Here is a 55,000-nt window from a genome sequence, read left to right as displayed (position 1 = left end):
TTCTTCTTTGATCACATACTGTTGATAGATGAAATGAATGGCCGACTTCTCTTTTTTATAATTAATCACAATAAATTAATATGAGTAAATAGATAATAGATCATGTGGAATATTCTAGGATCTTAAACATGTTTTCTGAATGACCGACGTGTGAACAGTATTTGTGATACATATGCCAAAAATTCAGAACAAGAGAAGCGAAAAAAGTAACAATATTTTTTCGGTTCAATCCGAGCTTTAGAATTAACTTTCTTAATCATCAATTATCAAGACGTCTTATGCTTGTGTGTGTGTGTGTGTTTTTCACTTTCCCTCGATTATCTTGTTATCCTTCACAATCCTTGCACTTTTAGTTGGTGTTGTTGTTGACTATAACATGCTAGTTATTCTCGAGTCAGTCAGCTATTGCAATTGATCAACTACACATTATCCTCCTTTTGACATATACTGTGCACTCCTTAGGAATCTAGTGTTTTTTTATCCTTGTTTTGGTTTCTGAGAGTGGGAGTATACTTAAAAGTCAGGTGGTGAAAACGAGCTTGTCTCGAATTACCACAATATATGTAGTCCTGTTCACTTTATAAGTTGGTGCATAAACCTGAACTATTTTTAGAGTGTACCTTTTACACAGCCTAATCACAATCCAAGCTACCCTGTCTAACAAACTACTGAATTTGACTACGTTACCAGCAAATTCCTACTCCACTAAATCTTTCTTTGTCTTTACCTCTATAGTAGAACAGGTGGTGACCATCTTGTAATTGTATGAACTTTTCTTCCGCCCTTCCTACTTCGCTACAGAGTTCAGACGATGAAATTGAGTCGTTCTATGATGATCTAAGTCAGGTAATGGGTCAAGAAAAAAGTAAGTACACGTTGGTAATATAAAGCTTTAATGCTAAAGTAGGGAAGAAGATGGGAGATGAGACGTGTATTGGGAAGTTTGGAGTAGGTGAAAGAAATGACAGAGGCGAGAAGTTGGTCAATTTTGCAGAAAACTACAACATGAGGATAATGAACACTTTCCTCCAAAACCGTGTAAGTCGTAAATGGACGTGGAGAAGTCCAAATGGAATACCAAAGAACGAAATAGACTTCGTATTAGATGAGAGCAAAAGCGATAGCAATGTTCCGGTGATAAATAAAGCCAATATAGATAGTGACCATAGAATGGTAGGTTGCACACCTAAATTCAATTTCAGAACCGAGAGAAATAAACTAATTTTGAGAAAGAAAATCAGCCTTGCAAAGGTTAAGGATAATAAGAAGAAAATTTAGTTAGAAATTAAAAATAGACTTGAAGCTCTATGAACTAACGAGGACACAGTAGAAAATATTAATTTAAATTTAGTGAATATCATTAGGGAATCGGCAGAGAAAGTAGGAAGTACAAAAAACATCAGAGAAAACAAGTACTCCCAAGCTACAAATGACCTAATTAAAAGAAGGACCATGCATATTAAAAGCAGGAGAGACGAAATAGAAAGATTAGAACTAAACAAGCTTATCAATAAGAGGCAGAGATTAGAGAAAAGAAAGAGAAACATGGATGAAATAGAGGAAACTATTCGGAAAGGTAAAAGTATTAAAGTGACAGAGCGCAGACATGCTTTAGGAAGACAGCAAATGATATGTTTGAAAGATAGAAATGGAGAAATCATTAAATACAGAGACAGAATGGCAAAAAGAGTAGAAGAATTTTACCAGGAGCTTTACTCGTCGAAGACCGTAGATGAGTCAGTAAATTCATCTGTAGACGTTAGTAGTGTACCAGAGATTACAAAGGAAGAAGTAGAATTTGTTCTAAAAACTATGAAACGAGGAAAAGCACCTGAGGAAGATGGTGTATTGATAGATCTGTTGAAAGACGCAGATAAATTAGTTCATATTAGATTAGCTCAGTTACCCAATGCTTACGTCAAGGTGATGTGTGGTGCAATGCTATAGTGAGTTTACTTCATAAAAAGGGAGACCAGAAGGACCTTAGTAAATATCGACCGATTAGCTTGTTATCAAATGTATATAGAATATTCTCCAAGATCCTTAAAAATAGACTAAGTCAAGTTTTAGATTAAAATCAACCGAGAGAACAGGCAGGCTTTAAGAGCGGATATTCGACTCTAGACCATTTGCAGGCGATAAACCAACTAATCGAGAAAACGACAGAATACAATATACCTCTGTGTTTAGCTTTTGTAGATTACGAGAAGGCCTTTGACTCGGTGGAACAAATAGCAATACTAAACTCGCTACGCAAACAGGGTACAAACGAACAGATCGTAAGAGTTTTAGAAAAGATTTATGCGAAAGGTACTGCTATAATTCGACTACATAAAGATACAGAAAAAATCAAGATCAAGAAAGGAGTACGGCAAGGCGATACATTTTCACCCAAACTATTTACAGCTTGTTTGAAAGATATTTTCAGAAGATTGAGTTGGGTAAAGAAAGGTTTAAAAATTAATGGCGAATATTTGAACCACCTAAGATTTGCGGACGGCCTTATTCTTATTTCAGAAAGAGCAGAAGACTTGCAAGATATGCTGAGCGATCTAAACAAGGAAAGCCTCAGAGTAGGTTTAAAAATGAATAAGAGTAAAACCAAAGTAATGTTTAACACGAGAATTCAAAGTAAATAGATAGTAATTGATGGTGAGAGTCTTGAACATGTTGAGGAGTATAATTATTTAGGGCAGATGGTGAAAGTGACGAAAGATCATGGTAATGAAATAAAAAGACACATTACAATTGGTTGGAAAGTGTTTGGTAAATATGATAAAAATCGTGAGAGGCTCTCTACCTTTATGTTTGAAACGTAAAATGTACAATCATTGCATTCTGCCAGCAATAATCTATGGGTGTGAGACTTGGAAACTAACGAAGGCGATGGAAGCAAAACTAAGGACTGCACAGAGGAGAATGGAGAGATCAATGATGGGAATAACGCTGAGAGACCGAAAGAGAGCAAGTTGGGTGAGAGAGCAGACTAGAGTGAAAGATATTGTGGAGGCGGTAAAAGAGAGGAAGTGAAATTGAGTAGGTTAGTGCGAATGACTGATGAGCGATGGAGCAAGTGTATTACTGAGTGGACGCCGCGAGAAAGGAAGCGTGGAAGAGGGAGACCAGACAGAAGATGGAGAGACTAGATCGAGAAGTTTGCAGAAGTGACGTGGTAGAGGATGGCGCGGTCGTGTGAATCATGGAATGCTATGAAGGAGACCTTTGCTCAGCAGTGTACCCAGGATGGCTGATTTGATTGATTGATTGATTCATTCATTTTATAATACTACCTCACCCCCCCTCACGCCCCCCCCCCCCGCTCGAAGATATATGATAACATATCAGAGAATATATCCTCGGTATCCCAAATATATAAAGAGTTTAATTCTATAATTCAGTACTCATAATTATATGCGTTCAAGTTGTTTCATTCACTCAAGATATATTTCTGATTTGTTAACCCGTTAACTTTCCGATCATCCATGACAACAGCGCAGACAGCAATAAATGATACGAGCAGACGAAGATGTACGAGAACGAAGAATATTGTGTGTTGTAAAACAAACGAAAAAACATTTAGTGATAAAAGAATACATGAAATACTGACACCCTTCACTTCATGAACTTTGAACAGATAGTGAGAATTGGTAAATATGCTTGCCCTGCATGATGTAGATATAAAAAACATAGTCAATTTAATGTAATGAACATAAAGTTTATGTAAAGTATAATTGAGTTACTCGTATTTCTCCAAAGATGAATAAGATAGACTAGTCAAAGCCATCAGACAATAGTGTTCATTAAGAACTTATGTCATTACTCTGATTCTTCTCAGGCCGGGCAACATGTTCGAAGATTTTGACCAAAGAAGTGAAATTTTATCCTGCTACTAATAAATATTCAAATATTGCTAGAAATTTGTCAACATTACTTCCATCAGCATTCAAAACAAAACCTGTAATACTTTATCGGTTTCATAGGTGTAACATTGTTAACCACAAAGTATTGACGTTCATTAAATTCAGTATCTTTTCACAGTCTAGAATAAGAATGGATAACAAATCATCAACTTCTACTAAAAGTCAGGAATTGCCAGAAAATGCTGATTGGGCATCTTATGAATGGAATGGTTCTTCACCAGCAGATGATTGGTTACTAAAGCAAACCTCTGATCACAGTGGAGATGATGAATCCTGTCAGGGTTCTATTGTGAATATGCATACTAAAGCACATCAGCCATTCTATGGTGAATCTAGCAAAAGAGACAGAGAATCACACATGCAATTTGAGTCATTGCCACCAGCTAAAAAGGCATTTGTGTCACCTCCATCTCCTTTTCATAAGGAGGAGAGTGATAGCAATCAGAAAACAGAACTTTCTTATGACTTGAAAGTAGAAGAGTGTAATAAGAGTTCAGACAGTAATGAAAGCCCCTTTAAACTAATGCCAGACTTTTCTAAGCCAGTCAATGTCAGAAATAAAGACATGAAGATAGACTCACTGAGTAATAGTTATTATGACAGTTACTCGGTGATGTCAGAAAGTATGAGTACAAATCCTGATGGGAGCATGTTCAATTCAATTAGTAGTATGTGGGACACAGAAAGTGAATCAGTCAAAGCTGGACCACAATCTCTTGAAGAGAGAGAGGAGCAATTTCCACTAGAATTAAATAAAGAGGAACCCAGTGAGTCTTCTAAGACCATAAGAGAAGAGTTACAGGAAGAAGTTGTACCAGTTAAGAAGAAAAAGAAGAACAAAAAGAAGAAAAAACTCAAAGTCAATGATGAAGGTGAAGAGAATGCTAAAGAAAAGAAGCCTCGGCCAAATTACTTTGTAGGAATTCAGATTTCATGTCCAGAGGTGAGGCACAAGTTTTTTTTAGATTTAGCGTTAGTTTGACAATCTATGTGCATCTCAATCCAATTACAAGTAATCACAAATTGGCTTTAATATTTGGTATATTGTAATGATATAATTGATCAGAGTAGTAATAAAATTTTAGACTAAAAAAGGATATTAAAACCTCAATCATGTTCTACAGATACATCAAGCAATTGTTCAAGTTCAGGAACATATGATTCAGACAGATCCAGAGTTATCCAAAGTTCTTGTAGATGTTGCAACAGCACATATAACTCTACTAGTTGCAACAATATCAGATGAAAATGCATTGCATGTGTAAGGAATTATTTTTTCTTTTGAATAGATTTGTTGTATGCCTTTTTGTAGTAGCAAGCATTTCTTTTATTTGAAGCAAATGATGAATATTGTTGTCTCCAAACAAGGGGTGAGTGCATGAAAGTTAATTTTGAATTTGTTTAGTATAGTTGAGGAGATAAAACTGATTTAATTTCTTGTATTACAGAGCTTGTGCTGCATTAGATCATTGTGGTGCACAGCTTATGGAGGATCTCGAAGCAAACCCATTAAAACTAACCTTCTCTGGTGTAGGACACTTTTCTCACCAAGTTAGTAGCTGTATAGTATTGTGATTACTTCATGATAAGATTACCATGAGTTTTAAAGTTAAAAACATGCCAATATCAATAAATTTATTGCCACATTTCTCCCTTGGTTCAGCTTCAAAGGAAGTATAAACGTACAATTGCAGCATTTAATTCAGCTTGTTTTCATAAAACACCCTATATATTTCAGGTTGATTTTTTTTTTTTTTTTTTTTTTTTTTTAGAAGGTAAATTGAGAGGGGGTGATAGATGGAGAAAGGAAAAGGACAGAAGGTATGAAGGTGCTTAAAATTAACAGTTTAAATGAGAAAGAAGAGGAGTACAAGAAGAAGCTGAGAGAGGAGTGGGAGGGAGTGAAGGATAGAGTAGAACTAGGAGTGGAGGAGGAATGTGGATGGTTCAAGGAGGGAGTCACAAGGTATGCAAAGATGGTGTGTGAAACAGGGAGGATGGGAGGAAATAGAAGGAAGGGTAGTGAGTGGTGGAGTGAGGAAGCAAAGAATTGTTGTACATTACGATCGTGTTCTCGAGTACAGCCAGCGATAGTTATATTGTCAAGATATGGAAATGCACACTAAGTTTTCTTCTTTCACAAGCTTATCCATGGATCATTGAAAGACTGGTACTCCATTTGCCACTCCAAATGGAACCCTACAAAATTGATATACGCATCCATTGGCCTCAAAAGCAGTGTATTTCTTGTCCAATTCTTTCAGTGGAATTTGGTGATATGCACTTTTCAAGTCAAAAGTTTAGAACACATGGTATATTGATAGTTCATTCACATAGGTGTTGATTCTTGGCAATGGATAAGCATCTAGCTCTGTGTATAGATTCATAGTTTGTGAGTAATCCACACACATCCTTTTCTTATGTCGATTCATTGGATCCTTCACTACAACAACTTGGGCCCTCTATGGGGATAAGCTATTTTCAATAATACCCTCAGCAAGTAGACAGTTTATTTCCGTTTCAATGAATTCTCTGTCATCTTTACTGTAACATCTTGACTTAGTGACAAATACAGTTTGGTGACAAATATTGAAAAAGAGAAGGCTCATCTACAGCAACTGCCGCCAGAGAACAATACGAGTTAGTATCAGGAAATTTGAGCATAGGTTATAGTCCACCATATTAATGACTACATACTGGTGCTGTTGTTGGAAGTCCTGGCCAAACAGTGTCCCACAGCACAAATCCTTCATCAGTGCAAGACGAGTGGAAGGATAAGTTTGTCCATTGAGATCTAGCGTTAAGTCAACTTTAACATAACCATGAGAGTTAGTGTGCAACAATTTCTGAGCTAAAGTGACATCTTTACCAATTCGATGAATTAGAAGTTTCAAGTCCCGTACAGGTTCCTCGTCTATGTAACTGTCATCACTGCAGGAATTGACAAGTGTCGATAACTTTTGTCCATTTATTGTTGTCGAGGTGTCCGCTAGATGGAGGCTCTGAGGGAAAGTGGTGCCTAAGATAGTGGCAAGGACTGAAAGTTGGGAAGAGTCAAACATAGTAGCTGTAGGGGTCTTACCTGTAGGTGCCATCACCTTGGACATACACACACGAGTGAAATGGCCTTTCTTACCACACTTATTACAGGTAGAATTTCAAGCAGAACAAGTAGTACACTTATGGCGTAGTCCTCCTCAGAAATAGCATCTACTCTTCATGGATAGGATGGCTGCAATACCTGATCTTCAACAGTCACCACACAATCCTCAGGCATAGGTTTATTCTTCACAGTATCATCCCATGTCTGGGTATGATCAGGGGTCATCACAGCAGCACTGTGCACAAAGTGAGGAATTATGGGACTAAGAGCTGGTATTGTGTTGAGCCAAGTCTAAAGAATAAGCTTCATCATAAGCCACCTGTAAATTTAAAGTCTTATTTTCCAAGAGACATTGGCAAATCAAAGGTGAGGTTAGACCATTAATAAAGACAACCCTAGTTAACTCTTCCTTATAATGTTCTGCACAAACCACCTTTAGGTTATAATCCTTACCTAACTTAAGTAGTTATCTCAAAAACTCATCTAGAGATTCACTGGACTTTTGTTGACGAGTCGCGAGCAAGTGCTTAGTGAATATTTCGTTGGGTGTCTTTACATACAATTTTTGTACAACAGAAACATCAGAATCATAATTAGTATATTCCTTGATGTACTCATAAAGGTTATGACTATCACAGTTCACAAGAGTTCTTAGTATGTCAGGTGCATTTTCTCCACACTCTTGTATGAAATTGGAGAAAGTCTTGTACCAGTGTTTCCACTCTTGCACTGCAGTTGAAGAGCTGGGGTCCAAATCCAGACAGGCCAGCCTCAATAGTTTTTCCGTTATCCAGTTAATTAAATTGTGATAACAATAAGAGACTTGGCTGCTGTTCCCAAGTTTTAATTAACTGGAACACCAATAGACCTGAAAATACATTACAGTATGTAATTTATATAATATAATAAACGTGAAGTCAGAAAATGCCACAGTTTATACAATATTTCTTACACATTTACTGAACATACAGAACTCATCATATGAGTAGGCACAACATAATATATAAGACATAGTATATGATATTCACATAATGATTGAATAAGTAGAGGAAAGGAATTAACTTAACATAGAGTCATGACTGTTACTCCAACCAGTCCCAAACAGACTGTGATGACATAGCCAGACAGCTTTGTCTACAGTTTACAGAGTATAACATGCAGCCAAACAAAGGACTCAAAGTATGAAAAAGTTCAATGACAAAATATGACGATGGGTAAAAGAAAATACCAGATACAGAAGTAATGAAGAACCATCGAGACTGGATTTCATATCTACAACAGAACCTGAAATTGTGGATAAAATTTGATACAAGACACCATTTGGAAAGAGTGACCCCATACTAATAGAGGTTGAAATAAAGGAGGAAATATATATAGAGAAAAATGAGAAATACAGAAAAGGAAGACTGATGTACAACAAAACAGACTTTGGGAAACTTAAGAAATTCTTTCAAAATACAAGTTGGGAAAAATTCTACAATGAAGTGACAGAAGTGCAAGAGAAATGGATGGTTTTGATGGAAATTTATAATGAAGGAATGAATAAATATGTATCAAGACAGAAATAGGAAAAGGTGTACATTAAGTGTTGGTTCAACAGAAGCTACAGTGAGGTAAAAGATAAAAGATATAAAGCTTGGAAAAAGATGGAAAAAAAATAACCTGGAAAGTGGCAAATGTATATCAACCATAGAAATGAATATTTAAAAGTGCACAGAAAAAGAAAGTACAAAAAAGACATCATAGAAAAATGTAAAGATCAACCCAGACTATTCTATAGATATGTGAATGGTAAACTTAAAAATTAACAGGAAATGGTGAAACTATGCCACAGAAATATATAATATACAGAAGATTTAGAAATAGTTGAAGTCATGAACAATCACTTTAAGTCTGTTTTCACTAGAGAAAAATACAGCATTGGGATGAAGGAAGTGAAGTGCGATCCCCCCCCCCCCCATGAGGGAAATAATAATAACACAAAAAGAAATAATGAATCAGTTAACAAACCTTGATGTCAGGAAATCACACAGCCCAGACAGAATTGCAGATTGGATATTAAAAGAATGTAAAGAAGAATTAATGGACAAAATATATAACATAAGTTGCTCATTCAAAGAAAAAAAAACACCAAAGGACTGGAAAAATGCCAATATTGTACCAATATATAAAGGAAGGAACAAAGAAGAACCAAATTACAGACCAGTCTCCCTTACAAGCACTGTAGCCAAAATTTGTGAAAAAATGATCAAGAATAGATGGGAGAAAACAATATAATAAACCCAATTTGGATTCAGACAGGGAAGATCATGTGCCACAAACTTAATCTCTTTCTACTCAAGACTAATAGATATAATACAAGAAAGGTATGGATGGGCTGATTATGCTTTCATAGACTTACTAAAAGCCTTCGACAAAACACCTCACAAAAATTATTTTAAAAACTGGAAAACATAGGAGGGATACAAAGTAAATTACTAAACTGGATGGAGGATTTCTTGCTTGGCAGAAAAATTAAAGTATTGCTCAGAGAAAAGTGTTCAGGTTGGGTGGAGGTGATTGGTGGAGTTCCACAGGGATCGGTATTGGCTCCAATAGTATTTATGTGAATGACATGGATGAAGATGTGGAATGTTCATGAGCTTCTTTGCAGATGATGCTAAATTGCTGAGGAAAGTGAATACTGAAATGGATTGTGAATCACTACAGAGAGACCTAAACAAGGTTTGGAAATGGAGTCAGAAGAGGGAAGTAGACATCATCATTAAGAAATGTAGCATAATGGAGTTCAGAAAAAGTACAAAAAAAATAATATATGAACAATATAAAATTGGAACAAAGGAAATAAAGAAAGTGGGATCTGAAAAAGACCTGGGAGTAATTATCTCAAATGACATGTCCCCTGATAAACAGATAAACAAAATTGTCGGAGAATCTTACAACCTGCTAAGATCAATAAAATTGGCTTTCATCTATTTAGATGAATTTTTTTTTTTTTTTAAATACTAGTCACACTAATAAGGCCTAGACTGGAGTATGCTGTGACACTATGGTCACCCAGTACCAAAAAGAATATAAAGAAAATTGAAAGAATCCAGAGAGCAGCCACGAAAATGGCCCCAACACTTTCAAACCTGTCATATGAGGAGAGATTGTCTAAATTGAAATTACCGACTTTGGAACAAAGAAGAGAGTGGACCTACTGATCATCTACAGAATCATGAAAGCTACAGTAGTCCTTCATAGAAACGACTTACTAAATTGGGTAAGAGAAATACAAGGGGAGATGAAAAGAAACCAAAGAAAATAGTAATAGAAGAGACCTAAAAAAAAAAAAAAAAAAAGTTTTCCACACAGAGTGGTGAACATCTGGAACAAAATGGATGAAACAATAGTGTGTGCAAAAACTGTGCACGAATTTAAGAGCAAACTATACACTGCAAGATACAAAGACGGGGGGACACCACGAGCATAGCTCCCTTTCCCATAAGATACAACTATGTAAATATATTCCACTCCCACACAATCCACTCCCATTCACCACTCTTGTTACCTTCACATCTTAACTCCTCATGCATGAAGACTTATCCATGTTTCCTGCCCACTGCCCAGGTGAGAGGCAATGCAGAAAGACACAACATATCCACAGCAAGGCCACTTCACTTATTTGGCAATCCCCCCCACCTCCCTCTCTATCCCTTCATATGGAAAATAGAGAAGACAGGGAAAAACCCCTTTGGGCTGCGTCAACGTATCATCCATACACAGCCATTTTCCACTCACCCTTATCCTCTGCCTTCTCCCTTCCTTGTTCAACTGACATTCCCCTCATGCCCAAAGCCCCTTTCACCCCATCCATCCATCTCATCCTCAGTCATCCCCTCAAATTTACTCCATCCATCTGTACCTTCCACACTTACTAATTAATCTTTCTTCACTCATTCTTTTCATGTGTCTAAAACATCCTAATACTCTTTCATCAGCCCTATCTGCCATCTCCTTTTCCACCCCTGCTCTCTCCCTCATCTCATTTTTCACTATCCATCCGAGTAACCTCTATCGTACTTCTCAGACACTTCATCTCAAACATTTAAACTTTTTGCTGCCTATCTCAAACTCTCTCTGCACCATACAATGTCATCAGCACAATCATCCCTTCATATAATTCTTTTTGCATCCATTCCCAGATGTATTTCTCAAGACACTTTTTAATCCCCAAGTACATTTACTTGCCTCTCTCAGTCTACAATTTACCTCTACCCCCACTCCTCCATTTCCTGCAACATACAACCCTAAATGATTAAAACTATCTACTTCCTCCAGCCTCACTCCTTTAAGACTTACTTCCAGCTCACTGCCATCATCTCCCCTTGTACATCTCATCTCCTTGCTTTTATTCACATTTACCTTTAACTTTCTCCTATTGCATACCATCCCAAACTCTGTCTATAACTCCCTCTGACCTTGCCACAAACACAGTGTCATTCACAAACCAAATATATACATACATACATACATATACCAAGGCTTTTTCCCCCTTACCAGGGAGGTAGCCAAAAAGGACAAGGCATAAAATCATTCCCACCCATTCCATCCCCGAAAACACTCCACACCCCTCCACCCTCCCTCCCATCTTAGCACCTCCTAGATGACGGGTCATCCCTGCACCCTGTCCACTGCCCTGGTGTCAGAAGCAGTGTCGCAGGACACAGCACATCCACAGCAAGGCCGCTTCATTAAATCGGCGACCCCCCCTCTCCGTTCCCCCATATAAAGGAGAGGACGGGGAGAAATCCCTTCAGGCTGCGTCAAAATTTTTGCTCGCACACACTACCTCACCCCCCATTCCACCTCATGCATCACAACATTTTCCATATACAACCATTCTCCATTCACCCCTGTCTTCTGTCCTCTCCCGTCCTTCCTCAACAGACATTATTCCCCTCTTCCCCAAAGCCCCCTTCACCCCATCCATCTCATCCTAGGACGTCCCCTCATGTTCACTCCTTCCACATCTGCCTTCCATACCTCCTTTACTAGTCTTTCTTCACTCATTCTTTCCATGTGTCCAAACCATCCTAATACTCTTTCATCAACCCTATCTCCCAACTCCCTTTCCACCCCTGTTCTCCTCCTCACCTCCTCATTTCTCACTCTATCAAGCCTAGTAACCCCCATCATACTTCTCAGACACTTCATCTCAAACACATTCAAGTTCCTTCTCTCTTCCTCTCTTATGTTCCATGTTTGTGCTCCATACAGTGCTGTTGGCACAATCACTCCCTCATACAGTCTCCTCTTAGCATCCATTCCCAAATTTCTATTCCTCATTACACTTTTTAAACCACCAAGGCATTTACTCGCTTCTCTCAATCTACATTCTACGTCCACCTTCACTCCACCTTTTCCTGCCACATTTGCACCCAAGTATCTAAAACTATCCACTTCCTCCAGTTGCTCTCCCTTAATGCTCACTTCCAGATTACTGCCACTTTCACCCCTTGTACATCTCATCACCTTACTTTTACCCACATTTATCTTCAGCTTTCTTCTATCACACACTCTCCCAAACTCTGTCACCAACTTCCTCAATCCCTCCTCCGATCCTGCCACAAGCGCAGTGTCGTCCGCAAACAACAGCTGGCTCACCTCCCACTTTTCTCCATTTTCCTTAACCATCTCCAATCCCTGACCCACTACCCTTGCATTCACCTCTCGCACCACCCCATCCATGTATAAGTTGAACAGCCAGGGTGACATAACACATCCCTGACGAAGTCCCACCTTTACCTCAAACCACCCACTCTCTCCATTTCTAATCCTGACACAAGCTCTACTACTCTCATAAAAACTCTTGACAGCTCCAAGAAGCTTTCCTCCTATCCTGTATATCCGCATAACCTCCCACAGTGCCTTTCTGTCTACCCTGTCGTAAGCCTTTTCCAGATCCATAAAGGCCCAGAAAACATCCTTCCCCTTTCCTATAGCTTTCTCACATATCTGTCTTACCACAAAAATCTGATCTACACAACCTCTACCTGTCCTAATATATACCCATATATAAATATATATATATATAAATATATACCCATATACAAAAATTAAAAAGATGGGAATTATTATTATTATTATTTTTTTTAATGACAGAACCTGGAAATATTTCAGATTTGGCAGACCCTCTAGGCAAAAACAGAATGCACTATTTGGTTGTGACATTCATGTCTTTGGCCAGTCATAACTTTGGAATATTTAATTGTCTTTTTATCTCTTGCCTGCAGACAGTGTATGTCAAGATTGTGGAGGATGAGGGTTATGAGCGCCTAATAGACATTGGAATGGAAGTTCGAAGGGTGTTTAATGAAAAAGGAGTAATTATGCCGGATGAACGCCCACTTCATCCGCACCTAACTATTGCCAAGATGTCCAAGGCACCACGGGGCAGAGGAAAAGTAAGTATTTTTTTATTATGCCTTAGAGGATGTCACATGTAGACTAATAATTGATTTGGTTTAATGTCACGAAACTCCCCCAATCACTATGATATTAACATTTGTTGCCCCAAGTTTCAATGCCTAAAATTCCCATAACCTCAATGTCTCATGGCAGCTGTCAACTGCCCTCAAGCCCTTCCGTGGATCTCTCTGGGAAGAAACATTGAACTTGTTTGTTTTATAAATGTAGGACTTTCAGAGTCACCAGCTTACAGTAGTAGAAAGGGAGCAGATACACATTTCCAGCTCATTTTATATGAAAAGGTGGAGTAAATACAACTAAAGTTGATAGATCTTGGGCCTGGTCAAGAGATCAAGTAGAGCAGCACCTCTAGATGGATGTGAAAGTGTTGACAGGTTTGAAAGGTTTGGAAGATGGGTTGCAGGGAAATGATTCTCTGATGTCTGTCTCATACAACCACTACTTCCAAGTACTCATAATTGTCCCCATGTTAACTTGAACAATGTTTAAAGATTATCCTCCTTTTCTCAGTGTCTTGGTACAGTAAGATAGGCTACGAGTAACATAGGAGAAGTAACTTGCCTTGTTACTGAATATCAGCTAAAGGTAAATGGCTGCTAGCTGACAAACAAGTCAATGTATATACTGAGTGTATATACTTAGATTAACCTCTTCAATATAAGTCAAATTCTTGCACGCATCATTGAATGCCTGATGTATGATGATGTATCACAGTACTTGCATTATTAAATATAAAGTCACTGCTGATTTACTTGTTCTCTTTAGCTCTGAGTAGTAATAAACACAGAAAAGGAAATAAAGCCAGTTCACAGAATTCGGGGGTCACTCATCTACAACTACAAAATAAATATAATCAGGACGCCAATGCCAGCATGCTAAACCCACTCGCACCTCATGACTGACACCTAGATAGGCGTCATTGTATGGATGAGGTTAAGCTGTCTCATGTGTATTATTTGTGCTTGTAGGTGCTCAAGTTGAGTTGGTTACCTAGGAACTTGCCAGTGATCACCAAGACTGAGGGAATTGAAGTGTAGTTATGCATTGATTTGAATTTTGACTCTAATGATGGATGTAGAGGAATAGCTCATGTGTATGTATATATATATATGTATATATATATATATATATATATATATATATATGGTGTATATATATACCATACGAAATTTTGTTACTGAGTGAAATCACAACATTCAGTGTATTTAGAATTAAGCTGGGTCTACTTTTTGTCATTATCGTTTGTTTATTTTTTCCAGTGTGGTCCTCGAAAAGTAGATTCTTCAGCATTTGCAGCCTACACTGAAAAATATTTTGGAAGCCAAATGGTATTTAGCCTGCAGCTTTTAGGGATGAACAAACCAAAGGACAGCAAAAGATATTTTTTCAACTCAAGAGAAGTTATTTTTGGTAAGTTTAGTGAAAAAAAAGAGGTGCTTGGAAGACAGTAAGGCAAAATTACATTTATGTCCCTATTTCCATCAGTCATGTACTGTATATTAAATAAGAAAAGATGAGGTGAAAGCAGTTATTAAAATGAGAGCAGGCAAGGCACCTGGATTAGGGAGGTGTTATGCCAAGTGTCTAAAAAAGGAGGTACAGTGAGGGTGGACTGGCTGGTGAGGTTGTTTAATGTGTGTCTAAAAGAGGGTAGAGTGCCAGAGGACTGGATAGCACCACTTTACAAGGGAAAGGGGGACAAGTGTAAGTGTAGTAGTTTCAGAGGTATCAGTCTGTTGAGTGTAGTTGGGAAAACTTATGGGAGGGTTTTGATTGAGAGGATTAGGAGAGGAACATAGAAAGTAATTGGTGAGGAACAGTGGGTTTAAGAAAGGCAGGGGTTGCATGGATCATATTTTTGTGGTAAGATAGATACATGAGAAAGCTTTAGCAAAGGGTAAGGATGTCTTATGAGCCATATGGATTTGGAAAAGGCTTGACAAAGTAGACAGGAAGACATTGTGGGAGGTTTTGTAGATATATAGGATAGGAGGATAACTGTTAAGAGCAGTCAAGATTTTTATGAGAGTAATAGAGCACATGGAAAGAATGAAAGAAGAAAGATTAGTAAAAAAAAGGTGTGGAGGGCAGAGGTGGATGGGAGTGAACATGAGAGGGTGACCGAGGATGAAATGGATGGCTGGGGTAATAGGGGCATTGAGAAAGAGGGGGATGTCTGTTGAGGAAGGAAGGAGGAAGACAGAAGATAGGGGTGAGTGAAGAATGGTTGTATATGGATGATGCTGTGATGCATGGAAGGGGATGGGGGTTAGGGAGGGGTAATGTGTGAATGATACCATGTGCAGCCCAAGGGGATTTCTCCCCATTTTCTCTTTTTCTGCATGAGAGGACAGAGCAGGGGTTCACCTATTAAATGTAGTGGCCTTGCTGTGGATGTGCTGTGTCTTGCTGTTGCCTTTCTGTGGATGTGTTGTGTCTTGCTGCATTGCTTCTGACCCAGGACAGTGGGCGATATGCAGTGATAATCCCTCATTCAGGAGGAACCAAGAAAAGAGGGAGGGATGGGTGGTGAATGGGAGTGGAGTGGGTTAAGATGAAATGGGTAGGCATGGAATTATGCATTTTGACTTTGGCTACCTCTCTGGTAAGGGGGAAAGAACCCTTGGTATATGTGTGCATGTATGTATATTTAGATTTGAACTTGTCTATTGTTTGAGCTTGGGCTGTATCATCTAAACTGTTCCACAAATTAGACAACGAAACAGTGTGTGCAAACACTATTCAAGATTTTAAGAAAAAAACTTGATGCTGAGAGATACAAAGACAGTTCACCACAAGCATAGCTCTCTTCCTGTATGATACAACTAGGTAAATACTATGTAAATACATACATGTTTATGCAGTGGTCAGAGTCAGACGTCTGGAAAGAGCTCCGCATAGCTAAGCAGCACTTTGCTGCTAGAAAATTTTGGAATGGCACTAGATGTGTTTACAAAACAGGAAAGGAGTTGTGAATCTAAAGTGACCAAAATGGAGTAATCTTTGTATAATTTAGTGCTGATTACTTAAAAATGGAAGAAAACAATAGTGAATTAACCCTATATGGACCACATATATTTTGGCCGGACAAAAAAAATCATGCGTTTGTTTCTAGGCTATTATGGACCTGAGGAATGTTATAGATAAGTTTTCCTGGCAATTGCTACAGTCTATGCAATAATACAGTACCATGACGAATTAGTCATGTTGGTCACGAGGGAAATGAAATTGGCTAAAGATTGTATTATCAAGATTTATTAAATTATTAGAATATAGAAAGCAATTCTGTTGCTTATCTCGGTAAAAATGAATATCTTATTGAAAAATTAAACTTGAATACAATTTCTTTTGATAGCTTGACATCTTGTTAATGAAAATTAATTGTTTTAAGTATATAAATAATTGAAATATCTTTATATATACTATGGGTTATTAAAAAAAATATATACCTGTTCTTAGCAGTGAAAAACTTGCTGAAAATTGTAGAAATATCATCAATAACACCTTTATTCAAAATATACTTTAGAAAAGAAAACACCTGAACTCCTCAGTGAGAAATCAGTTGGAAAGGAGGAAAATAATAATTATCATGAAAAAAATAGTGCATGTATTTGTTTGTCTCATTCCTTACACTAGAAAATGAGAGGGAGGGATTCACACTATCTCAAGTATGGAATTGTAAAAAACAGTTGTTTCTCTCATTTAGACACAAACTCACTTTGCACTTGATACACCTGATATTGGTGCGACCTGCACATCCAACTCGTTTGCAGTACAAACGAGGATTTTTCACCTCTGGGAAGTGCCTTACTTTATTTAGTCTCGCATCATTCTGGGGCCTGAATTGGCCAACTCTGAATTCTTGTTGATGGTGGAGGAGTTCTCTCACTTGAAGATGGACATCCTCACTTGGGGATATATTTCCCTGCATTGATGAGTGATTCTGACAAGGACATCCTGAAGGTCAGTAGGGAATGTCTTTTTTCCTGGGGAATCCTTTTGGCCTCACAATCTCTTCGGTATACCAGCCATGCCTCATTGATAGTCATGTCAATCATGTGATAGATGAGTCTGTGATAATATTTCTTAGAACGTACCGGGATCCTATATAGTGCTAGAAGACAGTCAGCCAGGTCTACACCTCCCATGTTCTTATTGTACAAATGTACGATGTTAGGCTGTGGAATTTCCACAACTTTCCTCTGACTTCTATCATAGCGTCGTGCAGTGTGAGTTGGATTGCCCTCAGCAAAGGAAGACAATAATGTCACACATTTATTGTCAAACCATTTGACTGTTGTTGCCTGGCTGCCCTCACCAGATAATTTCCATTCCTCAAATGTACCTCTGCCTTTCTTCTTCATGTCAGCGTCCAATGTGAACTTGAGGCCTTTGAGCCGATTTGCCCGGACTGTCCCACAACACCATATATTCCTGTCAGCCAGATGTTCTACAAGTGGTAAAGATGTAAACCAGTTGTCAAAATAAAGTAGGTGATTCTTATTGTTTGGAATGGTCTCAGCCAAGTGTAAGACAATATTAGAGGATGCACCCAGATCTGGAATACCGTCTCCATTCACAGGTTGAATTGAACCTGTGTATGGTATGAAGTCATGAATAAGACCCCCACTGTCTGCAAGAACAAAGAACTTGAAACCCCATTTTCTGGGTTTCATGGGCATGTATTGTTTCATAGAGTGCCTTCCCTTGAAAGGCACCATTTGTTCATCAATGCAAAGGTTTTGTTGCATTGGAAGGTCTTGGAATTTTTTCCGCAAATGGTCTACCATTGGCCTGACTTTGAACAGTTTATCATTGTTTACCTCATCAGTGTTGTCCCGAAGATGTAAGTTGGATTTTATAGTCTCCCATCTGTTGCGACTCATAACTAAAGCAGTATACTCTCTATACCTCCCAAATAATTCACCAGACCAATGGAGACGTGTCTGGGGAGTCCTAATAATGCTGAAATGAATAAGTAGACCTATCCATTGTTCAAGTTCTTGCCTAGTGAGGTTTAGAGGTTTGTTCACATCTTTTTGTGTAGCATACAGATTAGACTGATAGACTATCATATCTAAAAAATCAGGAGTGAAAAACTGTGTGAAATACCGTAATGGGTTTGACTGTGATGGGTTCAAGTCACTGTTGACTGAAGCTGTTTCATTGCCAGGGATAAAATTTGGTAAAGGTGAAGGGGTGTACTCTGTTTTTCTGGTCCAAAAACGTCTTCTAGAGGGCCGAGACGCTTGTGTACTAGTTGATGGGCGTTCAATAGAATCTTGTATTTCCTCTATTTCTTCTAAGTGACCACTAGGGATGTCAATAATAATTTCGTCAACCCTTTCGTTCACATTGACATCCGGTGGCACCTCTGTAAAATACATATTTTGATTAAAATTTCAGAAATAATGAACAACTAGGTAAATACACACACACACACATTTTTGGACCTCTCACTGTATTTCTCACGGGTGGGGATGCCAGCAGGCAAGGCAATTATTGGTTTTAGTCCTCACTTTGTCTTAGTGTATATAAAAAATACTCCCTACCTTGATCGAAATCACTGAAACTTGGGGTGTGAATGGAGTCTAACTCTACTTCCTCTTCCTCCTCTCCATCAGACTCGTCACTCAACCCATTATCTTGTTCAATTGGCATAATTTCTGAATTTTTCCTGCACATTTGCCTGCTTACAGCTCTTGAGTAAAATGAAGATACATCAAACCCTGCAAACAAAGGCATACATACAAAAAATATTAGTAATAAACAAATGAATACACAAATACTGATAAGAAATATTGTGTGCCCTATGTAGATGACGAATTCGTCATGTTGGTCATACGTTTCTTTGTGTGCGCCATATGACCAACATGACGGATTTGTCATCGACATAAAATGAGCTATAGTGTCCTTATTTCATCAAAAAAAGAAACAGTATGACATTCTCAGATATCTATAACTATTCCCATTTCAGAAAAAAATTATTTGCAGCATGTAACATACCTGACAACTCCTCCATGATGAAATAAATAGCACCAGAAATACCACGTTTCACACCACTGTTGATGTTATCAGCTGATGATGAACTGCCCAAGGGACTCTCGACCAATCAGCTTCAAGTGTTGTTCTCTGAGAGAGGAAGCCTAGACGAATTCGTCAGGACAGACACACCGGTTATAACTGCTTTTCTATGCCAGTGAGACTCACCCGAAGCTTGACTGACGAATTCGTCAGGTTGGGATATATAGGGTTAAGGAAAAACATGCATATATACACCAAAGGCTCTTTTTCCCCCTTACATAGTCAAAAAACAAAGGCATAAAAACCACTCCCACCCATTCCATCCCTATCACACTCCACTCCCCTCCACCCTCTTCCCTCCCTCTTTATCTTGGCACCTCCTGGATGAGGGGTCATCCCTGCATCTTGTCCACTGCCCTGGGTCAGAGGCAGTGCTGCAAGACACAGCACATCCACAGCAAGGTCGCTTCATTAAATCAGCAACCCCCCTCTCCATCCCCTCGTGCAGAAAAGGAGAAGACGGGGAGAAATCCCTTCGGGCTGCGTCAAATTTTTCTCTCACATACTCCCTCACCACCTATCCCCCACCCATTCTACTTCATGTATCACAACATCATCCAAATACAACTATTCTCCATTCACCCCTATCTTCTGTCCTCTTCCATCCTTCCTCAACAGACATTCCCCTCTTCCCCAAAGCCCCTTTTACCCCATCTATCCATCTCATCCTAGGTCGCCCCCTTATGTTCACTCCTTCCACCTCTGCCTTCCACACTTCTTTTACTAATCTTTCTTCACTCATTCTTTCCATGTGTCCAAACCATCCCAATACTCTCTCATCCACCCTATCTCCCAACTCCCTTTCCACCCCCCATTCTCCTCCTCATCTCCTCATTTCTCACTCAATCCAGCTTAGTAACCCCTATCATACTTCTCAGGCACCTCATCTCAAACACATTGAAACTCCTTCTCTCTTCCTCTCTTATGTTCCATGTTTCTGCCCCATACAGTGTTGTCAACACAATCACTCCCTCATACAATCTCCTCACATCCATTTCCAATTAAGGCAAAACAAATGGGCAAAAACATGTCTGGACGTAAGTTGGGTGGAATCACCACTGGGGGTAATTCCCAAACTGACATGTTTGAAAGAAACCCCGAAATCTTACCAAAGGTTTGAGAACTACGCATTTTCCGTTTTCACAAGGGAAGGTGGAATTTTGGGTAGAGGGGTAGAAATGGGTAGAGAGCCTAGGTATAAAGATATTGTAAGAAACAGGGAGATTGATGATTTGTTAGATGAAATAATTGAATTAAAAAATGAGCACAGGGCGATGTACAGAGAAATAGCTCAACTAAAAAAAGCAAATGAAGAGACCAACAAGGAGCATGATGAACTGAAAAAGGAACTAAATATGATCAAGGGAGAGAATGAAAGAACAAAAAGTGAGGATATAAACAAAAATAAGGAGCAAATACAGACAGTGACCAAGAAAGTGTAAGAGACGATCAAAGAGACTGACCTCCAAGAGATCAAGAAATAGTGGAAAGTGGAACAAATAAATAAAGAATTATCTTTCAAAGAAATAGTAGAGCAACAAGTGAAGGAAAATGCCAAAGAAACAGTAATTAAAGTAATTAAGGAAAAAGGAAATTTGGTCAGGGACACAGTGGATAAAAAAAAGTGCATTGTAGTTTATGGTATTAAAGAGAAACATGATGTACCTAGATATCTGAGAGAAAAAAGAGATTGCTAAAGCAATTCTGAAGGAGATTCAAGAAGAGGGACAGGATATGGGCAAAGAAAATGAGGAATTGCATAGAGTGGGAAAATATTCTAAAGAAAATCAATATAGGCCATTAGAAATAAAACTTAAGTCTCAAATGATAGCAAAAGCACTATCTAGAACAAAGCCAGCAAATGAAAAAAAAAATAGACTAAAAAGATTTTTTTTTTTTTTTTTTTTTTTTTTTTTTTGAGAGAGAGAGAGAGAGTGAGTGCTGGATCTGAGGCTGAGAAAATGGTTTATAAAAAAAAAGGAAACGAAATAGAAAAGGATGAGAAAGGAAAAATTGAAAATAGCTTATACCAACATGGCATGATTTCAGGACTGAATTAATTAAATGACTAACCGTAATGAGAATTGTAGAAACAAAATTTAAAAGTTCTCCACCACCAAACACTGTGGGACAAGGTCTATACAGCCATTGGATGAAAAATAGAAAGGAAAAACGGGGTGGAGGAGTAATATTTTTTACCAAGGTTTAAATGTGGCCAAGATAACAGAAGGAAAAAACAATGTGGAATTGATTATGATGAAAGTTGAAAGCAGTGACATGAAAAGTAGAAAATTTGTAGTAATGTATGTACCCCGTAAAACACAGTCGTGGACAGAGAGTGATCATTCCAAACTGTTGGAAGACACAAAGAATGAACTAACTGATTTACTGAAAGGAGGAAATATAGTAATTATGGGGGATTTTAACTCAAAAGAAATAGGTTGGGAAGAAATTACAGTGAAGGGTGGAGAAGACCCCTGGGGAAACATACTACTGTATATGACCATTGAATACACAATGACTTGATGGATAAAGGAAAATACCGGGTACAGAAACAATGAAGAACCATCAAGACTAAGTTTAATACTTCCGTCAGAGCCTGAAATTGTGGACAGAATTGATTACAAAACCCCAATTGGGAAGAGTGACCATGTAATAAGAGTTCAAACTAAAAGAACAAATTGATTTGAGAAGAAATGAGAAACATAGAAAAGGAAGACTAATGTACAACAAAATGGATTTTGAGAAACTCGGAAAATTCTTTCAAAATGCAAATTGGGAAAACTTCTTAAATGAAGAAACAAAGATGGAAGAGAAATGGAACATACTAAAAGAAATTTACAATGAGGGAATAAACAAATATGTACCAAAACAGAAGCAAGAAAGGGTATACATAAAAAGCTGGTACAACAAAAATGTAGTGCGGCTAAAGATAGAAGAGACAAAGCTTGGAAAACAGGGGGGGGAAATGAGTAAGTGGCAAACATATATCAAACTAAGAAATGATTATGTAAAAATATGCAGAGATGAAAAGAGAAACTATGAAAGAGACATAATAGAAAAATGCAAGGAACAACCTAAACTATTTTACAGGTATGTAAATGGTAAACTAAAAAACAAACAAGAAGTAGACTGTCCTAAGGGAATTACAAATATAAAGATGTAGAAATGGCTGAAATTATGAACGAACATTTCAAATCAGTATTCACAATTGAAAGTTCACAAAACTGTTAGGAAATAGAGAAAGATACCCCCCAATGAAGGAAATAAATGTGACACAAAAGGAAATCAGGGACCAAATAAAAAACCTTGATGTTGGAAAATCACATGGTCTGGATGGAATTGCAAATTTGATATAAAAAGAATGCATAGATGAGTTGACAGACAAAATACACAAGATAATTAAATACTCAAAGAAGGAAAGGTACCACAGGACTGGAAAAATGCAAATATTGTACCAATATATAAAGGAGGGAACAAGGAAAATGCAACTAACTACAGACCAGTCTCCCATACAAGCACAGTAGCAAAAATATGTGAAAAAGTTATCAAAAGTAGATGGGTAACATCTGGAAGAAAAAAATATACTGAATCCAAAACAATTTGGATTTAGACAAGGACGATCATGTACCACAAACTTGATTTGCTTCTACTCGAGACTGATAGAAATAATACAAGAATGGGATGGATGGATGGATGGATGGACTGTGCTTTTCTAGATCTACAAAAAGCATTTGATAAAGTACCACACAAAAAACTAATAAGAAAAATGGAATCAGTAGGTGGCATTAAAGGAAAATTATTGGAATGGGTGGAAGACTTCTTGACTGGGAGAAAAATTAGGGTAGTAATTAGAGACAAATACTCCACCTGGGAAGAAATGATAAGTGGTGTCCTGTAAGGTTTGGTACTGGCTCCAATCATGTTTGCCATATATATATATAAATGACATGGATGAAGGTGTGGAATGTTATATGAACTTCTTTGCATTTGATGCAAAAATACCAAAGAGAGTAAGTACAGAGGAAGATTGTGAATCACTGCAGATAGACCTAGATAAAATCTGGAAATGGAGTGGGAAGTGAACTTTAACATCAAGAAATGTAGTATAATGGAGTTTGGAAAAATTAAATTAGAATATCGAGGAATTATAAAATTGGTGAAGAAGTCAAAAAAGTGAACTCGGAAAAGGACCTAGGCATAATAATCAGCAAAGACATGTCACCAGACAAACATATCAATAAAATAGTCGGAGAAACCTTCAACCTACTAAGGTCGATGAAAGTGGCATTTGACTATTTGGATGAGGAAATGGTCAAGAAAATATTAGTTACACTGATAAGACCAAAATTGGAGTATGCTGCAACACTATGGACACCCAGTACTAAAAAGAATATAAAGAAATTAGAATACAAAGAGCAATGACAAAGATGGCACCAACACTCTCCAAATTGACATACAAACAAAGATTGTCCAAATTGGAACAACCATCTCTGGAACAAAGAAGAGAAAGAGGAGATCTTCTGACTATAGAATCATGAAAGGAATGGAAATCCTAGATAGAGATGATTTGATAAAGTAGGACAGTGGAAAAACAAGAGGACATAAAAAGAAACTCAAAAAGGATAATTATAGAAGAGATCTGAAAAAGAATAGCTTCCTACACAGAGTGGTGGATACCTGGAATAAATTAGATAAGGCAACAGTGTGTGCAAATACTATTCAAGAATTTAAGAACAAACTTGATGCTGAAAGATACAAAGACGGGTCACTATGAGCATAGCTCCCTTCCTGTATAATACAACTAGGTAAATATAACTAAGTAAATTACATATTTATGCATCTATTAATATGTTTGTGTGTATTTACCTAATTAGTATACAGGAAAAGGAACAATGCTCATTGGATCCTATCTCATATTCTCTAATTATTTATCCTGCCTAGCTTCAAATTGTGATAATTCCCTTCCATTCATCCACTCCAGACTGAAAGTTTGTTTTGACTCAGCCACCCCATGTATAAGTAGGATTAAGGCATTTTTATATATGTGTGATTAATGATATTATTTGATTTGTACCCACTCTCTTTGTTTAACAGATGTACCGCAACTTCTGAATGATGACCATAGTTTATGTTGTTTTCCACGTCGTCCATTTGTGTCACACCACAGAAACTACTCATCACTCGCATCGTCTGAGGAGAGTAGTAGAGTCTGGTCCACTCCAGGACTGGTAACTGTCATGGCCGGGGCCACTATTACAGCAGTGGTGGCTTTTCTTGCAGTCAAATATCTTCGGAGGTAAAGGTTATTTTGTATGCTTACACCTAAAAGAAATGATATGAATAATTTAGTAATTACATAAATCAAGTTGTCATCCTCACTTTTTCAGGAGAAATATTATGTATACCTACATAATTTGGTCAGTTGAGTTTTACACAAAGGTGTAAAGCACTTAAAGTTGTTATTAGAAACATAGAATGCAAAGTTTATCTAAGAATTGTTAATACTTCTTAGTCACTTTTTATACAAATTACGAATCTGTCCACAAGAAATATGTATTGCATTAGAATATGGTTGACTTTTATTGGCAGCTTGTTGAAATGTAGAACTGATAGCAAATGTCAACAGTAGACCATAAGGTCTTGAAATATTGCTTAATTTTAGAGTTCACAAAGAATTGTATGTGTGAGCCTCTCTTTATTATAAGGTAGAAAGGACCTTTAGTACATGTTAAAGAATTGAGAAGGAAAATTCATAATTATTTTGGATAACTGATGTAAAATTTAACTGATAGATGCCTAAGAAGATAATACAGACATACATATACCATGGGCTCATACCCCATTTACCAGGGAGGTAACAAAAGTCAAAAGGTTTAATTTATGCCCACCCACTTCATCTCCCCATTCCACTCCCATCCACCATCCATCCCTCCCTCTCATCTTAGCTCCTCATGGATGATGGATCATCCCTGCATCTCATCCATTGCCCTAGGTCAGAAACAATGCAGCAAGACACAGCACATCTACATCAAGGCAGCTTCATTTATTGGCAACCCCCCCCTCCCTCTCCATCACTTCATGCAGAAACATTGGAGATGGGGAGAAATACCTTCTGGCTGCACCAAAATATCATTCACATGTAACCCATCCTCTACCCACTCCCTTCCAGTTATCTCAGTATCGTTCATACACAGCCATTCTCCACTCAGCCCTATCTTCTTCCTTCTCCCTTCTTTCGTCAGCAGACATCCCCCTCTTGCTCAGTGCCCCTTTCATCCCATCTATCCATCTCATCCTTGGTCGGCCCTTCATGATAAGAAGATTAGTAATAATGATAATTCTTGTCTCAAGTTTCACTGACTAGAAACAACTAGACTTCCAGTGGGAAGACATTTTGGGCTCTTGTCACTGGCCAAAAGTAGTAGGAGGGAAGCAGTTCTCAGTTTTCAGCTCTCCTTTTGTGAAAAGGTGTAAGAAATACATTTAAGCATAATAACATAAGAATAAAGGAGACTGCAAGAGACCATATGGCCTACACTGGGCAGCTCCGTATTAAAGTATCTTAGGCCAGTCCTCAGACCAAGTGTGAGCACTTTGGGTCGGGGGGAGTCTTTCAGATGGAAATGAAAGGGGTTAATGATTTTTGAAAATGGGCTGTAGGGAGGTGGTTCTGTCTGTCATCCATCCTGTAGGATCACCACTAGCAGGTACCTGTCATTGTTGCCCATAGGGAAAAAAACATGATAACTGTTGCCTTGGTTTTCATTGATGGGAAACCTGCAGCATCACAGTAACAAGCAACAGTTCTTTGTTCCCCCCATAGATGTCTCAGGGAAGAAACATTGAGCACTTTCTGTTTTGTATTACAGTATCTTTTTTTATGTCAGTAGAGAAGGAGGGGAGTTCCTAGTTGCCAACTCTATGTGTTTCATTTAATCCTTCTCCCCAGGTCTCTCATGCAAGAGACCCACAGCTACCAAGTACTTGGGGAAAAAATATTGTGTTGTTGTCTAGGGATTGTTAGTGTGAGGCATTATAGAATAAGGTGTTCAGTGTCTTTATACAGGGGGTCCTTGAGTTATGTTGGAGATCCGTTCCTATAGAGCAATGTAAGGTGATTTTCAACACAAGTTGGAATTACCATAGCCTAAGTCACTTGCTTAACCTAAAGCACCCTTAGGTCATATGTATATATCAATAAACAGAACAAGGCCATAGGAAAATGAAAGGGAGACCATAATTATAGTCTTGAAAAATGAAAGGGAGAATATAATTATAGTACAAAAATTTAACAAAAATTAATCTATCTACAGTGGGGGATAAAAACTTGGACACTAAAGTAAAAATAATCAATTTCCTCAAATAAATTACATTATCAGGTACTTACCAGCTCTCTAGTACTTTGTTGGACACCCCTTTCTCTTAATACATTCTTGGAGACATTTAGGAACAAATGCTGCAAAATTTTGAAGCCACACAGGGTCCATATTCTTCCAAATATCCTTGATTGCTACCTCCAACTTGGGGATTGATGAAGTGTCGTGCTCACGTAACTGATCTTTCATGAGTCCCCAGAGGTTCTCAATTGGGTTTAAATCAGGCTAATTACCTGGCCAATCTTTTATATACTCCACATCACAGAATACAAACCATTCTTTAATGAGTTTAGCAGTGCGGCATGGTGCACCATCCTGCATAAAGACATCTATCACTGAATAAAACAGTCCTTCAAATAATCGTTAAGTAGCTCAAAATATCGGTCTGCATTCAGAGTTACATTTTTTGGTAGTATCAAAGGTGGCACCAACACTTAGAATTGATGTACAAACAGAGATTGTCCAAACTGGAACTACCAACGCTGGAAAAAAAGAGGAGATCAACTGGCCATTTACAGAATCATAAAAGGTATGGAAGTCCTTGACAGAGAAGATTTATTAAACTGGGGTAAAAGAAAAACAAGAGGACATGAAAAGAAGCTCAAAAAGGATAGTTATAGAAGATATCTGAAAAAAAAAAAATAATAATAATAATTTCCCACACAGAGTAGTGGATGTCTGGAACAAATTGGACAAAACAATAGTACAGTATGTGCAAAAACCATACAAGAATTCAAGAACAAAGTAGATGCTGAAAGATACAAAAATGGGTCACTACAAACATAGCTCTCTCTCTCTCTCTCTTTCTTTCTCTTTCTTTCTCTATTTTCTTGTTCTTTTGTCTAATGATCATGAGATATATTTTAGAGTGAGGTTTAGTTAATGTGTTAGGGAAGAAGTTATCATCTAAGATATTTTTATTAAACATTTGGACAGTGTTTGCTGTAGTGCAGTGCATACATTCAATCTTGATTAAGTACTCAATAATGCCAGAGATCTGGGTTGATTCTTGCACTCCAATTAGTACTTCAGTCAGCTAACAACTTACATATATCAGTATACCAAAGGGCCCTTTCCCCCTTATGAGGAGATTGGCCCACATATACCAAAAGAATATGTGAATATTCTCTAACAGGACTAGAATACTATTAACTAACTGAAGTACTAACTTGAAGGAGAGGGATTATATTTGGCATCATTAAGTACTTATTTGAGCTTCCAACATAAGCATTGCATTACAGAGAAATCTTAAAGCCAGAAAATTGTGTTAGATACCATTCCAGAAGGCTGCACCACTCTGCAACAACTGCCCACCAGATCCATAGAGCTCTTAGTTGAGATCTTGGGCTTGTGCTAGAGATTGAGTACCAACCTGTTGGATTCCACCCACATTGGAGGTGGGGAAAGTTAGAAGCTTTGTCTCTGGGTAATCGGTGGTGTGATTTGTGATTGGGTTTAATGTTATAGACTCCCCCTATCAGGAAGTCAGGACAGTGCCCATTACAGAGAACATGGCAAGGTTCAAACAGCCCCTTTACCACAAGTAGCAATGCCTTAACCCACAACCAGCAAGCATCCTAGGTAATCAGTAGTTACACTATTTGCTGTTATCTCCAGTTGACATGGATGTGCTCCATGTATCTCCAAAGTTTGTGACTGTGTTTTTGGTGTTACATAATGTTTCATCTGAAGACTTGCTGGTTTAGGTGGGTGCCATGTTTGCAGTGATTTATGTTTGTATATATTCAGATTTAGACCAGTGATGGTTGTCTGCATGTGATAGGCCTGCAGAATTGTATCCCTGTCACCCATCTTCAGAACGTATCAACACCTTTGCCTTCATCTAAAGCTGTACCCCAAAGAGGTTAATACCTGGTATCTAGACTGGGTCCAAGATCTTTGAATGTCAACTTTGTATTTCCTTTATGGGGCATTATACAAGTTTGAATATTCATATTTAAAAGTTGAACAGATTTTCATTTAAAAACTCGCCCAGTTCAATGTCCATTTGCATCATAGATGACTGAAACTGTCTTATATGCATCACAAGTGAGTTTGTACATGAATCATTATAATATTATTGAAGGGGGTGAAGTTGTTATAGGATGATGTTTTCATGTAGATTGTTGAGTGACATTTAACATACAAAATTCCCTCTTTTGTATCAGTGTACAAAATGGGTATTATAGTTTTGTATGAATTTTTGTATACCCCAGGATAGCAGAAGAATGAAGTGGCCATATGCCTTTGAAACATTAACCCCTTCTATTGATTTTCAATATAAATTCAAGACTGGCTTATAATCTGCTCCCTTCATTTCCTTGCATGTAGCTGAGTTAATTTGGTGATAAGTATATTCTATCCACACAGTACTGTATCTTACATTGCCATCTGCTGTCCAATTCAAATGTAGTCTACCTCTCATGGAAAGAGAAAACCACCATGATAGGGCTATAGATAGTGAAGAAAATACAGTTCACAATAGGAAGTATATGTATGTATGTATATATATATATATATATATATATATATATATATATACATACATACATACATACATATATACATACACATACATACATATATACATACACATATATACTACGCCAAGGAAATATAGAATACACAGAAAAATTAGAGATGGCCGAAGTCATGAACAACCAGAGAGAAAATACAAAATTGGGACGTAGATAATAACAAGCAATCTCCCCACATGAGTGAGTTTACAACATCACAAAAAGAAATATCAGAACATCTATCAAAACTGGACGTCAGAAAATGGATGGTATTGCAAATTGGATTCTAAAGGAATGCAAAGAAGAACTAACGGACAAAATACACATCATAATAAATAGCTCACTCAAAGAAGGAAAGATACCTAATGACTGGAAAAATGCTAACGTTGTACCAATATATAAAGGAGGAAACAAGGAAGAACCCACCAACTATAGGCCAGTATCACTAACAAGCACTATAGCCAAAATTTGTGAGAAAATCATCAAGAATAGATGGGTAAAACATCTGGAAGACAACAACATATTAAATCCAAGACAATTTGGGTTCAGACAAGGAAGATCATGCACCACAAACTTAATATGCTTCTACTCAAGACTAATAGACATAGTGCAAGAAAGAAATGGATGGGCTGATTGTGCATTGCTAGACTTGCAAAAAGCCTTTGACAAAGTACCACACAGAAAATTACTAAAAAAAAACTGGAACACATAGGAGGAATACAAGGGAACCTACTAAAATGGATGGAGGACTTCCTGACTGGTAGAAAGATGAGAGTAGTGCTCAGAGAAAAATATTCAGATTGGAAAGAGGTGATCAGTGGAGTACCGCAAGGATCTGTACTGGCACCAATAATGTTTGCGATCTATATGAAGGACATGGACGAGGACATGAACTGTTACATGAGCTTCTTTGCTGACAACGCCAAACTGTTAAGGAAAGTAGAAACTGATAAGGACTGTGAAGTACTGCAAGAAGAAATAAATAGGGTATGGAACTGGAGTCAGAAATGGGAAGTGGACTTTAATACTAAGAAGTGTAGCATAATGGAGTTTGGAAAAAGCAAAAACAGAATATCAGGAAAATATACAATTGGAACCAAGGAAGTAAAGAAAGTAGGATCCGAAAAAGATTTGGGAGTAATTATCACGAACAACTTGTCCTATGATAAACAGATTAACAAAATTGTCGGGGAGACTTACAACTTGCTAAGATCAATAAAAGTGGCATTTGCATACTTGGACGAAGACATGATAAAAAAAAATATTGGTTACATTGATAAGGCACTAGAGTATGCGGTGACATTGTGGTCCCCCAGTACCAAAAAGAATATAAAGAAAATAGAAAGAATCCAAAGAGCAGCTACAAAAATGGCACCTGCACTTGCAAACCTATCATACGAGGAGCAAAGAAGAGAGAGAGGTGACCTATTGACCATCTACAGAATCATGAAAGGCACAGAGATACTTGATAGAGAGGACTTACTTAACTGGGACAAGAGGACATGGAAAGGAAATAAAAAAACATAGCTATAGAAGAGAACTGAAGAAACACAGTTTTCCACATAGAGTTTTGGACACTATGAACAAACTGGATAATGAAATAGTATGCGCAAAAAACATTCATGAGTTTAAAAGCAAACTAGACACTGCGAGATACAATGGCGGGATACCACGAGCATAGCTCCCCTTCCCGCAAAATACAACTAGGTAAATGTATATACGTATATATATATATATACACACACATTTTAACAACCACAATGCACTTCAGTTCTAAGGCATCAACATCGGGAGACCCAATGGAGGCCACAACCAGAAATTGAAATGTGGTACTGCGAAGGACTCGAACCCAGCTATCACATGACAAGTGACGCAGTGACTTACCAACTACGCTATCAAGAGAGACAAGAGAAATATAAGTCATGCACAGTATTCCTTATATATATTTGTATGCTCGAGTACATACACATATATGAAATTTTGCATTCACCCCATCTCCACTATGATAGTACAATTGGAAGTATACAAATGCAGAAAAGTATTTGTACAACACTGAATGGGTCCCAGTGATTAGAGATACATTTTAACAACCACAATGCATTTTAATTCTAAGCCATCAACATCGGGAGACCCAATGGAGGCCACAACCAGAAATTGAAATGTGGTACTACCGAGGACTCGAACTCAGCTATCACATGACAAGTGACGCAGTGACATACCAACTACGCTATCAAGAGGTGATATAAGTCAAGCGCAATATTCCTTATATATATTTGTATACTCGAGTATATACACATACATGAAATTTTGCGTTCAACCCATCTCCACTTGATAGCACTATTGGTAATATACAAATGCAGGAAATTTTTTTTTTTTTTTTTTTTTTTTTTTTTTTTTTCTGTCTGTCTGTCTGTCTTGCTGCATTGCTTCTGACCCAGGGCAATGGGCGAGAGGAGGCAGGGATAATTCATCATTTAGGACCCAAGAAAAGGAGGGAGGGATGGGTGGTGAATGGGAGTGGAGTATTTCAGGGATGAAATGGGTGAGAGTGGATTTATGCCTTTGACTTAGGCTACCTCCCTTGTAAGATGGAAAAAACCTTTGGTATATGGATGTATGTAGGCTATGTATGTATATTAATGCTTCTTCTTATTATTGTCGTTTTTTCTTTTCTATCTTCAACATGGTTTTTCCCATAATGAAGTCTTTGATGCACATTTGGTTTTCTTCACAAGTAAATTCTCATGGAGTGTTAGAAATTTTGATCTTGATATTCCCTTTTTGTTCCAATGGAGTCCATTACATGTTAACTGATATGAGTCTCCAATATAAATGGATCTAGATTGAATACATTTCAGTATCAAAACATTTCCTCATGAAATTCTTAACAGTAACTTGTTATACTTGATTGTTATGCTACAGTTCAAAACTAAAACAGTAAACAACAAAAGTTTTAGACTTCTCAGTTTTACATGTGACTACTCAATTCATCACAGACACTGAACTGGAGAAATTAATTTACATACATGCTCAGTCTTCCCCTCCTGGTATCAATTCATTCTTCCAAGGTTGTTTCTATAATGGGAACAAGTCATTTGTCACATAGAATTTCAGTAGGGTAGTGTGCAGGTCTAACTTTTTAGTTTTAGGGTCCCAAAGCAAGATTTATATTTTTGACTTTCTTATAATAGTGAGACTTTAGATTTCAGAATTATATACAGTATATACATATACAAAAAGGCCTAAGGAAGCCCAGTTAAGGATATCCTTCCTTCATCCACCCAACATACATTTGTTGTTCTTTCTATCTTAACTCCAGACTTTAGAGAGCAGACAAGAAGAAATTCCTCTGGGTCATTTTAACTTACCATCCATTCATGACCACTCTTCGCTTACAGTGACAACATTTTTATCCATCACCACAGGAATAATGATGTAAAAGTAGAAGTATATTTTTCTGTAATATACTATGCAAGTGTTTCTGCAGTATTGACCTGTCATAGCTAGTAAGGAATATTTTATTTCATTGTCCTTCCCATTGAGGTGTCAAGTTCATCATTTGCAGTTTCTCTGTATATATGATGAGGAGTACTTTTCCTGCATCAGTCTTTCATACCTAGCACCACAGTCTGATTCATTTGTTGTATGGTTCAAAATGTTTATTCTACATTTTGGTGTCAATCATGGTGGTGGGTTTGTAAGTGGCCTTATTTTTGAAAGTTTTAGAGTCGACTGAGTCAAACTGTTTCCCCAGTTCTCTCATACAGGATATCCACAGCTCCAAGGAAACCAACCATGGCCTCTAGTTTTGTCCAGAAGTCACACAATGAAGAGATTTTATGTAGCTGTGTTGAGTGATTTAAGAAAATGTAGTAGGATATATTCTGAATCTTCCATATACTGAATTGAATTTTCTTTGTTAATCCCTATTTCTATGGATGGACTACACCAGCTGGGAAGAGATTTAAATATTGAATATTTGCTCATTGAAGCCTTTAACAAGTGTTAAAATCTCAAGTACAAATGTCACAGTCAAGATGTATATGGTGCAAATATTTTTATATATCACCCAAGTAAGAATTCTAAGGTCATACCAACATTTAAAGTTTTATTCATAGCTCTAAATGGTTTTGCTTTATTGGTTAGTATTTTTCATTGCAATACAATTTTGCTCTTGATATTAGACTGGTGTTGTAGATTTTAATACCTCATCATTGGCAGACCTAAGATTTAATGAAATCAGTTGGTGCTAGCCAGAATAAAATCTCTAACATCAGTCTAGTGAATTGGGTTCCTATGATTTGGACATATCAAACTTCTTATTGTGTAATGCTAAAACAAAGATTTTTTTTTTCTTTCCTTTCTTTAAGGATACATTGTGCATAGTGGCATTCACAAGTTTAGTTGCTTAGTTTTAGGGGCTCTAAGTATTGCTCTACATGATATCCAACTGGTTTATAATGGACATTAACCTAGTTGTCATTTGACATGTTCAACACATAAATTACCAGTATATACACTGAATAGGAATATACAAAAATTGTTGCAACTTCAGCAAGTGACAACTGAAAAAATACTTATGTTCATTGATTATTTGCTCATGTTGTAGTGTATATGTGATAGAATGTATTGCTTCTAGTCGTGCTTTTAGTACCTATTTTGGCTTTGTATTTATATTCGGGTTGTAGTTTTTATTCTCTTCACAACTGTGCTTCATTTGAAAAATAAATGTTACATAGTACAGTGTTTAGAATTAATGACAAGTTGGATCTTTTTATATGAACAGTAGAGGGTGATGCAATTAAGGTTGCTTTAAAATCTGTCATCAAGATGGCAGCGATATAAATCTTCTGCCACTGTCATATACCTTCCCCTCTTCCTCTCTTTGAATAGGTAATGGGTCTATTAAAAAAGTACCTGTGTATCACTAGCCTTAAAAAAGAAAAAAGACATTTTAACTTTAAATTAGAAAAGACAGTTAGTGTTGGGGAGATGATCATAATGGAAGTGAGAATACAAGGATTGTGATATGAAAAGATATGGAGATCAATGAAGTATTTAATAAGGCTTACAGTCAGTGCAAGTGCCAGCCACATGAAATACTGAACCCCATTTTCAATACAACTTCCATCAAGTGTAAAAACATTAAACTGATGATAATGACTAATTGGTAACAATCCTTCATTTCCCACACTTATGGATAGGAGACTATAGTGCTCAGTAGTGTTGACGAAGTGCAATGGGGAGTTTTGTCTTTTGCATGTCAAACCTCAGTGTCCCATTTTTCCTTCACCCACATCCACCTCTCTTCCTATCATCTCTTTTCACATTTTCATCCTTTCCTTAAGAATGCGCATAATTTTTAACTTCTGTTTTCTCTCTTCTGTTTAGTTAGGAGAGGAACAGAGGGAGTAATTGGTGAGGAACAGTGTAGGTTTAGGACAGGTAAAGGTTGCATGGATCAGATTTTTGTGGTAAGAAAAGGTAAGGGTGGTTTTTGGGCTTTCATGGATAGACAGCATAGGCACTGTGGGAGGTATTGCAGATATATGAAATGGGAGGAAAGCTTTTAAGAGCAGTCAAGAGTTCTTACGAGAGTAGTAGACCTTGTGTTAGGATTAGAAATGAAGAGAGTGAGTGTCTTCAGTTAAAGGAGGGACTTGGTCAGGGATGTGTTATGTCGCCTTGGCTGTTCAATTTATACATGGATGGGGTGGTGTAAGAGGTAAATGCAAGGGTAATGGGCCAGGGATTGGAGATGGTTAATGAAAATGGAGAAAAATGGGAGATAAGCTAGTTGTTTCCTGATGACACTGCACTTGTAGCAGGATCAGTGGAGGGATTAAGGAAGTTAGTGATGGAGTTTGGGAAAGTGTGCAAAAGAAGGAAGTTGAAGATGAATGTGGGTAAAAGTAAGTTGATGAGATGTACAAGGGGAGAGGATGGCAGCAAATTGGAAGTGAGTATTAAGGAAGAGACTGGATGAAGTGGATAGCACATGTGGCAGAAATGGGAGGAGTGGAGGTGGAGGTAGAATTAGATTGAGAGAAGCAAGTAAATGCCTTGGGGGATCAAAAAGTGTAATAAGAAATAGACATTTGGGAATGGATGCTAAGAGGAGGTTGTATGAAGGAATGATTGTGCCAACAGCACCGTATGGGGTAGAAACATGGAACATAAGAGAGGAAGAGTTTAAATATGTTCGAGATGAAATGTGTGAGAAGTATGGTAGGGGTTACTAAGGTTGGATAGAGTGAGAAACGAGGTGAGGAGGAGAGCAGGGGTGAAAAGGGAATTGGGAGATAGGGTTGATGAAAGAGTATTGGGATGGTTTGGACACATGGAAAGAATGAGTGAAGAAAGATTAGTGAAAGAGGTGTGGAAAGCAGATGTGGAGGGGGTGACCATGGATGGATGGGGTAAAAGGGGCATTGGGAAAGAGAGGAATGTGTGTTTAGAAAAAAAAGGGAGAAGACAGAAGATCAGGGTGATTGGAGAATGGTTGTGTATGGATGATGCTGTGATGCATGGAAGGGACTGGGTGGGGGTGGGGGAGTGTGTGTGAATGATATTTTGATGCAGCCAGAAGGGATTTCTACCTGTCTTCTCTTTTTCTGCATAAGGATAGAGAGGGGGGTTGCCGATTAAATGAAACAGCCTTGCTATGGATGTGCTGTGTCTTGCTACATTGCTTCTGACCCAGGGCAGTGGGCAAGATGCAGGGATGACCCATCATCCAGGAGGAGCCAAGAAAAGAGGGAGGGAGGGGTGGTGAATGGGAGTGGAGTATGTGGGGATGAAATGGATGGGAGTGGATTTATGCCTTTGACTTTGGCTACCACCCTTGTAAGGGGGAAAAAGGCCTAGGTATGTTATGTATGTATGTTTGTATGGTATGTATGTTTAGCTTATGATTGCTATGGATGTGCTCAATTTATTTTCAATGTGGAAATATTTCTGGTTTTGATATCGAAAACCAAATGGAGTTCAGGGTAAAGTTTATAAATTAGAATTTTTATGTGTAAGTAGATCATTAAGAAATAGTGAAGAAAAGTTATATTTAACACTGAATATAAAAAAAAAAATGAGCTTGTCCAAGAAAGTCAAGGCATGTACAGGAGTGTATTGAAATTCAATTTTATATTGATTATGACAGTTGGATTGAGGGAAGGATGTAATAAATGTCTAAGTAGTTTTATATTTTCTTGGATAGAGCAGATGTCTTGGTAGTTTTATATTTCCATGGATAGAGTACTGAGAGAGGTGGAAGTGGTGACATGAGTAGTGGAAATGAGGGAAGAAGGAGAATCAGAATGACAAACTAATCATGACTTCTTGTAAATATCACTGTTATTTGAGAAACAAGTTTAAGCCTGGTGATAGTACAGGTAATAATTTGATTTTTCACTACAAATTATAGAATTTATAAACTACAGTTAGAACACGAAATAAGAAGAAAATTATTACTCTTCATGATACAGGTTTGCCAAGGCAGCTAATATTCAGTGTACCACTACTTTCTAATGCATTACAATTGGAAAATATATAGTAATCATTCAGTGGTCATTTGTAGGACTGATGGATTTCTATGGCAGAAGAGACAAGAAAGTTATTTTTATTGTTATTGATATCCTGTAACAGAAAGATGTGATAAATGAAATAGTATTAGGGGGTAGATATCATACATGAAAATGATGTTTTGTCTGTTACATCCAATTTTATGTTTGTATTTTGACTTTCAGTCATTACTTTATTGTAAGCAGTTTTCTACAGTATGTTAATTTAAGCTATGATCTCTTGGAACTAAGTTTTTTTCTAATGTTTCACAAGCAAATGAATGTATGCCAGTTCTTCACCTTCAGAATTTTATAAGAAATTGTATAATGTATAGAAAACATTATATATATCTTTATAAAGCCCTTCAGTTTATAATACTATATTCAGATATAGTAAGTCTTTGCTTCATGCTGCTGTATGCAGCTTTTGTTTTGCCTAAGTATGTCATTTTATGCACGTTTTGATGTATGATTTTTACAAGCTGGAGGAATATTCCAAGTACATGATGAATTTGTTAAAAGATATTCAGCAGCAATGGGAGCTCAATCCATCACTTACAGTGTTTTCATGGATGGTTGGCATCATAGGGCTCCACTTTACCTGTTGCATTGCTGAATGCTCACTTGTGCTTTACCTCAGAAGCTTACTTTGTCTTGTGAGAAGGAGACCCAGAAGTTACCCAAGTTAGCTTTGAGCTATAGCTAAGGTCTGAGAAAATAACCTGGACGTCAAGCAAAGTCTTGCTGTCTTCATTAATGGTTCATGGTAAAATCCAGTAATGTGTACAGACATTGCAAAGGGCAGGTGCTTTGGGCAGGAAATTGGGCACTTCACTCTTTTGTATTATTCGTATTTGGCAAATATCTGGTAAGGTGCAACACCATTTTCCATATTATAATTTCTGAATGGTAAGAAAATAGAAAAAGGCCGTGAGAAATAATTTTTCATTCATTTTTATATATTTTTGTGAAGGGCTCTTTTGGAGCATAGGGCAAAGGGGCAGGTGCTTCGGCACCCCCCCCCCTTGCACGGGCCTGGTAAAATCCATTCCATGTCAGGATTATGAAATTTGTCAAAATAAGAATGATATACAGGTGAGAAAACAATTAGGATGAGTGACTGCAACTGCTGAAAGATAGGCATTGCTCTTGAGATAATGAAATAGTTTACATAAGTGATATTTTGGTGTTGGAAAAGGATGTTGATGATGTATCATGATAATGTCATAATTATAGAAGAATTGAGCAAATCAAAAGGTGCTCAAGGCTGTTAGAAATATTGAAAAAAAATATTGATGATTATTGTATTCTGTGTTCATTTGTATGCTTAGAAATATTCTGGACTGAATTTGTGATCATTTGTTATTCTGTTGCCAGTTTGGCCCCATACTTATGCATGTATGTGATATAAGTGATAAACTTTGTTGTACTGAATCAGTCCATCCTTGCTCTATGCTCCCTTGTCTAAGAGCGGACGATAAAACAAGGATTTCTTTCTGTCAGCAAAACCAGTGCAGTGTGGATGATAAGTCAGATACCTATAATTTTTAAAGGGAAAGTCTACAGTAATATAGCCTAACAATAGGCATATAGGCTACGTTCTAGTCTACTGATATGCCATCACTTCTAAGAACTGGTTGCCAAGCACATGGATCATAAAACAGTGATACAAGTTAAATGAAATCTCCAATTATTGAAAATTGAATATTCCAAATTCAGCGATTTTTGATGGAAAGAAATTAGACATACATAAATTGTCCATATTAATTTTCTATGCCTTCTGAATGTATTTCATAGGCTCATGCATATATCAGAATTGTTTTCTGGACACCATTAAATGAAGTTAGATTTTCCTGGTATCAACAAACCCTGAATTCTGTTTTGAAGATGTGTACTATCATATGTTGTGAAATTGGTTAACACCACCAGCCAGCTACCATTTTGAAAATGGTGCTTACAGATTCATCAGTAAATTGTGGTCATGTAGTTTTATATTGGTTTTAATAGTGATGAACTATATAGTAAAGATGGGAGTGAATATATTCAGTCAATAAAGTTAAATGAAGTGTCTTTTTCAATTTTCCTACAAAGATGTTTTATGATTTAGGTTTTGTATTTGTTGCCCAAGCACACAGCAAAGCACTTCCAAGGCCTGACATTATTTAATGTATACACTATAGAATTACTGTTTATATATATATACAGTGGCCGCGAAAAGTTTGGGCGCAAAATTATAGGCGCCCCAACTTTCCCCTAAACTCAAAACATGCGAAAAATACAACTTTCCACCCAAACTTTTCGCTATTTTTCAATGCTAGCGTTTGTACCCGTATTTAGCCGAGACAATACACACTATTTGGCAACTCTGTTTAGGTGCACTCGATGTCACATGGAGTCAGTTTCTAAACATCTCTCACGGAGAGTAGTCTTTTTTTTGCGGTGGTCTCTGTTTTTGTGCCTTGATATCTCCGTAATGGGAAGTGGTAAAGAGCTGGAAAGAGACACAGTTGTTACAATCATAACCCTCTATAAGGAGGGTTATAAGTGTAAAGGTATTGCTAATAGTGTGGGAATTGGAGTGCATCAAGTGCAAAAGTGGACCAAGAAATTTCGAGACGAAGGAAGTGACATCATTCCTACTCCAAAGCATCGCTCTGGTCGGCCAAGGAAGATATCAAATCATACTTCTACGGTTCTAACTGCCTCCTACGGTTATTAGGAGGCAGTTAGAACCGTAGAAGTACGATTTGATATCTTCCTTGGCCGACCAGAGCGATGCTTTGGAGTAGGAATGATGTCACTTCCTTCGTCTTGAAATTTCTTGGTCCACTTTTGCACTTGACGCACTCCAATTCCCACACGAGTAGCAATACCTTTACACTTATAACCCTCCTTATAGAGAGTTATGATTGTAACAACTGTGTCTCTTTCCAGCTCTTTACCACTTCCCATTACGGAGATATCAAGGCACAAAAACAGAGACCACCGCAAAAAAAAGACTACTCTCCGTGAGAGATGTTTAGAAACTGACTCCATGTGACATCGAGTGCGCCTAAACAGAGTTGCCAAATAGTGTGTATTGTCTCGGCTAAATACGGGTACAAACGCTAGCATTAAAAAATAGCGAAAAGTTTGGGTGGAAAGTTGTATTTTTCGCATGTTTTGAGTTTAGGGGAAAGTTGGGGCGCCTATAATTTTGCGCCCAAACTTTTTGCGGCCACTGTATATATACATATATGTGTATATATATATATATTATATGTATGTATATATAAAATGAAGGGCCATTTCTCTATTCTGAATGCTCATATTAATATGCAGAAAAAAAAAGGTCAAGAAAGATTAGCAAAAGAGGTGTGAAAGGCAGAGGTGGATGGTGTGAAAGGGGCTTTGAGCAAGAAGGGAATGTTTGTTGAGCAAGGTAGGGAATAGGAGTAAGTGGAGAATGGCTGTGTTTAGATGATATTTTGATGTAGTCCAAAGGGATTTCCTCCCTGTCTTCTCTCTTCTATATCAGTCAAGAAAGGAGTGGTTGTGTGCCAATGATATCTTGATGCAGCCTAAAAGGATTTCTCCCCATCTCATTTTCCACATGAAGGGGTGAAGATGGGTTGCCATCTATGTGAAGCAGCCTTTCTGTGGATGTGCTTTGCCTTGCTCGATGTTTCTGACCTGAGCAGTGGGCAGAAGGCAAAGATGATCCTTCATCCACAAGGAGCTAAGGTGAGAGGGAAACAAGAGTGGTTGATGGGAATGTGTGCATGCCTTTGACTTAGCTATCTCCCTTATAAGAGGAAAGAAACCCTTGGTATATATAGGAGTACTCAGACATCAATGGCTCATCATCAATTGGGGGCTTATGCCAAGGACAGCATTACTTCACTCTCACACCATTACCAGTCCCCCATGGTCTTTTGGAGGAAGCTCCCATGCAGCCTCCCTCCCTCCCCACTCCTCCAAACAGCTCTCAACAGGTTCAATCAACTTGCCCCAGACATGAATTTAGTGGGTGTCGTCCACTCCATCTCCTCCATCAAGGATTGTCTCTTGCAGAGTCAACCCTGTGAGTAGGACCAACATCAGGGAAACATGCCTCATACTTATATAACTGGAGTTGACTTTCATGAATTATGCTGGTAACTGGTCAAAACTAAGTCTCACAGTATAGTCTTTGGTTTGATACAAAGTCATTCCAGTGATACTCCATGATTCCCTAAAGATACTTAGTACCAAAGACATCGAGATGCCTCTTCAAGTCTGCATTCAATGTCCATGTCTCACAGCTGTACAAGACAAGGAGCACAAATGACTAGAAGATTCAAATCTTAGTTCTCCTGCACAAATAATGACAATGCCATATAGCCATATGCTGAGATTGAGAGAGTCCATAACACCATGGACAAAGCCAATCCTTTGAAGTCATTCCCAACATGACCCACCACTGTTATGCACTACACAACTAAGGTATGTAAAGCTATCCATGACCTCAGTATCCTCTCCACATGCATGAACAGACTGAACTGTGTCATCCAATAATCCCCCAAACTCCTGAACCTTGGTCTTGGTTCAGGAGATCTCAAGTCAAATTGGTCTTGCCTCCCTGTGTATTGACCTGAGGGCTGCAACCAGGACCTCCAATGACTCTGCAAGGACAGCTTCATCAGCAAACACAAAGTCAGTGACATTGGTGTAGCCAGTAGGTGCTCTGCAACAACATTGACAACTCTGTCCAATACTCAGTCCTTACCTCTCCTGAATTAACAGGAGATAAGGTAAATATGCCTCCTCCATACTTTACAGCACACTCTACCCCGAAGTAGAAGCCACTTATCAAGTCAATAACCCTTGCAGGAATCCTAAGAATCCAGAAAAGATCCCAGAGCAGTCCATGGTGTATCAATTCAAATGCCTTCTTTAGATCAGCACAAGTCAAATGCCTTCTTGAGGTCAGCATAAGCTGCAAGAAACCCCTGTTTAAACTCACATTGGTGCTTCACGAGAATACAAAACACTAGGATCCAATTGTTTGTTGACTTATCTGGCATGAACCCAGACTGTTCAGGCCTCTGAAACTTTAGCAGATGTGAACGAACCCATCTCAGCAATAAATGGGCAAGCACCTTACCTGGCACATTGAGCAGTGTAATGCTACAGTAGTTGCAGTCCTGCTGGTCCTCTTTTCCCTTCCAGATAGAGATGACCAGAGCTTTTTTCCAGTCAAAGGGAATGGTACCAGACTGACAGTACTGCATGCAACCCACAGATCATGGCCTCACCTCCAGCTTTTAGCAACTCTGCACTGATGTTGCAAATACCAGTTGCCTTTCTACCTTTCAACTTCCAGCCTCTTTGGCCTCTGTCAGAGAGGGCGCAGATTGGTCTATCAGTGGATCAGGAACTGACACCTGAACACATAATGTGGAAGCTGTCTGCTTGGAGAAATGTATAAGTAACTGCTTAAAGTACTTGGCAAAAGGTCTTTTCCCCTCCACACCTGACACTAGTTTGCCATTGGCCATTTTGATTGTGCTCCTCTGGGTCTCAGATTTGGAGCAGAGTTTTTTCAGGGCTCAGTAAGCAGGCCTGAGGTCATTTGCATTTAAATGGCCCTCAACATCCTCAGTGATTCCCCTTGTGTACCTCTCCTTATCCATTCTCATGAGAGTTCAAGTCCACCATTTCCATTCCAAGTTCTGTGTTGGTCCAGGTTCCCAGCCACACCATTCTTCAACTTTGGGTGCTCTCTAATACACTCCTTGACAGCTTTCAGAGTTTCACATTTAAAAGTGTGCCACAGTTCTTCAGGGCCCTCAAGAGAGCCAAGTATTTCAAACTGATTAGAGATTGCTATTGCATACTACTGAGCACATGCATCATTGCTTAGTTTCTACAGATGAAACCCAGGTGGGTAACATAAGGATTCTCCTGGATTTGATATGCAGTCTGAGTTTTTTGACAAGTCTATGATCTGTTCTAAAGAATTCAGCATTTTAATAAACCCTGCAGTTCTGTAGGATCTTCCAACGAGTGTTGTAAGTGAGTGATTGATCTCCTTAGCCCAGGCATTACTATACCGTGTCCATCAGTGTGGCTTTTGTCTCTGGAACCAGCAATCCTCAGCCTTCTAGACTTTATAAAGTTCAGAAGGAGAACTGTTGATGCTCCTGGTTCCAGAATCATGGGGGCCAATACATACTTCATATCCAGCTCTGTCGGTGCCAGTAACCGCATTGAAATCGCCGGAAACAATAAGTGTGTGACATGGCGAGGACTGATCAACTGCAGATTCGAACTTGGCATGGAACGTCTCATTTCCTTCAAGGTTATATTCTTTAGTAGGAGCATATACAGCAATAAGAGAGATGAAGCCCAAGGTTTGCTTCACCCTCATCTGTATCACACGCTCATCAACCAAAGTAACCTTTACAACGGCGTGCTGTAGTCGGGTAGATATGCCTACAGTTACTCCCGCCTGGTGGGTCCCATCAGTTCAGGCCGACCAGAAGTAGGTGGTAACCCTCACTACTGATATCACCGTTTCCCAATCTTCTCACCTTTAAGAGAGCCACTATATCTAGTCTAAGCTTCCTTAGCTCCACCGATAAAAACAGTAGTCAGTCGTCCTGGGAGAGAGAATGTTCCAGGCGCCCACACGGACAGCCTACCGGAGGTTCACCCCGGGTTTGATGTATTAGTGCCTCATTTGCAACACCCCGGTACCCCGCAAAACGGATTTAGTGATCTTGACGGAGACTGGTTGCAAGCCCATCCCCACCATATATGTCCAGTATGGTTACCATGAACATAGGCTTCTGATTCGGTCTCCCATATCCCCACTCACCACCGAGTCCAACGAGGGAGACCAGGATTTGGGTATACATATTAACCCAATAGTCCCAGGGCTCATAAGAAGGTATATGCACCCACCACCTTGACACTAAGAGATGACAGCCGCGGACCGTGCGGTGTTGGCCCAGGTAGTAGTTGATTGACTCAGGGCGTGCCTGACCCACAGGTTCAAACCAGTCATCCTGGCCGATTTGCCTTTCCGAACAAATAGGGGCCACATGCCCTGGCCTGAATAAAGGACCAAAGAGGTGTATTACTAGTCATTTGGGGCACCTCAATGCAATCATGGCACGGTTGCTACTACAACTACCAAAATATATATGAATAGAATCGCGGTGTCAATCAAATAATGCCAACAGCTGTCCCCGGACTCGGACCGAGACTTGCAAGGAGCAAAGCCGACGCTCTACCGACTGAGCTACTGTCTATAAGATTAATTAACCCCAAGGTTAGGGAATCTTACAGTCTCAGTAGCTCAGTCGGTACAGCGTCGGCTTTGTATCTACGCAAGTCTCGGTTCGAGTCCGGGGACAATTGTCGGAATTATATATATATATATATATATATACTGTATATATATATATATATATTAGGAAGGGGCAAAAGTAGCCACATGGGGTAAAACTGGCCAAGGTCTTTGTTACATACCTAATTATTTTTGTCAGCAAAAAAAAAAAAAGGGGGGGGAGGAATTGTACAAAAGACAAAGTAGCTGGATTTCTTATTTCCCTGTCTATCTGTCATAAGTATATAACAAAGACAATGGCCAGTTTTACCTCGTGCGGCTACTTTTGCCCCTTCCGACGGTATATATATATATATATATATATATGTATATATATTTATACATACATACATATACCAAGGCTTTTTCCCCCCTTACCAGGGGGGTAGCCAAAAAGGACAAGGCACAAAAACATTCCCACCCATTTCAGCATTCTGGAAGTTGTTAATTTTCTTTCTTGTGTTCTCTATTTTTCTAATTATATTCTTCCCTTGGATAGGGTGGGCATAAACCAATTCCTTATAATTCTCCATTTTATCACACGACGTTTCGTCTCTAAAAATACATCTTCTGGTATTTCTGTTTTAAAGATACAATAAATATTTATGATACTACAAGTTTGAATTACATTTAAAAACAGAAACATCAGAAGATGTCTTTTTAGAGACGAAACGTCGTGTAATAAAATGGAGAATTATAAGGAATTGGTTTATGCCCACCCTATCCAAGGGAAGAATATAATTAGAAAAATAGAAAACACAAGAAAATTAACAACTTCCAGAATGCTGTCGTATTCAATCAAACATGTATATATATATATATATATATATATATATATATATATATATGTGTGTGTGTGTGTGTGTGTGTGTGTGTGTGTGTGTGTGTGTGTGTAATATATATCAATGCTGTATTTATACACACACACACACACACTTCAGCGAATGGACGGCTTGGATGACGTTCTGAAGAAAACTGAAGTCTGTGGATCCCAACGCAAAGAGAAGTGCCTAGTGTTTTCACAGGGTGGGGGGGAAATTGCTCGTGGAGTAGTGGGAAAGTAGGGAAAGAGGAAAAGGGGAGGGATTACTGAGGGAAATGGAAGGAAATGAGGAGGGAGTAGACTTGGCCCAGCCAGACAAGCGAAAGGTAAACAAAAGACTGAGTGAGGATGAAATGTCTAATAAAAATGTAAAGATTAGAAGTATAGAGAGGAGCAATACAGTAGAAAGTGACGAGAATATGTTCCAGGGATTTAAAGAGGGTGGGGGGGACACAACCCCCCCTCCCCCCCGACTGATAAGACTAGAGGAGAGAGTTGATAAGGTGATCGAGGACTTGGAACGTAAGTTAGGTAATGTTGACTCCATTTTCCAGAGAATTGAAAGGTTGGAACAACTAGAGAAGGCTAACAGAAACTTAACTGAAGAAATAGAGGACCTAAAAAGACAGTTAGGAAATGTAAAGGAGGAGAATGAGAAATTGAAGAAGAATAGTAATGAAAACAGAGAGAAAATAGCTAAAGAAGCTAAAAATTGGAGAACAACCCAAGAAGGGAATAAGGTTTCATTCACTGACATAGTCAAACAGCAATTGAAAGAACATAATGAAGACTCAGTTATTAAAGTGATGAGACAGAAGGAGAATATAGTAAGAGAATTAGCTGACAAAAAGAAATGTATAATTATATTAGGAATGGAAGAGAAACATAACCCAGATAGAACCGCAAGAATCAAGGAGGAAAATGAAAGAGTAAGTTTATTAAAATTAGTCCAGGAAGATGAACCAGAAATTATAAAGGAAATTGAGGAAAAATTCAGACTCGGAAAATATAGTACAGATAAGACCAGACCAATTAAGATTAAATTCAGGTCACAAACAACGGCAGAGAAAATTCTATCAAAAACAGGGAAACTAGCAACAAATGATCAATATAAAAAGGTATGGATAAAAAGAGAAATGAATAAGGAGGAAAGAGAGGCAGAAAAGCAGAAAAGAATTGAAGCTAAGGCAAAAAACGAGGAAAGAACGGAGTCAGAGAGAGATTCTATTGGAGAGTAGTGAACATGAAAATAAAGCAGTTCGACATACTAAAGAAAAACATAAGGGAAACAGAGAACACAATGGAAGTGGCAGAAAACTAAGAGTGTCTTACACAAATATAGATGGATTGATAACAGGATTGAATGAACTGAATGATTATTTGAAAGAAAAAGAACCGGACATAATGGGAATTGTAGAAACAAAATTAAAAGGCCCACTACCACCCAACAGTGTAGGACATGATGCATACAATTATTGGATTAGAAACAGAGAGAAAAAACAAGGGGGTGGAGTTATGTTCCTGACTAAGAAGGATATAAACGTGAAAGGTGTCATATATGGAAAGAATACAGTAGAGATGATTATGATAGAAGTGGAAGACCGAGATAAGAAGAGCAGAAAATTTGTGATCAATTATGTGCCTCCGAAAACAGCCTCATGGGAGGAGAGTGAACATAAAAGTATGTTAGAGGACACAAAGATAGCATTAACTAAAATAATGGAAGACGGAGGAAGAATAGTTATGATGGGCGACTTTAATTGCAAAGAAATCTGCTGGGAAGAAATGACAGTAAAGAGTGGTGATGACTCATGGGGAAATGCTCTACTTGAGATGATTACTGACCATTCAATGACACAATGGATACAAGAGAACACTAGGTATAGAAATGAAGAAGAACCATCGAGGCTAGACTTAATAATTACATCTGAACCTAGAATAGTGGACAAGATTGAATATAAAACACCAATAGGTAAAAGTGACCACATATTGATTGAACTGGAACTTAATGAAGAAAAATATATGAAAAGAAATGAACAATATAGAAAAGGAAGAATGATGTATGAAAAAACAAACTTTGATAAAATAAGAGAATTCTTCCAACAAGAAAACTGGGAAGAAATATACAAAGAAGAAACATCAGTGGAAGAGAAATGGAATATTTTGACAAAAATTTACAAAAAAGGAGTGGAAAAGTATGTCCCAAGACAAAAACAAGAAAAAGAATATGTAAAATGCTGGTACAACAAAAGTTGTAGGGAGTTAAAAGACAAAAGAGACAAAGCCTGGACCAGATGGAAAAAAGACAGAAGACCTGAAAAATGGAAAATATATACTGGTTATAGAAATGAATATGTACAAAAGTGCAGAGAGGAAAAAAGAAAATATGAAAAAGATGTTATAGAAAAGTATAAAGATCAACCAAAACTATTCTACAGATTTGTAAACAATAAACTGAAAAACAAACAAGACTTGGAGAAATTAAGACAAGGAGGAGTTGAATACACTGAGGAAATGGAAATGGCAGAAATTATGAACAAACATTTTAAATCAGTGTTTACAAGGGAAAATATACAACCTGAAGAGATTGAGTGGAAAGAAAAAGTCCCCCCTATGGAAGAAATAGAAGTAACAAAGAATGAAATATTGACACACTTGGGTAATTTTGATGTCAGAAAATCGCATGGGCCAGATGAAATAGCAAACTGGATTCTGAAAGAATGCAGGAATGAACTGGCAGACAAAATACATAGCATAATAAGCAGTTCCTTAAAAGAAGGAAAAGTTCCAGAAGATTGGAAAAAAGCAAATATAGTACCTATATATAAAGGAGGAAATAAAGAAGAACCTACCAACTATAGACCAGTCTCTCTAACAAGTACAATAGCAAAAATTTGTGAAAGAATTATCAAAAATAGATGGGTAAAATACTTGGAAAAAAACAACGTACTAAATCCAAGGCAATTTGGATTCAGACAAGGACGATCATGCGTCACCAATTTAATATGTTTCTATTCAAGGCTAATAGATATAATACAAGAAAGAGATGGATGGGCTGATTGTGCATTTCTAGACCTAAAAAAAGCTTTTGACAAAGTACCACATAAGAAGTTGCTTAAGAAATTAGAATATGAAGGAGGAATACAAGGTAAATTGCTAAATTGGATGGAAGACTTTTTGCAAGAAAGAAAAATGAGAGTAGTGATAAGAGATCAGCACTCAAAATGGGATGAAGTAATAAGCGGTGTCCCGCAGGGAACAGTTCTGGCCCCAATAATGTTTGCTATATATATTAATGATATGGATGAAGGAATTGAAAGCTATATGAGCTTCTTTGCAGATGATGCAAAACTACTGAAAAGAGTGAAATCTGAAGAAGATTGTGAATCACTACAGAGAGATCTAAATAAAGTACAAGAATGGAGTAGGAAGTGGGAGATGGAGTTCAATACAAAAAAGTGTAGTATAATGGAATTTGGAAAAAGCAAAAACAGAATAACAGGATCATATAATTTGGGAGAAGAAGGAATAAAAAAAGTAGAAAATGAGAAGGACCTGGGAGTCATTGTTATGAATAATATGTCACCTGAGAAACATATAAATAAGATTTTTGGAGAAACTTATAATTTAATAAGAACAATCAAAGTGGCATTTACATACCTGGATGAAGAAATGGTGAGGAAAATCCTAATCACCCTGATAAGACCAAGATTGGAATATGCAGCAACGATATGGTCACCAAGTACAAAAAAATGTATAAAAAAAACTTGAAAGAATACAAAGAGCAATCACAAAACTGGCACCAACACTCTCAAAACTATCATATGAAGAGAGACTACAAAAACTTAAACTACAGACACTAGAGCAAAGAAGAGAGAGAGGAGATTTGATAGCTATTTACAGAATCATGAAAGGCATAGAAATTACTGATAGAGAGAATCTGATAAAATGGGGTGACAGAAATACAAGAGGACACGGAAAGAAAATAAAAAAAGACAGCTATAGAAGAGATTTGAAAAAGAACAGCTTTCCTCACAGAGTAATAGACAGTTGGAACAAGTTAGATGAGAAAGTGGTGTGTGCAAAAACAATACATGAATTTAAAAATAGTTTAGATAAAATGAGATATGAAGACGGGACCCCACGAGCATAGCTCCCCTTCCCGTAAAATACAACTAGGTAAATACAACTAGGTAAATACACATATATATATATATACATATATATATATATATATATATATATATATATATATATATATATATACACACACATACAGACACACAATGGAATTTTTTTTTTATGTGAAATGAGAGATAATTTATCCGTCACGGGAATTACATCTTTATAAGAATGACATGTTGAAAAATATTGATGCAAATATCGGTGATTGTACACATAATAAGTACCGATTACATATTCATCAATTTCTAAGCTTAACATAGCTTTCGATGAGAATAGAATCATCCATAAATACTGAAAGATGTTATCCCAATAGAGCGATACGACTGGCGTGCGCGGAAAATGATTTTGTTTGCTAAGACTAGAAATGTTAAATTTTAGGCTAATGGATTGTTTTCGCCGAAAAGAGACATTGTCGGTTAAAAAACGGCAGTCAAGTATTTATCTGCATTCAGCAAATATCTCTTCCATTGAAACTTCGTGAAGAATACTCAAAAATAGAAGAATTAAAAGAGATTTAGGACAAAAGGATCAAGTCGTAGAAACGAGCATACTTGCAACTTTACTGCATTTAAAACTTATTAATGGAACAAACTAGAAGACCAAATTTTATTAGCACACTGCATATGACAACTCAGAAAACAACTCCCCAATAAAAGAACAAAAAATCCAGTGATCATGGGCAACTGCATTGCTGGCGGCAAAATAATACAAGGTAATAATAGATTCTCTCTTTTCTTTATATAATTATTCCCCAATCCATATTTTGCACAAAGGTATGACAATACGATATACCAATACTAGATAATGTAATACCAAAATGATCCATTCATCAAATCTAAATGTCATTATTGTAATGTAATCAAGATAATTAGTAGGATTTAACATTTACATATTTTGCTTAATGGGAGTAAAATATAGGCAGCAAAAATATACAAGGGAACAATTTAATATGCCATTCTTATACAATTGTTTTTCAGTCAAAGAATTGTACAAAATTATGATTGCCAGATATCGTTTTGATAGAAATTAACAAGACTTTTAAATCTATTTAATTTAGTAATGAAAAAAGAGACGAAAATAAGGGTGCTTTGCAAATTGTCACCAAATCAGATGAACAGCGGAATTGGAATCGTTATTATTTCCAATGACACCACGTCGATTTTGTCTGCTGCAAGTTTGCCGATTTCTTGATATATGTCCCTAATAGTTTTCACGCAGCTTTAATTTTCTAATTGATTCCTTTGTAAATTTATTTGCTTTATTCTATTTTCTAAAGGCTGTGTTACAACATCAGATTCCCTAGCCTAACCTAAAAGGTAATCATATTCTTTAGGAAGGAAGAAAAGAGGGAAAGAGACATGCAATGTCTTACACAAGGTCACAAGGACTTGAGTGTGAGGACGTGCAGGAGGAGGAGGAGGAGGTGAGGAAATAATTGCATCCGTCAAGTTATCATGACCTCACTTATGAATATGTTTATCAAAACATAATATAAGTCAAGCTGAACGGACTGCATCTTTCTTGTGTCTTGTGAGGTCAGTTTAAGGGGATTTTGTGACACTGGTACGTATTGTTTCTTATGAGACATTGTTAATGATCAATATTTTTATTATTATTTTGTTTATTTACTCATATATTTTTATTTATCATTTATTCGTTTTTATTTCTATTTCTTTCCTTATTTTTTGAGAAGTTAAGACAAGTTGACGAAGATTTATAAAAAGACACAGGTTTGGTCCTAGATTATTCCTGACTATTGGCAATTCATTCAAAGAATCTCAGTCGATCCTGAAATTCTTTGAGTGAATTGCCTATAGTTTCGCACTAAATTGAAGAAGCTCATTGCGAAACTGATCAGGTTTAAACTCAGATCAAGACCCATATTTTCTTAGTGTATTTTCGTTCAATTCACATAATTCATATGTACTAAAACCTACGATTACGATAGGACCTTGTCCTGAAAAGTGGAAAAACCTTTACAAAACCAAACATTCATACACTATCTAAATTACATAAGTATATTCATAAAAATGTAATATTACTATTGGTATACTATATATAAAATGCGAATCTACAAATAGTATATTTGTGTAGTTAGGATACGTTTCAACTTTTGTAGTTAATTGTAGGCTCACAGAGAGGTACTAGTATGGCTGCATGAAGTACATTGATTTTGCAATACTCTGTTTATTTTATCTTGGCAAAAATCTACTTGAAAAGAAAAATAATTCGTAATTCTTGGATTAAAAATCTTGGCAGAATGATTACAATAACAACTTATACAAATAAGAATTGGCAAAAAATAAATTAATAAATCCTTTGCCCCTCCAGCCAAGCGGCATGAACAAATAAACCTTATAGAGTTATCTGCAGTACAAGGCAGTGTAGTATAATGTAATCTGTTTTCTGCATCGTGGTTGCGTCTAGACCATTTAAACCTTTTTGCCAGGCCAAAGTCCATGGCATAGGAGGAAAAGTGTTAGAATGGATTAGAGCTTGGATTAGTAACAGAAAACAGCGGGTCACCATAAATGGAATAAAATCTAGGTGGGGCAAAGTTACTAGCGGGGTCCCCCAGGGCTCGGTTTTGGGTCACTTGTTGTTCATTATGTACACAAACGACTTAGACGATGCGACTTAGACGATGCGGCCGGCACTAAAATAGGACGCCTAATTAGGTCAGGAGACGACGCAGAGATTCTGCAGGATGATCTTAATAAATTGTTAACATTGTCGGTGAAATGGCAAATGAACTTCAATATCTCTAAGTGTAGTGTGTTAAACGTAGGGCTACACAACCCCGAAAATAGATACAGCTTAGATAACACGTTTTTAGAAAAATCTGAGTGCGAGAGGGACTTGGGAGTTCTGGTGAGTCCGGACCTTAAAACCAGGAAACAGTGCATTAGCGACAGAAATAAACCTAACAGAGCATTAGGTTTCATTGCTAGGACTGTAACGAATGGAAGTGCAGAGGTAATCATTAAACTCCAGCGATAGTTAGACCCATCCTTGACTATGCAGTACAGTTTTGGTCTCCGTCCTACAGAATGGACATAAATTCACTAGAATCAGTACAGAAAAGAATGACCAAAATGATGCATGGACTCAGAAATTTGCCTTGCGAAGAGAGGCTTAGGTACCTTAACTTACACTCTCTGGAAAGACGCAGAGTGCGGGGTGATCTAATGGAAGTGTTCAAGTGGATCAAAGGTTATAACAAGGGTGATACAAACAAGGTCATCATAATAAAACAACAGGGCAGGACTCGCAGTAATGGGTGTAAACTGGACAAATTTAGATTTAAGAAGGAAATGAGCAAGAACTGGTTTACTAATAGGGTGGTCGATGAATGGAATAAACTTAGTAACCATGTAGTAAGCGCTGAAACTATCAGTTGTTTTAAAAAACGATTAGACAACTTTATGGATGGGGATGACAGGTGGTGATGGATACGGAGCTGCCTACGGTAGGCCTTATGGTCTCTTGCAGTCTCCTTGATTCTTATGCCGTTCAGTGCCGGGTAGTAACCTGAACGTAGGCATGTCAGTGCAAGTCTCGGGATATATATATATATATATATATATATATATATATATATATATATATATATGTATGTATGTATGTATGTATGCATTTATGTATGTATATATGTTTCTGGGAAGTATAGATATTGGCGGACTAATAAGTAGTTTTATTATCATTATCATTATTATCATTAAGATAATTACTATTATTATTATTATTATTATTATTATTATTATTATTATTATTATTATTATTATTATTATTATTATTATTATTATTATTATTATTATTATCATCATTATTAATATTATTATTATCATTATTATTATTATTATTATTATTATTATTATTATTATTATTATTATTATCATATATATTAATACGATAGCGTGTGTGTTATTTTGTGTGTCACGCTTCTCGAATGATTGAAATAAGGCATGTTTGTTCCGTAGATTTTTTTTATTGTTATTATTATCATTATTATTATTATTATTATTATTATTATTATTATTATTATTATCATACGATAGCGTGTGTGTTATCTTGTGTGTCACGCTTACATCAAAAGCAACGACCTTCCATGGTGTCGAAGTTCTCGAAGCTGCCGAAGTTCTCAAAGGTGCCAAAGTTCTCGAAGGTGCCGAAGTTCTCGAACGTGCCGAAGTTCTCGAAGGTGTCGAGGTTCTCGAAGTTCTCGAAGGTGCCGAAATTGTCGAAGGTGCCGAAGTTCTCGAAGGTGCCGAAATTCTCGAAGGTGCCAAAGTTCTCGAAGGGGCCGAAGTTCGCGAAGGCGCCGAAGTTCTCGAAGGCGCCGAAGTTCTCGAAGTCACCGAAGTTCTCGAAGGTGCCGAAGTTCTCGAAGGTGCCGAAGTTCTCGAAGGTGCCGAAGTTCTCGAAGGTGCCGAAGCTCTCGAAGGTGCCGAAGTTCTCGAAAGTGCCGAAGTTCTCGAAAGTGCCGAAGTTCTTGAAGGTCTGGAAGGTCTCGAAGTTCTGGAAGGTCTCAAACTTCTGGAAGGTCTCGAAGATCAAATGAAAATGAAAGAAAATATGGACAGCTCTATACAATTGAAACAAATGAAGCATTAAATCTGAGGTCAAATGCTAATCAAAATTCTAATTGCTTATATTCAGTTTTCGAAAAAATATCTCAAGCAATGGTCGATAATCTTTATGTAGGGGCATATAAAAACATGAGAACTGTCGAACTTGAAGAGCAACAGAGAGCTACATTACAAAATATCACTCCCAGAAAAATAACCATGCAATTTATTGCCGGCCCTGATGCGAGGAGATATAATAATCCAACAAATGATGAAATTGCACAATATTTGTCGGTGATGATGGAGCACCTCCTGTCCAGCGTGACATTATAGTGTACCCTGAAGGACAACAGAGGGAGAGGATATCCTACCTCTCTTGCCATCTTGATGCAATGATTTACACTCTTCTCTTTCGTGTAATTTACACGGGTTCCGCTAGTTATTATTATTATTATTACTATCAATTATTATTACTATTAATTATCATTATTATTATTACTATTAATTATTATTATTATTATTACTATTATCATTATTATTATTATTATTATTATTATTATTATTATTATTATTATTATTATCATCATTATTATTATTATCAATGTTATTATTATCATTATTACAAAGAAGGATTACAAAGGTGGAGCATGCCGACAGGAAACCTTTTCATCCATATCTAGGTCAGATGCAATGATCCATATCTAGGTCGGATGCAAAGATCCATATCTAGGTCGGATTATTATTTTAAGGGAGAGCGACTGGAGGAAGTGGATAGTTTTAGATACTTGGGTGCAAATGTGGCAGGAAAAGGTGGAGTGAAGGTGGAGGTAGAATGTAGATTGAGAGAAGCGAGTAAATGCCTTGGTGGATTAAAGAGTGTAATGAGGAATAGACATTTGGGAATGGATGCTAAGAGGAGGCTGTATGAAGGAGTGATTGTGCCAACAGCACTGTATGGGGCAGAAACATGGAAAATAAGAGAAGAAGAGAGAAGGAGTTTGAATTTGTTTGAGATGACGTGTCTGAGAAGTATGATGG

General features: G+C 37.5%; 1 protein-coding gene across 2 annotated transcripts; it reads left to right on the top strand.

Moving 5' to 3' along the window:
* The first annotated feature begins 3,509 nt into the window (after window positions 1-3,509).
* LOC143023853 (uncharacterized) lies at window positions 3,510-29,460 on the top strand. 2 transcript variants are annotated; one of them, XM_076182498.1, is made up of 7 exons: window positions 3,510-3,647; window positions 3,836-4,863; window positions 5,045-5,181; window positions 5,369-5,471; window positions 13,302-13,472; window positions 14,757-14,907; window positions 24,679-29,460. In XM_076182498.1, the coding sequence occupies exons 1-7, from the start codon at window positions 3,620-3,622 to the stop codon at window positions 24,882-24,884; spliced, it is 1,824 nt and encodes a 607-aa protein (XP_076038613.1). In that variant the 5' UTR covers window positions 3,510-3,619; the 3' UTR covers window positions 24,885-29,460. The 2 variants fall into 2 exon arrangements, with proteins under 2 accessions (XP_076038613.1, XP_076038614.1); XM_076182499.1 differs by having other exon boundaries at window positions 3,522-3,647; window positions 4,039-4,863; window positions 24,679-29,458.
* Window positions 29,461-55,000: the final 25,540 nt, after the last annotated feature.

Source organism: Oratosquilla oratoria, unplaced genomic scaffold, assembly GCF_046742065.1.
Source record: "Oratosquilla oratoria isolate Oo_2021 unplaced genomic scaffold, ASM4674206v1 SCAFFOLD67, whole genome shotgun sequence".
Taxonomy (NCBI): domain Eukaryota; kingdom Metazoa; phylum Arthropoda; class Malacostraca; order Stomatopoda; family Squillidae; genus Oratosquilla; species Oratosquilla oratoria.
This window is presented reverse-complemented; position numbering and strand designations above follow the sequence as displayed.

Coding starts and splice junctions, on each gene's coding strand:
- LOC143023853 (XM_076182498.1), top strand. CDS start 3,620: ATGAACTTTGAACAGATAGTGAGAATTG. Junction 3,648..3,835: donor TGAACAGATAGTGAGAATTG/GTAAATATGCTT, acceptor GATTCTTCTCAG/GCCGGGCAACATGTTCGAAG. Junction 5,472..13,301: donor TAGGACACTTTTCTCACCAA/GTTAGTAGCTGT, acceptor TCTTGCCTGCAG/ACAGTGTATGTCAAGATTGT.